The 71,037-nt window shown below is 46.1% G+C and overlaps 5 protein-coding genes and 1 pseudogene across 8 annotated transcripts; 3 read left to right on the top strand and 3 right to left on the bottom strand.

Annotated features, from left to right (window-relative positions):
* Positions 1-6,761: 6,761 nt before the first annotated feature.
* LOC4329290 (microtubule-binding protein TANGLED1) lies at positions 6,762-8,460 on the bottom strand. The gene is made up of 3 exons (XM_015769378.3): positions 8,298-8,460; positions 8,071-8,213; positions 6,762-7,966 (listed from the first exon to the last, which is right to left on the bottom strand). The coding sequence occupies exons 1-3, from the start codon at positions 8,400-8,402 to the stop codon at positions 6,970-6,972; spliced, it is 1,245 nt and encodes a 414-aa protein (XP_015624864.1). The 5' UTR covers positions 8,403-8,460; the 3' UTR covers positions 6,762-6,969.
* A 3,544-nt stretch (positions 8,461-12,004) lies between these two features.
* On the top strand, positions 12,005-16,705 carry LOC4329292 (probable L-type lectin-domain containing receptor kinase S.7). 3 transcript variants are annotated; one of them, NM_001416603.1, is made up of 2 exons: positions 12,005-14,544; positions 15,913-16,705. In NM_001416603.1, exon 1 carries the CDS (start codon positions 12,442-12,444, stop codon positions 14,527-14,529), a length of 2,088 nt encoding a protein of 695 aa, NP_001403532.1. In that variant the 5' UTR covers positions 12,005-12,441; the 3' UTR covers positions 14,530-14,544; positions 15,913-16,705. The 3 variants fall into 3 exon arrangements, with proteins under 3 accessions (NP_001403532.1, NP_001403531.1, XP_066163105.1); NM_001416602.1 differs by having other exon boundaries at positions 12,006-14,544; positions 15,964-16,704; XM_066307008.1 differs by lacking the exon at positions 15,913-16,705 and adding an exon at positions 15,623-15,907 and having other exon boundaries at positions 12,335-14,544.
* Positions 16,706-17,242: 537 nt separating this feature from the next.
* Positions 17,243-17,654, bottom strand: LOC107279992 (uncharacterized; annotated as a pseudogene).
* Positions 17,655-23,307: 5,653 nt separating this feature from the next.
* On the top strand, positions 23,308-29,661 carry LOC136355240 (uncharacterized). The gene is made up of 8 exons (XM_066307628.1): positions 23,308-23,354; positions 23,452-23,929; positions 24,561-24,800; positions 24,876-25,100; positions 25,344-25,531; positions 26,781-26,856; positions 26,959-27,033; positions 29,221-29,661. Exons 1-8 carry the CDS (start codon positions 23,308-23,310, stop codon positions 29,659-29,661), a joined length of 1,770 nt encoding a protein of 589 aa, XP_066163725.1.
* Positions 29,662-37,156: 7,495 nt separating this feature from the next.
* LOC136355024 (uncharacterized) lies at positions 37,157-39,024 on the top strand. Of its 2 annotated transcripts, XM_066307098.1 has the most exons (3): positions 37,157-37,934; positions 38,054-38,683; positions 38,882-39,024. In XM_066307098.1, exons 1-2 carry the CDS (start codon positions 37,542-37,544, stop codon positions 38,678-38,680), a joined length of 1,020 nt encoding a protein of 339 aa, XP_066163195.1. In that variant the 5' UTR covers positions 37,157-37,541; the 3' UTR covers positions 38,681-38,683; positions 38,882-39,024. The 2 variants fall into 2 exon arrangements, with proteins under 2 accessions (XP_066163195.1, XP_066163194.1); XM_066307097.1 differs by having other exon boundaries at positions 38,054-38,888.
* Positions 39,025-46,548: 7,524 nt separating this feature from the next.
* On the bottom strand, positions 46,549-47,760 carry LOC4329294 (flowering-promoting factor 1-like protein 3). The gene has a single exon (NM_001416604.1). It carries the CDS (start codon positions 47,564-47,566, stop codon positions 47,198-47,200), a length of 369 nt encoding a protein of 122 aa, NP_001403533.1. The 5' UTR covers positions 47,567-47,760; the 3' UTR covers positions 46,549-47,197.
* Between the last annotated feature and the right edge of the window lie 23,277 nt (positions 47,761-71,037).

The raw sequence follows: 71,037 nt of genomic DNA on the forward strand, positions 1-71,037 counted from the left end.
TATATACTGCCAGTCCATAATATGTGCAGAGTAAAATTTCACCTATGGGAATATTTCTTATGAACTAGATGGACTGCTCTGCATTTTTTTTTTTTTTTTGCATTTGGTACTATGCATTCAGTTCATCTTACAACACATAATCAATTATCATCTTTAATTAACAACTAATGCATGTACTATCAATTAGCTATCTTTAATTTCCTGCATGAACCTGGACCTATCATGTTTATTTGATCTCCTTCGTGTTTACTGATGCGCCCATATTTGATCTTTCTATCATGTTTATTTACAGAACCTGGACATAGAGGATTAAATGGATTGTGGAAGCTTATGAATGTCCAAATGAAGGATCTGGTCATTGATGATTTCATGGTTAGTAAATTTCTTGTGTAATTTTTCAATCTGTCAGTTTATCAGTAAAGTTGTTGCAAATTATGCCAATTTCCTGCATGTACTATCTTTAGTTATGTAAATTCTGGCAAATTACATAATCAATTATCATCTTCAATTAACAGCTCATGCATGTACTATCAATTAGCTATCTTTAATTTCCTACATCAATATGCGGACATTGGACAGTCTTTTAGCAATATTTTACTGAGAAATATTGATCATTCAATCTCTCTGTCAAGTTTTTCTGCAAAACATGGAAAAGTCAATGGAGTGAATGGACTATGCAAGTTTGGAAATGCCCTAGTGTAGATGATATTTTCTAGCTTCCTTAATTTTTAGTCCGCCACTTTGATCCTAGAAGGTTGCATTTTGTTTGAACTCAATCTGATGCCTTGGATATTTGTGATGTTTAACTTCATATTTTGTGGATGATATTTGATACTAAAAGACTGCATTTTTGGTGCTGTTGTTTTGTTTTGCAGAACATAAAATTCTGTAATGATATTTGATCCTAGAAGGCTCTGTTTCCACACGTCGTCAACCATGCACAGGCCCACAACCACGCGCAGGCCCACGTGCTCCCTACCCACAGCTAGGCAACCAGCCCACGAACTGGGTGGGCCACAAACCTTATGGACCAGCTCCACTTCCACTAGGGACAGATGCGGACCAAGGCACCAAAATAGATGGGACCACGTATACATAGACAATTTTTCTCTAAAAATTTGACAGATGTAATTATAAGTACAATCATAACGTAATTACACTGTAACTTGTATGTAATTACACTATAACTTACATGTAACTATAGTGTAACTTGTATGTAAGTTTCACGTAATTTTGAATCTTTAGATCTATTATGAGATTTGTTCTGGTGAGGAAGAAAAAATCACATCACACACATATGTGAAAGGATTTGTTCCCACGATCTCTATTTTACCGAAATAACATGTTACGGAGAGATTTTTGAAAGTTGCATACAAGTTACATTATAGTTACAGTGTAATTACATGCAAGTTACAGTGTGTAATTACATCTATCATTTTTTGGGATAAAATTTGTCGATAAATATATAGCAAAATTGAAATGTATAGGGTCAAAGTGTGTAGGGGACGGGCTGGCTGGATCCGCTCCCTTTGCAGGCTGACCTCGGGTGATCCGATTTTATAAATTGAAGGACCCGTAATATATGGTATTTTGGTTTAGTAATGAATTTCAGACTCGATGATAAATTGAGGGACCTAAAGTGAACTTACTCCAGTTTCAAAATCATCCATAAACCGGAATACCAGATATAACGCATCCCTAATCTTATAAACCCATGTCACATTAGGTTCCAAGGTGTATTGCTCCCAGTTTTAGCTACGTGGTGCTGGCGTGGCAAAAAAGCAAAATTTTAAAAAGAAAATAAAATCCATGTGGGACCCACATGTTAGTGAAGCTTCTGCCGGTTTGGTTCAGCGGATGAACTCATACCTACGTGTTGGCCTCCTGTCCTAGGCTGGCACGATGATATGCCCCAACCCCCGTCATATGATGATAAGCACATCCCAGCTACACTTGACGTAAACAAGGGTGATGTAAATAAGGGTGATGGTTTACGTCATAAGTCACATGTGGAAATGAAGATGACGTAAATCATGTTGATGGATTATGTCTCAACAAGAACGATCAAGCATATCATGGTCCAATTACACGCAGCCGTGCTAGGAAAATACAACAAGAGGTGAACTCGCTCTTTGCTTAACTTAATCCAAATTTTTGTGAGAATTTTATACTACCTAAATGCTCTACATTTGTATTGCTCAAGTTTACACCCGAGGACATCATCACCACGCCAAGAAGGATGGGTTACGTTGAGGACAATAAGGGTTACATCGAGGAGGAACCAGTCCATGCCAAACCTGTAGTTGTCTACGTCAAAAGATGGTTTACGCTGCAAAAGGCTCAACTTCAAAGGCTTGTGCGACCCAACCAGTCAACTTTCTCCATGCTCAATATATATGGTTGGAAGGATAATCAAGTCTAGTTTCACCTCCAACAAAACGGCTCATCATTTCGACTTCCCACTAAGGAGTTATGGACAAATCATTGAAGACTACTCAGAAGCCAAACAGACGCGCGAGTCTTCTCGGGAATTCACTTATTATGACCTTTGAGCTAGCCTATGTCCAGTAAACTCCCAAGACTTTTCATTCTCATCTAGGAGGGTTGTTCCTGGTATAAACTAGATGATACCCCGCACGTTGCTGCGGGACTATGTCTAAATATTTGTGATATAGGTATCTACAACTATAAACAAAAAAGCACATGGAACAACAATTGAAGAATGAACCAAGAAGTGATTTCAGGTTTTTTTTTTTTCATAAACATGCTATTCACCGATCTATTCCAAAAATTGTTTACATAAGTCTCAGTACACTGACCTATTAATATCCAGGACAGCAGCTAGTGATAACTTGATCAAAGAACCAATAATGTAGGCTGCAGCAAGCTGGAATATTATAGAGGCCATTGCAAAGAAAAAGAGAGAAATAGCTGCAAACTGTAAAACTGAGGGAACATAACTTTTATATTGAACAAATTATTTTATTTGAACATTGGACAAATCATATATGTTTAATTTTTTTTTTGGCAAAAAGAGGTTATCAATGAGAGTGTAACCATTTGAAACATCGATTTAAATTATCTCATACTGCACTGCTGCACACTTTTTGGGTGAACATATCAGAAGTTTCCTCGCAGAGCCGTTGAGTTTATACTTTTTATGAATAAAAAAAATACAACCTTTGATGCATGGAATCCTTTACCAAGGAAAAGGCTGATCCAGAGAGCATAGAAAATTCATACATTAACATGTCGTGAGGTATTCAAGAACAGTGACAATACCTAGTGAAAGGATGATGAAATCCAGCTAATAGAAGTTCTGAACTGGCTAATAATAAAATACATGTAATCCTGTATAGTGCTGAACTGGCTAGTAATAAAATACCTATAATCCTGTATAGTACTGTTGAAGATGGTTATCAGTTGCATGCTTGCTTTCTTCCTTTGTGCTTGATCAAATCACTTGTTGCCAATACATCATTAGAAAGAAAAGAAGTGATATATTGTGCTAAAATATGGAAATAGAGTGAATCCTTCAAATGTACTCAAATCAGCAAAAATTGAGAAAGGACAATATAACTCACATTGGTGGTAAAAAAATGAGGTAGAGAGATTGAAAGAAAGGGGATCTCATAAACTTCGTTGCTATTAGGGAAAAAATGTGCTTTGAAAATCCAATGGGGGATGCTGACATTGCACGGTGTCCCAAAAAAATACTGAACCTTGGGGGAAAAATAAAGGTTAACATGCGGTAGCTGCAGATCAAAATCGATGAAGGAGCAAGAGTGAGAACAACAATGCTATACAATGCCAGTGCGAATTAACACGCTTCGACGATGACGCAGAACAAATTCCACGGTTCTTGAGAGGAGGAGCAACCTGTATAGATTACAATCGATGGAGACTGGAGTGAAGAGTCGAGAGGAGAGGATGACCCCAAAATCCAAGCTATGATAGGGAAGCACTGAATGGGTGTGGTGTGATTAAAGCATGGCTGTCATTATGGTGGCCTTCAGTTTCCTTCATTTGCGGCTGGCCAACTCGCATGGAGGAAATGAGCAGTTCGACCGTCAGGGAATGCTGCATTATTTTCTTCTCGGTTTCAGCGGGGGAGTGGAGCGATCAACAATGGAGAACCGAGAGGTCAGGGAGCGCATGCACTATGTCCATTGATTGGGCCAGTAGTGTTTACCTGGTATTGGCTAGACTTGATTGCAACAGGCCCACGTTCGGCCTTTGATCTGGGCTAGCTTGCTGGATTGAGAGACTGACACAGCGAATCCATCTAATCAATCTCACGGCAGAACTCTGATCCAACGGTGAAAAATATTTCAGATGACGTGGAACAACCACAGCACAGGAAATTAGTTTTAATTGCACTTAGTGGGGATGACTCATATAGATATATAGGATATAGGATATCCCCTATGTTTTATCATTTAGGAGACTTTTGACAATGAAAATATGAACCCCTTTTGTTCAGCTGTGTGCTAACAAATTCAGAGAGAGATCTCTACCCCTTTGCTCTTGTGATTTCCTTGTGAGATTACAAAAGCGGCGTTCGATGCCCCCCAATTGGTGCTCCTGGTCCCTTAGAGGAATTATCTTGATTGATTCCAGGTTGTGTTGGTTGGTAAACTTAGAGTGTGGTTGGGCGAACCCTCGATTCAGGTTGTGTAATAGAGACGGTGCTTGGTTTCGAGTACGATTGTCAGGTTGCACTGTTATCTTGGCTGCTTGCAGCTAGTTATCTTGGTCTTCTTGAGGCTAGTTATCTATTCGTGATCCTACACCGTGAAGATCGGGACATCACCCCTACCGGGGTCGTATCACACGATGCCAAGGACAGCGGCCGCCACCTGCAATCGGCCACCAACGCACGCCAACACAATGGAAGTAGATGTAGTCTGCGCAACAAAGGCGGTGTAAGCATCAGCCATGGTGAGTCGGAGAGTTATCTATCCACCCGTGGTGAAGAGGAGGCGGTGGAGGCACTCGAGATGACAGTGATGCGACGAGAGCGGCGCTTGAGAGAGAAGTGTAGAGTTTCTAGGTGACGGGAGTGGGGATTTGGGGCGGTGTAGGGGGAGCGGGAGAGAGGAGATCAGTAGGACAGGGGCACGGGGTAGGGGCAGGTGCATGACGACGATGACCTGGAGCTGACAGTGACGCGGTTGAGAAGCCTTAGCGACCTGAGACGAGGCGCTGCACCGAGGGGCTACTGAGCGAGGAGGATTTGCTCATGTATAGCTCATCCTCGACCTTCTGGTTGGGGACAAGGCTGACCTTGGCATGGCTGGAGATGAGGGAGTAGAGGGCGAAGGTGCCACCGTCGTCGTCGTTGTTGGCACAGAGGGTGATATAGACGTATGATGGTGAAGAGGAGGAAGCTGTAGATGATGAGGGAGATGACGCTAAGAAGGTCGTCAGTGTGCCGAATGCCACCTTTGTTCACGTCGAAGGTAGTGGAGTAGACATATAGTGGTGACGTGTCGATGTCACTGTAGAGGACGCCGAACCATTGTAACACCTAGCCGTAGTGTGCAGCCCTACCCCTCCTACGCATGCTCATGCTCATGGAACCTCAAGTGCACTTTTTCCTATCGGAAAATGGAGAAGAGTTAACCAGAACATGGGCTTAGTCAGAAGGATTCTGCCCATTAGGCTCCCTAACGATTTGCAAATTTTAAAACAGACTAGAAAAAAATACCCGTGTGTTGCAGCGGGTGAAGAATATTTAAATCTTATTAATGTTATATGGTTTAGTTAAGGCGAAATTTCACTGTGGGAATTCACTTGGATATATATATTTTTAGAAAATCGTGAGTTACAGTCCGATCGTCTCAAATAGCATGCGAATATGTTTTATAGAGAGATTTTTTATACGACTCCTTCTGTATTTCCAAAAGCAAACAACTTAAAAACCGACCAAAATGCGGATATGTATTTTAAAAAACAAACAAAATTAAAAACCGATTCATACACGGATGACATACCAAAGTACTTGAGCAAAAACATCTTCAATTTTTATAATAGTAGAGAAGAGATATTCAAACAGAAACAAAACAGATGTTCTCTTCTCTACCTGGTTCTTTTCGGTTTATTTTACAATTTTGAGTTACAAGTGGGAAATAGGACATGACGCGATAAGAATAATATATCCAAGTATGCTCTCTCTCTAGGCAAGAGGGCATTAGGCAATTTGACTTGTGGAAACATGGTAAGGGCAAGTGCTATAAGCATCTAAGCACAATACCCTAGATGCCACTTAAGCTTAAATGACGAGGTGGAGAGAAGTGAGAAGAGAGAGGATGAGCCACCCCTCTTTGTAAATTTTAATAAAGAAAGATAAAAGAGTAAGATTGATTGGCTGAGAGTGGATAAAATAAATAGTTATGTTGCATTGAATCTAACATATTAGAGGCAATGTGGTCTATGATCTGTCCCCTAATAAATTAATTGATGATGTGGATGATATTAGAGGTGACAATCACATTTCCTATAAAACATGCCCTAAAAATGACTTCAAATCTACCGATGATTGCTTCCGCCACGTTTATATCATTCCTCTCGGAGATTGATTTTCACCACATTTACTCCAAAACATTTTTTTGCGCGGCATCAGCATGAAAATGTTGGAAGGTGAATAGTATCTTTAGCTGAAAAAAGGCTACAGATTGTGACACCCTACGATATGAATATGATACTGAATTTTCCTTTGGGTTGTACGGTCGAGCAGACCAATCTGTATTGTATTATGATGATGTACAAGCAGCAAGAGAGGATTACCATTATCTTTTGACGATTTACAAAGCAACCAAGAGAGGATTACCTCAGCCAAACAACTTATTAGGCAGAAAATGAGCTCAAATCATCTCCCTCTCTGCAATTTCCAGGCCATCGATCTCATCGTCTTCGCAAGACGCCGAAGAGTGAAGACCACCCAGCCAAGATCAATTCATCATCGCATCATGATGGTATCCTGCTTGACACCGTCCGCACCGTCATGCTGACTCCCGGTCGCTGCTTCAGCCCGCACACCATGCCGCCGCCGCCATGGACGCCACCGTCCCGGCTCCTGTTCAGAGACAACCTCGCCTTGATCGGCGACACGAGCCTTGTCGCCAACCGTGACGGGGAGAACGAGCATCGCCGGCCCTTGTTGTTGTTGTTGTTTGACGCCGCAGCCTGCGCTTTGCCTGGCGATGACACGAGCCGTGATACCAAACGTGACGGCGAGAACGTGCAGCGCCGGGTCTTGGACACCGATGCCGCCGCCGCCGCCACTTGCACTTTGCCAGGTGGCGACACGGTGAATGGCCTTGAAGGGAGAAGCTTGCCATGGCTTTTGAGCTTGGACCCAAGCGAGCTCGGCGGCGACTTGACCAGGAATTTGTGCGGAGTCTGCCTGGCGATGATCGGGGAACGAGTCTTGTAGAATCGCTTTTGCTTCTTGGACGGCGACGGCGAGTCGTACGCGGCGGAGGAGGTTGAAGCGAGGAACGCCGGGTTGGGGAACATCACTGTCTTCTTGGCCCATGGCCTGTTCCTGGGGGAAACCCGGTTTGCGGACACCGACGGCCGCCCGAGCGGCGAGGCGGGCTTGAACTGGATGCGGGACCGCACGCGGCCGCGCGACGGCGGCGTGCTTGCCTCGGCGCGCGCGGTGCCCCGCTGGCTCTGCTTCTCCCTGGCGCGGCGGGCGCGCAGCGGAGTCGCCTCGGCGTTCACTTTCCTTGTCCTAGTTACGGGGTTCGGGGTCTTGGGGGCCTCTCTGTTCTTGTTGGCGCCGGCGTCCACGACGGCGACAATGTCGCTCGCGAACTTGCTGGCCTGGACGATCTCCAGCACGGTCTCGCCAAGCAGCATCGCCGGCAGCGACATCCGCCGCCACTGGGTGGCGCCGCCGTCACTGCCGCCGAACTTGCCGTTGGGGGATGTCTTACGCGCCGGTGTGGCCCTCATCCTGCCGACGTGCACAGCATCCGAGAGCGAAAGATTTAGCCGCGAATCAGATGAATTCGCACCGGAGAGCCAAGAAATTACAGGGGATCAGGGTCGAGCACTTGCCTGACGGTCTCCTGCTTGCAGCGGAGGCTGGTGCGGAGGTACCCGCGCGTGCTCCGCGGGCTGAGGCTGACGCCGGAGACCACCTTGGCGCCGCCGGCTACCGTGTACTGCAGCTCCTGCAGGCGCGCCATGCACCTGTCCACCTGCCAACGAACGAACAAAAAAAAAAATCAGCTCGACCCTTCACCCCCATGGGTTTCCCCATCCCCACCGAATCCGTCGCTCACCTTCTTGAGGGTCTCCCTGACGAGGGCGGGGTTGAGAGCCGCGGCGGCAGCGGCCGCGGCGGCCGTCTGCCTGGACCGCCTGGCGTCGGGGCTCCTCGCGACCATGGCCGACGTGCGGAGCGGAGGTGGCGGCGCCGGTGGAGGAGGATGCGGTGGTCAAAACGGGAGCTCGTGGCGAACGAAGGAAGGTTTGAAAAGCGAGCGAGCGGCGCATTGGCGACTAACGGTCGGCAGCGCAACGGCTAGTTCTCGGGAAGTAAACGCCCAGCCCACACTCATCAGGGGGGAGTGGGGGACCGACCTGTGGGTGGGGTCTTCTTCTCTTCTACGCTACGAAAACAGAACGGAACGGGATAGCTGGACCCCACCAGTACTCGCCACGTCAGCTGCCACGCGCGCGCGCGAGTAGCGAATTCCGGGTGCTGTTTCGTGGGCCAGCGGAAAGAGCGATACAGATCACGACGGCCAGAAAATTAAGGTGTGGGTGATAAAAGATTGTGAGGATAATTTTTCGAATTTCAAATCCATCGTGTTAAATTTGGGGTCATAAAGAATGCATGTGCCGGCAAGAATGGTTTAGAACTTTGGGAAACAAGATAAACAGAAAACTGTTTTTTGACAATAAGGATTTTTTTGACAATAAGGATAGTGATTACTGGGTACTTCATTTCAAAGCCAAAAGGAGGCCAAAGCAAATCCTTCTGGTTCTGCTAACTTGGAATCATAAAGAGTAGAATGGAAATTCATGCTCTATCAGTAAATTTGATCTATAAAAAAAAACTTCAGTATTCAGATTAAATTAATTACAAATCATTATATAACGAAAATCAAGGTGACACCCGGACATATCATCGTGCCCTACTTGCCTTAGAGCAAGGTCAATAGTACAGTCCACTGCCAACTTCAATTACCTCCATGTCATTTTATAGATAGCACCAAAATCAACTAGTATAATTGATAGGCTACTATGTTGACTGCACATTATCATTTAAACAATTAAATATTCATGCACATATCAAACATATCGGATTAAGAGTGAACGCTATCCCTGTGACCATTTGAATAAGCCATCAGACACCAGAAAATTCGGACCGTTCCAACGAAGTAAGTACTGATTACTGAACAAATTCTGAACCAAGATCTAAACAAATTCTGATTTCTGAACAAAAGGATAAAGGTGTGTTGTGGAGGAAGACTGGAAGAGTTGTGTAAACAAAGCAATGGTTTACTAGATAAGATGAATTTCATCAACTCCTCAACATCTGGCTTCAGTTGATTTCTATTTGTGCAAGACTAGCACCACGAATGGGAAGTTGATGGGCCACAGCCACGGCTTTGATCAACGGACTCTGACGAAGACGACTACCACTGCGGCATCCGCGATGGAGAGACGGGATGTTCCACCCCAATTCGCTGCTGCTCTGGATGGCCTTCATGTGCTTCATCTTCTTGCCCCCAAGGCGGCGACGATGGCGAGGACAGACGCCTCCGCCGCTCGTCCAACGCGCGGATTTGCTCCTCGCCCTCGATCTGACATGCTTCTCTGGATGGATTTGGCGTGCGGAGTGGGATGAAGCGGCGAGCCAGCGAGATGGCCGGACTACCGGAGTGGGGAGAGAAAGGGAAAACGCACACGGGATCAGGTAGGGTTGGTGCGGGCCCACAAAAGCTATTTCCTATCGGCCGTGCTGACTGCTTGCGAGCGATATGCGCGTGAGAAACCGTGCTGCCGCCAGCGACAAAATTAGGTGGTGTCTGCGTAGGACGGACCAAACTTTAGTCTCTCTTATAGGACTAAAATTTTTGTGAGCCAAACACTACCTTAGTCACTCGCTTCATTCTCTCTCCTTGATTCTCTTCCTTTCACGTAGGATTTTGCTGATGTATAATTTTTTGGAGCCTGCTGAGTCATTATATTGTACCTACTCTTAGGGTATCCACAATGTGCATCTAAAGTGGGTAGTAAGAAATAAAATACTACTACTATTAGGTTATATACATTGTGAGAGTAGTAACTAACTAATACCAGGTAACATGCTTACTATCTAGACATAAGAAATAAACAAATGATTTCTCTCAATTTTCTCTCATGGCTAGTGATTGTGGGGTCCAACTTACTACCCACTTTTGTTCTTTCACTATTGTGACTACAACAACAACTAATACCCACCGACACAGGGCCCACCCGTATTCACAAAGTAGGTAGTAAATATCGGTGATGCCCTTAGGTAGTCAAAGTGTGCCGACGTGTCATGTAGAGCAACGTAGGAGATTCACCTCCAAAACATCGTCTCACGATTGGACGGTTCATCCGTGTACGAGTGAGGGTGTGCAACGTCTATGAACGAAATGAGACGATATGGGGATTTTTATGACTATAGGTTTATATAGTCCTAGGTATGTCTTACGTACCTACCCTTTTGCATGGCAATTGTATCCTAAATATTTTCTTATTTTGTTTGGCACATAAAGGTCCGGTAGTGTATGGCTCCGTTGTGCTATGTCACTGTATCACTTAGTGGCATCACCACCTTCTCATGTTTATATTTGATATTTGACCGTCTTGCTTGCATGTATCATTCCGCCGCACGATTCACAGCTCCACACCGATTTTGTGGAGAAGAATTAAGAGAGTAGAATATTTATGGTAGGATATGAGATGCGGCAAAGGGTAATTCCCAAAACATTAACAATTTTTTTGTTAAAAAATGTTTGAAGGGATATCTCTCCCTCCAAAATTCTTTTTAGTGTTGGTAGGCTATAAGTGTGTGTTATTTTTCCTTATTCCTCGTTTGCCATGAGCATGATTCCTAAATTGCAAAATTGTATGTTTTCTCAAAAATTTTTTACTGTTTCAAATAAATGTCATTACAATTCATCTATTAATAACAGTGTCACTGAAATTTGATAAAATTAGAACTGTGCCACTACCATCACATTTTCTATCTTCTTCGTCATTTGGCACATAGGACCCACCCTTAGATTCATCTTTTTCCTTCATCCTCCCTTATTCTTTTTTTTCCATCTCTCTTCACCACTATCTCTCTCACAAAAATAAAAAATGGGGACAACATGCCGCACGAATCGGGACCAAAGAGCTCGAGGTCCGGAGGAGGAGGAGGAGGTGAAGTCCCTCGTCGACGGTGTTCGTCCCCACGTGGTTTTCTGCCCGACTACTCCTACAGCAAGCACTGCATCCTAGACGGCTTGAAGGGGGAAGCGGACGGCATGAGGGTGAAGACCTCGAGTTTCCCGACGTCTTTTGGGCATCCTGAAGGCGACGCTGAGTTCAATTGCTTTGATGAGTGAGCAGAGAGATGATGCAGGTGGACATGAGAGACCGTCGATGAGCCAAAGTTGGAGAAGAATCCCGACCCCAGTAAGCTCTACCTCGGGTCCGCGCCGCATGGATCTCTGACGAAGAGGGCACCGCCGCAAGGAATTCTGTTGTTTCCACCCCGCTCCCCGCATGCACCGGAGTGCTGCCGTCACCGGGTTTTGCTGCTGCTCCCGCTCCCACTCCCCGCGCACGCTAGAGTGTCGTCATCGTTGCCGCTGCTGCTGGGTCGCTGCCCGCTGTCCCGTCCTCGAGTCGCCACCTGCCACGCCTCCGTCGCCGTCGCCGCTCGCACTGCTACCCGTCGTCGCAACGCAAGAAAATGGGAAGAGAGAATGAAGAAGACATAAAAGAAAAGAGATGAATGAAAAATATAACGACAGTGGCACAATTTAAATTTTGTAATATTTCAATGGCATGATTACTAATAGAGGAATCGTAATTACATTTATCTGAGATAGTATATTTGCCGTATGGATTGAATTAACTCTCGGAATTCTCATAGCTGTCACCAGGCTGGTCAGTGGTCAGCAACTCAGGAAAACAAATCCCTGCTCCCTACCCCACGATTTCCACTGAACGGACCAGATTGAGCATCGTCTTCCATCCGTTCGCTTCGCAGCGTGGCCTGCGGGTGTCTGGACCCCACATGTCATCAGAACATATTGCAAAACCCTTCTCTGTCTTCCCCAAATCCCCCATCCCCACCGCCATTCTCGACGGTTTCTCGAGCTCCACCTCCTCGCGTGCCCACGCCATCCATGGCTTCTTCCGCACACAATGTGACCACCTAGCAGCGCCATCGCCATGCCTCCACGCTGTAGGCGCCTCCCCCTCCTCTTCATCCTCCTCCTTGCCGTCCGCCCACTCTCCGCCGCCGCCGCGTCGAGCATCGCTGCGGCCCCCGCCTCCTCCTACCGCCGCATCTCGTGGGCGAGCAACCTCACGCTCCTCGGCTCAGCCTCGCTCCTCCCGGGCGCGGCCGGCGTCGCGCTCACCACCCCTTCCCGCGACGGCGTCGGCGCCGGCCGCGCTCTCTTCTCGGAGCCCGTGCGCCTCCTCCTGCCCCAGGACGCGGCCGCCTCCGCCTCCGCCTCGCGTGCCGCTACCCCGGCCTCCTTCTCCACCCGCTTCACCTTCCGCATCACGCCCTCCCCCACCTACGGCGACGGCCTCGCGTTCCTCCTCACCTCCTCCCGCACTTTCCTCGGCGCTTCCAACGGGTTCCTTGGCCTGTTCCCCTCCTCATCCGCCTCCGACGAGGGGGAGCTCCGCGACGTCTCCACCGTCGCCGTCGAGATCGACACCCACCTCGACGTGGCGCTGCATGACCCGGACGGCAACCACGTCGCGCTCGACGCGGGGTCCATCTTCTCCGTCGCGTCCGCGCAACCAGGCGTCGACCTCAAGGCCGGCGTGCCCATCACCGCCTGGGTTGAGTACCGCGCGCCGCGCCGCCGCCTCAACGTATGGCTGTCCTACTCGCCGTCCCGCCGCCCCGAGAAGCCCGCCCTCTCGGCCGATGTCGACCTCTCCGGCCTCCTGCGCACCTACATGTACGCGGGGTTTTCGGCCTCCAATGGCAACGGCGCTGCGCTTCACGTCGTCGAGCGCTGGACCTTCCGCACCTTCGGCTTCCCCAACTCTTCATACGCCCCGCCGCCGACCAAGTACATAGGCCCAATGCCACCCAATAACCAGCCTCTCCCTCCCCCTCCCTCTCCCTCTCCCTCTCCCCCTCCCCCTTCCCCTCCCCCTCCCCCTCACCCTAACCACCGCCGCCGCCATCTGTTCTACAAGGTGCTTGGCGGAGTCCTCGGTGGTATGGTATTGCTGGGCCTTGTCGTCGTTGGTTCTGCTGTCTTGCTTGGCCGGTCAGTGCGCCGCAAAAATCAAGAACATGCAGTGGCAAGCGAGGACATGGGGGAAGCGACACTCTCTATGGAGGTGGCACGGGCAGCAACAAAGGGCTTTGACAGTGGCAATGTGATCGGCGTTGGTGGCTCTGGTGCTACTGTGTATGAGGGGGTGCTCCCCTCTGGGTCGAGGGTTGCTGTCAAACGGTTTCAGGCTATTGGATCGTGCACCAAGGCATTTGACAGTGAGCTCAAGGCCATGCTTAATTGCCCTCATCACCCAAATCTCGTGCCGCTTGCTGGGTGGTGCAGAAGTAAGGATGAGCTTGTGCTTGTTTATGAGTTCATGCCCAACGGGAATCTAGACTCTGCATTGCACACACTGGGTGGGGCAACACTTCCCTGGGAGGCACGGTTCAGGGCTGTATATGGTGTTGCATCAGCGCTAGCATATCTGCATGATGAGTGTGAGAACCGGATTATACATCGTGATGTCAAGTCATCAAATGTTATGCTTGATGCAGAGTTCAATGCTCGGCTAGGTGATTTTGGCCTTGCTCGCACTGTGAGCCATGGTGGGTTGCCACTTACAACACAGCCAGCAGGCACACTGGGGTACCTTGCACCAGAATATGTTCATACAGGGGTGGCTACAGAGCGGTCTGATGTGTACAGCTTTGGGGTGCTTGCTCTGGAAGTGGCCACTGGACGAAGGCCTGCTGAGAGGGGAATCTCTGTTGTTAATTGGGTGTGGACTCTATGGGGTCGTCGAAGGCTGGTTGATGCAGCAGACCGGCGGCTCCAGGGACGATTTGTTGCAGATGAGATGCGACGGGTGCTGCTTGTGGGTCTGTGTTGTGTACATCCAGACTGCCGGAAGCGGCCTGGTATGCGAAGGGTAGTCAGTATGCTTGATGGTACTGCACCGTTGATATTGGTACCAGATAAGATGCCACCAGTTCTTCTACAGCCAGTACCAAATGCTTCATCAATGAACTCTGCAGATACTGCCAATACTGCATTCTTCAGTTGTCGCTGAGCATACAAGTTATAGGTTAGCGAATACAAATTTCTTATTCATATCATCTATAGTCATGTTAATGTTTTGAACCATCTTCTGTTCTTTCCTGCTAAAGACAAAAAAGGTCAAATGTAAATAGGAGACTGTTCTGATTGTTACAAAAATGTTGCTTGATCTTAACTGTTAAGCGTAGCGAATGACTGCTTTTTGAGGGAACCTGTAGAGAGTTTTATTTTCTGACTCAAAACCACAGTTAAACATGTCATACTTTTTACTGCTCAGATCTGGTGTCAGTCGTTTGAAGATAGTTTTGATGGTATCTGTAATGCATGTCTTATGGTCTGTGCAGTTTGTCCTGACAAAATTTGACATTACCATCATGTTTTATAATAGAAAGTTCAATCCTAATTCTGGCATTTAACTGCCTGGAAATTGCTGTAATGTGTATCATGAAAAATGTAGCACTGCCTCCAATGTTGATGCAAATGCAACAAATGTCTGCTGATGTAGAGCAAATAAAATTTGTCATTGCTTGTGCTTTGTAAGTTTGCTGAAACATTAATAAAGCATGACAAGAATGAAGATATTGTATGCTGCTGAATAGTTACTTCGAAAGTTTTAGTAGCAACCAAACCTTTACTAATTGTTGTGACTGTTGAATTGATTGTTAATAACGTTTATGTGAAGCAGGTTAGATGTGAACTCTGGATTAACAGACAATTTGATTGTTGTACAACTTGTAGAAGTTCAGAATTAGACAAGCACTTGAACATATTTTCTTTTGCTTCACTTTATGAGTAGCAAATTGAAGCTACTCTGTTGGGCGAATTGTCAGAAAGAGCTTACTGTTAGACAGCATATTGGGAGCTATGTTAAGAAGGAAAAACTGTTAGCTGCATCTAGTTGTATCGAGAATATTTCATCCAGTAATTATTTGAATTTGATTAAGTTTCATTTGTCCCATATTCTAGCTATATCTCCCATGACCATTCAAATGCTTTGAAAGTACACATAGTTGATCAATGAAATAATTCTGTTGTAGTGTTGTTGCCATGGTTTTTTTTATCTTCATTATATGCGGATCAATTGACTTTACCTTTTTTTTTTCAAGATGTATACAATGCTTAAGGTACTAAGGTATATCCACTTGGAACACATCAATTGCTAGTCACTTTAATGTGACTAATACCTTCCTGTCAATATTTCTAAAAAGTAAAGGTACTTCTAGTACTTACAATTTCAGGCACCACAAAATGTCCCCTAGTTTTCATCATATCATTGTGAGTATGGACAAGGCTGTACAATTATGAGTAGTTTCCCTGACATATAATAGGTTGGTCTAACACATCTGTAATCTGTGTAGAATGCTCTATATGTACTGAAATCTTTCAAATTATTCAGGGTTCATTTGCCTCATGTTTGCTTCTTTGGATAATTTGATCGCTTCTGCAGCACAAGCATATGATCAACTTGGGAAATTTTGTTCTACAGCCTATATGGCACTGATAAGATGACCTGGATATGTAGAATGGATCAACCAGCGTTGCCCTTTGTGTTGTTTTAAAGCTAAGGCATTGACCTTTGTACCGAACAAGAATTTTTTGATGCGGGCTCTGCTCACTCTGCTTCACCTGCTGGGTGGTATGAAAATCCTGATAGTTTTCTTTACCAAGAATCGTAACTAGATTCGGGAATTTCTCTTATGCTATCTTTATTTGTCCCAATCATTGTACATACTTTGTTCTGCAAGTAATCTATTCTGGAAGGCATAGGCAGATGCGTCTCTGGCATACCTAAGTTAAGAACCATTATTAGTCTTCCACAGTCTATCAACACTTGTTGCTATGTACAGCAGTTTCTGCATGAGAGACTAGACAAAATTGATTTCAATCTATACTGTAGTCCTAGTCTGAGTCCTGAGTTCCTGACTAGGTGGTGCAGTAGAGTGGCCTCCTTTGGAACATGAATTAGTTCATTTCCTGCATTCCTGTAAAATTAGTTCATTTCCTTTGAGACATGAATTATCCTCCTTTGCTGGAATTTCATTTCCTGTAAAATTCCTCAAAAAATCCTGCATTCCGAAGTATTTTTGGAGCTGACTTCATCGAAATAAGCAATGTCAGAGAAATCTTTTAGTAGTATATATTGCAATTTTCGATGAGGCTGATCGCACTTCCGATTATGAGTACACGACTCATTCATTGGTCCATTTCAATGTGTATACCTTGTTTTCAAAGAATTGGTCCAAACAATTCCAGATATTACCTGCTCTCTGAGAATACATTGTCTTGTGGTTGCTGGCATTTCCATCATGTTTGTTACCAGGTGGTCACATATTTATAGTTGCATCTCTTATCTCTGTATATTTATGCTATTTCCCCTTTGGAGGTTAGTTACCTGCATTGTCCATTCGTAATCGATATGTGGCCTACAGGCTAGAGATTTGTGATCTCAGCCGGGGCTGCCATGGAATTGGCAGGAAGGAAGAGGCAATTGCAAGCAGCAAGCCACAAATCATATCAAGGGAGGCCAGCAGATGAAAGAATCGGTGTACTGTGTACAATCAAATTCATAGTGCAGACGCACTAAGCCTCGATCGATCTGTACACGACAAATATTCAGACGGACAACGAGACACGCCGACTGAAGTCACGAGGCCAGTCTTTCTCTCGGTAACAGTGTACGGTTGATAAGGGTAAGATGTATTGATCGATATCACTAGGAGGACTCATCAGCAGCCATGCTTGACGGAGCAAGCCACCACCTGAGCCCAGTGCCTCAGCCGTGTCTTGATCAGCTGAGGGTTGTCACCTGGAGAGAAGATCGTCCATGCGTCGGCGTGGGGAAAACTGAGGGCTCGATGACGCGCCGGAGATCAGCGTGGACGACGACAGCGTCGACGTGGGGCTCCGCAGCTTGGAGCCGTCGGAGAGGCGCTGCCGGTTGACGGTGAAGTAGAGGTCGAGGGCCGGGAGGGTGTCGCAGAGGCCGGCGCCTCCTTTCTCCTTGTCGAAACCGAACCCGAGCTCGAAGGAGCCCCTCAGCTCGTCGAGGTCTGCGTCGGTCAGGCACCGCCCAAAGCCTTCTCTGCTGGTCGCGGCTGCCTCGTTCACGGCCACCAACACTAGTACAGATCCTTTCATCCGTGACGGCCCCTAACAAGACTGGAATTTGCGGGCCGTCACAAGGAAGTAATCTCAATCGGGCCGAAGTTTCGCCCGATTGAGATATGGTCGCACAACTATGGTAGATCGGCATAAAACTAGAGCCCGTCAGGGAAGACACTTATCTGTGACGGGCCATAGTTGAGACCCGATTGAGATGAGGGTTCCATATCTCAATCGGGCCCTAAAAGAAGCCCGTCACAGATGACGGTTATCTGTGACGGGCTCCAACTAGAGGCCCGATTGAGATAAGTTTAATGCCCGTCACAGATGACACTCTTCTTTGATGGGCTTTTATTAAGGCCCGATAGAGATTACTTGTATGCCCGTCACAGTTGATTATTTTAGGGCCGTTACAGATATTTGTTGCACAGTATAATACCCCCCACCACCTAGTGTAACTGTATCCCACTGTTCACTATTTTGGTGGGAGGCTGTAGGGGGCGATTCTTTGTCTTTTTTCCAAGGAAAACAGAAAATTCCCAAAAGTGATCAAAATGGAGCAATCAAGTGAGTAATATTAATCATTACTTGAGCAATTTCATCACGTATTACTTTAGCAATACTGATCTTATAACATGTGCCTCTAATTTGTTTTTATTATTTTGTAGCAATTGATCGAAGTTGGATGTATGCGAAAAATGTGAAACGTCATTTTCCGGAGTACAGAAATGGCGTAATAAATTTTATGAACGCTGCGGAGGAGGATAGGAAAAGAAGAAACAACGATTACATGTGTTGTCCATGTGCAGATTGCAAGAATGAGAATATATTTGATAGCGGCGAGGATGTACACGGTCATCTGATATAATGAGGATTCATGAAGGGCTATACATGTTGGGTGAAACATGGAGAGCAAGAATCAGGAAGTGGAGCAACAGCAGACAGAAGTGGTGCGCATAATCAGGAAGATGAAGATGAGTATGACATGACATGTTTATACCTTCTCCATTGGCCGGTGAAATGGTTGATGTGGAATACGATCTGCTGCAAGACATGTTACGTGACGTTGAGGACCCAGCCCAGAATGAGAGAGATTCCATGAAGTTCAGTAGGTTGGTCAGTGATTCTGAGACGCCTCTGTACGCTGGATGCAAAGCAAAACACACTAAGTTGTCAGTTACCTTGGACCTAATGAAGCTGAAGGCAAGTAGTGGATGGACAGACAAGAGTTTCACAGATCTTTTAGGAATTTTGAAGACTATGCTTCTTGCTGAGAACACATTGCCCGAGACGACATACGAAGCAAAGCAGGTTCTGTGTCCACTGGGGTTAGAGGTCTGTAGAATTCACACTTGTCCAAACGACTGCATATTGTACCACCAGCAATATGCGGACTTGGATGCTAGTCCTGTCTGCAAGGCTTCTTGATACAAGCGAAAGAAAAGTGCTGACGAAGGAAAGAAGTCAAAGAGGGGTGGTCCGACAAAGGTTGTGTGGTATCTACCTATCATTGATCGTTTCAAGAGAATCTTTGCCAACCCGAACGAAGCGAAGTTAGTATATTGGCACGCCACGGAGAGAAGGAATGACGACATGCTTAGACACCCAGCGGATTCGATTGAATGGAGGAATATCGATCGAAAACACAAAGACTTTGCTGCCGACCCTAGAAAAATGAGGATATGTTTGTGTACGGATGGCATGAATCCTGACATGAGTAGTACTCACAGCACTTGGCCAGTTCTTATTGCGAACTATAACCTCCCGCCATGGTTATGCTTTAAACGGAAATATATTATGTTGTGCTTGTTAATCCAAGGTTCGAGGCAACCCGACAATGATATCGATGTATTCTTGGAGCCTGTTATCGATGATCTTGAGATTCTTTGGAAATGTGTGGAAACTTGGGATGCATATGGTCAGGAGAACTTCAAGCTAAGAGTTCTATTGTTCTGCACCATTAATGACTCCCTGTACTCGGTAATCTTTCCGAATAAACTATAAAAGGAAAGAAGGCATGCTCCGATTGCAAGGAACATACACGAAGCCGGTGGCTGAAGAAATCACGAAAGATGGTATACATGGGTCATCGGAGGTAACTTCCGCTACGTCACGCATTTAGAAGAAAGAAGAAAATTTTTAACGGTAAGAGAGAACTTCAGTCTGCTCCCAAGGATTTGTCCGGAGATGAGGTCCATAATATGGTCAAGGACATAAATAATGAGTTTGGGAAGAAAAGAAAATGTAGCAAGACAAAGGAGAAGGGTATGAGGAAGAAAAAATCCATATTTTGGCGGCTACCTTACTGGAAAGATCTTGATGTCTGTCATTGCAATGATCTCATGCATGCAGAAAAGAATGTGTGTGAGAGTTTGGTTGGCCTGATGTTGAATATTCCTGGGAAGACAAAGGACGGGTTGAACGCGCGCCTTGATCTACAGGACATGAATATTCGCAGTGAACTCCAGCCCATACGAGATGCAGAGATAGGTAGAGTGTACCTCCCTCCAGCCTGCCACACATTGTCGAAGGATGAGAAAATCGCAATGTTATCATGCTTGAAGGATATTAAAGTTCCATCGGGCTATTCAGCGAGGATAAGTAAGTATGTTAAATTGGACGATCTAAAACTGGTTGGAATGAAGTCTCACGATAGCCACGTGCTAATCACATAAATCTTGCCAGTAGCTATCAGAGGCATTCTACCACCGAAAGTGCGTCACACGATCCAATGTCTGTACGCCTTCTTCAATGCAATCGGACAGAAGGTTATAGATCTAGAAAATCTAGATGGGTTGCAGACCGATATTGTGAATACCCTCTGTCACCTAGAGATGTTTTTCCCACTGTCTTTCTTTGATATCATGGTTCATCTCCCTATTCATCTGGTGAAGCAAACAAAACTATGTGGCCCGGCTTTTCTAAGGGAATTGTGGCCGTTTGAAAGGTACATGGGAGTTCTGAAGTCCTACGTTCGTAACAGAGCTAAACCCGAGGGGAGCATCATTGAAGGTTACACAACCGAGGAGGCTATTGAGTTCTGCGTCAATTACATGTTCGATGCTGATCCTATCGGAGTTCCAGTGTCTCGTCACGAATGAAGGTTGTCAGGTGTTGGCACAATCGGACGGAAATGAATTAGGCCCGATCAAGCGTCCTACGAGCAGGCTCATTACGCTGTGCTCCAACATATGGCCGAAGTTGGCCCATACTTTGAGGAGCACTTAGCGAAAATCCGAGATGAGAACTTGGGCAATATGATACATGGATTAATAGAGAATATAATTCTCGGTTCAACGAATGGTTCAAGAATCGTGTGACAATGTCCACGGATGTCCCAAATGAGACAGTACAGTTGTTGGGGATGGGATCGTCTTGGACCGTAGACACATGGTAAGGATACGATATAAATGGATACACATTTTACACCGTTAAACAAGATGACAAAAGCACATTGCAAAACAGCGGCGTCCGTATAGATGCATTCCAGGATCAAGTTGGGTCAAACACATACTATGGCCGCATTAAGGAGATCTGGGAGCTAAACTACATCAAGTTCAAGGTTCCTTTGTTCCGCTACCGTTGGGTGAATCTACACACTGGTGTCAAAGCCGACAAGGAAGGTTTCACTTTAGTAGATCTATCAAGGGTGGGATACGCCGATGAACCATTTGTACTTGCGAAACAGGTCGAGCAGATATTCTACATAAAAGACACTTCAAACAAGAAGATGCACATCGTGAGGGATGGCAAGCGCCGAATTGTAGGAGTTGACAACGTCTTCGATGAAGAAGAATACAACCAGAATCTTCATGTAAGACCTCATATTGACCTTGACGATGATCCGCAAGAGCCTGTGGCATATGCTCGTTCAGATCATATGGAAGGCATAACCTTGTGACCGATGCATTTGTACGTATCTATTGTAATGAATGAAGTATTTTTGTTTGATTACAAAGACTTGATATGTGTAGTTATTTATATGGCTAATTTTGTTTTTTTTTACAAATGTTGTTTAAATATGTCATACATTCAAATTGAATTTCAAACTGTTGGGAATATAGTTATACATAAAAGTAACCAAAATAAAAGTTGTAGATCTTAAAAGGCTCTACAACTTTGCTGTTTATGGCTTTTCCACTTGAAATCATTTAGTATTTACGAATGTTGTTCAAATTTGTTGTATATTCAAATTCAATTTTATACTGTTGGGAAAAAGTTATATAGATAAATGACCAAAATAAAACTTGTAGATCTTGAAAGGCTCTACAACCTGGTTGTTGACCATATTTACATTTGAAATCATTTACTATCCGAAAATGTATTATGACTAATAAAATGAATTATTATACAACATCTATGTATTTTGCACTCACAAATATAAAGACTTGATGGGAAAAAATGGAAAAATAGTCATCAGTGATGGGCCTTAGTTTAAGACCAATAGAGATTAATCTATCTCAATCGGGCATTGCCGTAGGGCCCGTCACAAATGAGTCATCGGTGACGGGCTCCATACTAATGCCCGATTGAGATGACAATCAGGCCCGTCACGAATGAGTCATCAGTGACCGGCCATAGGGTAATGCCCGATTGAGATAGATTAATGTCTATCAGGCTATAACTAACGCCCGTCACCAATGACTATTTTTCCATTTTTCCATTTCAAGTATTTGTATTTGTGAGTGCAAAACATATAGCTGCTGTGTAATAATTCATTTTATTAGCCATAATACATTTTCGGATAGTAAATGATTTCAAATGGAAATATGGTCAACAACAAAGTTGTATAGCCTTTCAAGATCTACAACTTTTATTTTGGTCATTTTTCTATATAACGTTTTCCCAACAGTTTGAAATTAAATTTGAATATATGACAAATCTAAACAACATTTGTAAATACTAAATGATTTCAAATGGAAATATGGTCAACAACAAAGTTGATCCTCTCATCAAGATCTACAACTTTTATTTTTGTCATTTTCCTATATAACTTTTTTCCCAACAGTTTAAAATTGAACTTGAATATATGACAAATCTAAACAGCATTTGTAAATACTAAATGATTTCAAATGGAAAAGTCATAAACAGCAAAGTTGCAGATCTTGATAAGTTGTACAACTTTGATGTTTATGGCTTTACCATTTGAAATCATTTAGTATTTACAAATGTTGTTTAAATTTGTCATATATTCAAATTCAATTTCAGGCTATTGGAAACAAAGTTATATAGACAAATGACCAAAATAAAAGTTGTAGATCATGATGAGAGGATCAACTTTGTTGTTATTGACTTTTTCATTTGAAATCATTTACTATTTACAAATGCTATTTTAATTTGTCATATTTTCAAAATCAATTTCAAGCTGTTGGGAACAAAGTTATATAGATAAATGACCAAAATAAAAGTTGTAGATCTTGATAAGCTCTACAATTTTGTTGTTGACCATATTTAGATTTGAAATCATTTACTATCCGAAAATGTATTATGACTAATAAATTGAATTATTATATATTTTGCACTCACAAATATAAATACTTCATGGGAAAAATGGAAAAATAGTCATCGGTGACGGGCCTTAGTTTAAGCCCGATAGAGATTAATCTATCTCTATCGGGCATTATCTTAGAGCCCGTCACAGATGAGTCATCCGTGACGGGCCTGAATTTCATCTCAGTCGGACATTAGTATGGAGCCTGTCACCGATGAGTCATCTGTAACGGGCCCTACGGCAATGTTCGATTGAGATGACTCATCACTCTACCATAACTAGGGTTTCTCAGATCGGATCGAAACTTTTTCTAAGTCCCGCTACAGTTTCCTGCCTCCTTAGAACCCTAGCGCAGTCGTCGTTCTCCATCGCCGAGCCTGCCGCCGTCGCCACCGAGCCCGCGGCTGCCGCCACCGAGCCTCCTCCGCCCTCCATTCGGACCGCCGCTGCCTCCTCACCGACAACCCCCACCGAGCCCACGGCCGCCTCCACCGAGCACGCCACCGCCAGCCCGGCGCAGCCACCACTAACCCCGGTGACGCCCTCCACCGAGCCCGGCGCCGCCGCCATCGAGGCCGCCGCCGCCGCCAACTCCTCCTTCGCTGACTCCTCCCTCGCCGAGCCCGAGGCCGCCGCCACCGAGCCTACCGCCTCCACCGAGCCTCGGACGCCCGACGCCGCCTCCACCGAGCACGCAGCCGCCTCCACCGAGCCTCCGACGCCCAACGCCGCCTCCACCGAGCCTGGCGCAGCCACCACCGACCCCGGCGGCGCCGCCACTGAGCCTGCCGCCTCCACCGAGCCCTGTGTCGACCCACAGGTGAGTCCTCCATCGCGCATGAATGATGAATAGATGAATGTGGTTCGATTGATGAATGTGATGAATAAATGATTAGATGAATGTGTTTGAATAGTTGAATGTGTACGGATAGATGAATGTGGATGAATAGATGATTAGAGATGAATGTGGATGAATAGACGAATAGATGAATAGATGAAATATTTACTTTATTTATATGTGATATTCAATTCATTTTACATGTGGATGAATAGATGATTAGATGAATGTGTATGAATAGATGAATGTTTATGGATAGATGAATGTGGATGAATAGATGAAATGTTTAATTTATTTATATGTGATATTCAATTCAGTTTATTAGATTTGTGAGATGTGCAATTTAGTTTATTTATGTGAATAAGTGATTTTAGAACTTTGGATTCTAAGCCATTGAAGCACTGAATTGTAAAAAAAGTAGACAATATCTCAGCAAGGCGAATCAATGTCGACGACAACTAGTGGGTCCTCAAGGGCACGTACTCCTAGGACAGGGAACATAATCCCTAAGGAACGGTTCCACATAACAGCGGTGGACCAAGTAGGGTTGCCGACATCTCCAAGAAAAATATTGAGCCGATTTAGGTCTATCTACGGGGTCATAGGGAGGCAGAAATTCAGTATTCTGCAAGATGACATCAAGCACGTGCCGGCCACAGAGAAGGACATTGCTTGGCTAATGTTCAAGTTGAGCTTCGATTATCCTGCGGAGCATGAGGACCATATCAGGCGGGCTGCTTTCAAGGTTTTGGGCAATGCTTGGATGAACTTCAAGACTAAGCTAGTCGGCGAGTTCATCTACAACCCGGCGAATCCAGATCCAAAAGAGAAATTTCCTTGGATCATGGAACAGGTCTGAGAGGAATACCATGCGAAGAAGTCGACCCCCGAGTCCAGAGCTAGAAGCGAGGCATATTGCTTGCTCCAGACCAAGAACCAGCATCCGCACCGCCTTGACACCGCCGGATATGCCGGTAAGGAAGAGGAATGGCAGCAGGAGGATGAACAAGAGGAGGAATCGAGCACGCCGCTCGTGTTTGGCGATATCCCATACCCTTGGGCTAGGAACTGGGCTAGGGCAAGGTACCAGAAGAATGCTGATGGCACAATCTTCATGCCAAATTCAGAAGATCAACGAGTGTACGATGCTATAGTAAGTGTCTAGTCAAAATAGATGTTCGCATTGTTTCCCGTATTGTAGTTTATTTAACCACACTAAATTGAAACGCAGAAGGAGTTGGTTGCCGAGGAACAAGCCTCGCAAGAGGCCTGCTCTCAAAGACGCGAGGACGACCTATTCACGAAAGCGTTGGGCAACAAGGCACACCGTGGACAAACACGGGGCGTTGGGTCTTCCGTTCCCTGGAAGTATGTATTTCCAGACTACGCGTGACAGTACAAGAAGCGAACTTCCAACAAGGCGGAGAAAGATGCACGCCTTGAAGCCAAGATCCGGGCGTCGATAAGAGCGAAGCTGACATTTGAATTCGACGAAAAGCTCGAGTCGATGAGGGCCAAGATTAGGCAAGAGATCCAAGAAGAGCAACAGAAACCCCAGGCCGCCGCTGCTGCTACGCACGAAGAGTTAGGAAGTCCCACCCAAAAACACAGCAGTTGCGCATCAACTGAGTTGGCGGAAAATCCAACATCGGTCAACAGCGCCGTCGACCACATAACGGTAAAAGTTTCGTCCACAATGCATGAAAGACTTAACCAATCCATATGATATATAATATTCTAAAAAAATGATGAATCTATCGCAGGAACCAACGAGCTACACCCTCACAGTTAGGGTGATGCCGACCTTCACCGTTCCAGCAGCCGAGGGACTTGCGTACAAGCCGACCCCAGAGACAAGAGTGCATGGAGCGCAACTCAGGGGCGACTGTGCGAAAGTTCAAGTCGACTCTGTGAAGCCCGAATACGAGCTGTTCCCACTGAAGTATCCACCGAACGACGAGGTCCTCTCACTAGGAAATGCCCGTGGTACCTTCATCCAATGGCCCAAGGACCTCAGAGGCATTCTACCACCGAAAGTGCGTCGCACGATCCAACGGCTGTGCACCTTCTTCAATTCAATTAGACAGAAGATTATAGATCCAGAAGATCTAGATGCGTTGCAGGCCGATATTGTGAATACCCTCTGTCACCTGGAGATGTTTTTCCCACTATCTTTCTTTGATATAATGGTTCATCTCCCTGTTCATCTGGTGAAGTAAACAAAACTATGTGGCCCGACTTTTCTAAGGGAAATGTGGCCGTTTAAAAGGTACATGGGAGTTCTGAAGTCCTACGTTCGTAACAGAGCTAAACCCGAGGGGAGCATCATTGAAGGTTACACGACCGAGGAGGCTATTGAGTTCTGTGTCAATTACATGTCCGATGCCGATCCTATCGGAGTTCCTGCATCTCGTCACGAGGGAAGGTTGTCAGGTGTTGGCACAATCGGAAGGAAAAGAATTAGGCCCGATCAAGCGTTGTACGCGCAGGCTCATTACGCTGTGCTCCAACATATGGCAAAAGTTGGCCCATACTTTGAGGAGCACTTAGCGAAAATCCGAGATGAGAACTTGGGGTGATCTGATGCATGGATTAACAAAGAACATAATTCTCGGTTCAACGAATGGTTCAAGAATCATGTGACAATGTCCACAGATGTCCCAAATGAGACAGTACAATTGTTGGGGATGGGACCGTTTTGGACCGTAGACACATGGTAAGGATACGATATAAATGGATACACATTTTACACCGTCAAACAAGATGACAAAAGCACAGTGCAAAACAGCGGCGTCCGTATAGATGCATTCCAGGATCAAGTTGGGTCAAACAGATACTACGGCCGCATTGAGGAGATCTGGGAGCTAAACTACGTCAAGTTCAAGGTTCCTATGTTCCGCTGCCGTTGGGTGAATCTACGCACTGGTGTCAAAGCCGACAAGGAAGGTTTCACTTTAGTAGATCTATCAAAGATGGGATACGCCGATGAACCATTTGTACTTGCGAAACAGGTCGAGCAGATATTCTACATAAAAGACCCTTCAAACAAGAAGATGCACATCGTGAGGGATGGAAAGCGCCGAATTGTAGGAGTTGACAACGTCGTCGATGAAGAAGAATACAACTCTAATCTTCATGTAAGACCTCACATTGACCTTGACGATGATCCCTAAGAGCCTGTGGCATATGCTTGTTCAGATCATACGGAAGGCATAACCTTATGATCGATGCATTTGTACTTATCTATTGTAATGAATGAAGTATTTTGTTTTATTACAAAGACTTGATATGTGTAGTCATTAATATGGCCAATTTTGTTTTATTACATATGACCAAAATAAAAGTTGTAGATCTTGATGAGAGGATCAACTTTGTTGTTGACCATATTTCCATTTGAAATCATTTAGTATTTACAAATGCTATTTAGATTTGTCATATATTCAAATTCAATTTCAAACTGTTGGGAAAAAAGTTATATAGAAAAATGACCAAAATAAAACTTGTAGATCTTGAAAGGCTCTACAACTTTGTTGTTGACCATATTTCCATTTGAAATCATTTACTATCCAAAAATGTATTGTAGCTAATAAAATGAATTATTACACAGCAGCTATATATTTTGCACTCACAAATACTTCAAATGAAAGATGGAAATTGACTCATCGGTGACGGGCCTTAGTTTAAGGCGGATAGAGATTAATCTATCTCAATCGGGCTTTGCCGTAGGGTCCGTCACAGATGACTCATTGGTGACGGGCTCCATACTAATGCCCGATTGAGATGACATTCAGGCCCGTCACGGATGACTCATCTATGACGGGCCCTAAGATAATACCCGATAGAGATAGATTAATCTCTATCGGGCTTTAACTAAGGCCCATCACCGATGACTATTTTTCCATTTTTCCAAACAAGTCTTTATATTTGTGAGTACAAAATATATAGCTGCCGTATAATAATTCATTTTATTAGTCATAATACATTTTTGGATAGTAAATGATTTCAAATTGAAATATGGCCAACAACAAAATTGTAAAGGTTATCAAGATCTACAACTTTTATTTTGGTCATTTGTCTATATAACTTTGTTCCCAATAGCTTGAAATTGATTTTGACAATATGACAAATCTAAACAGCATTTGTAAATACTAAATGATTTCAAATAGAAATATGGTCAACAACAAAGTTGATTCTCTCATCAAGATCTACAACTTTTGTTTTGGTCACTTTTCTATATAACTTTGTTCCCAACAGCCTGAAATTGAATTTGAATATATGACAAATTTAAACAACATTTGTAAATACTAAATGATTTCAAATGGGAAAGCCATAAACAGCAAAGTTGTACAACATATCAAGATCTACAACTTTTAATTTGGTCACTTCTTCATCCGACAAAGGGATAGTACCAATGTTTACAAAATTGACATATCTGTGTTGATGTTTATAAACCAGATGAGAGAAATGTGATTTTTTTAATAATATAACTATCACTTTGTCGGATGAAGAAGTGACCAAAATAAAAGTTGTAGATCTTGATGAGAGGATCAACTTTGTTGTTGACATATTTCCATTTGAAATCATATAGTATTTACAAATGTTATTTAGATTTGTCATATTGTCAAAATCAATTTCAAGCTGTTGGAAACAAAGTTATATAGACAAATGACCAAAATAAAAGTTGTAGATCTTGATGAGAGGATCAACTTTGTTGTTGTTGACTTTTTCATTTGAAATCATTTACTATTTACAAATGCTATTTTAATTTGTCATATTGTCAAAATCAATTTCAAGCTATTGAGAACAAAGTTATATGGACAAATGATCAAAATAAAAGTTGTAAATCTTGATAACCTCTACAATTTTGTTGTTGACCATATTTCGATTTGAAATCATTTACTATCCAAAAATGTATTATGACTAATAAAATGAATTATCATATAGCAGCTATATATTTTGTACTTACAAATATAAAGACTTGTTTGGACAAATGGAAAAATAGTTATCGGTGATGGGCCTTTGTTAAAGCCCGATAGAGAAAAATCTATCTTTATCGGGCATTATCTTAGGGCCCGTCACAAATGAGTCATCCGTGACGGGCCTGAATGTCATCTCAATCGGGCATTAGTATGGAGCCCGTCACCGATGTGTCATCTGTGACGAGCCATACTGCAAAGCCCGATTGAGATGACTCATCACTCTACTATAACTAGGGTTTCTCAGGTCGGATCGAAAATTTTTCTAAGTCCTGCTACAGTTTCCCGCCTCCTTAGAACCCTAGCGCCGCCGTCGTACTCCATCGCCGAACCCGCCGCCATCGCCACCGACCCCACGGGCGCTGCCACCGAGCCTCCTCCGCCCTCCAATCGAACCGCCGCCACCTCCTCACCGACTACCCCCACCGAGCCCGGCGACATCCTTCCTCGTCGTCATCGCCTCCTCCTCTCCGACGCTCGACGCCACCTCCACCGAGCACGCCGCCGCTTCCACCGAGCCTGGCGCAGCCACCACCGACCCCGGCGACGCCCTCCACCGAGCCCGGCGCCGCCGCCATCGAGGCTGCCGCCACCGCCAACTCCTCCTCCACCAAGCCTCCGACGCCCGACGCCGCCTCTACCGAGCACGCCGCCGCCTCCACCGAGCCTCTGACGCCCGACGCCGCCTCCAACGAGCCCGGCGCAGCCACCACCGACCCCGGCGACGCCCTCCACTAAGCCCGGCGCCGCCGCCACCGAGCCTGCCGCCTCCACCAAGCCCAAGGTGAGTCCTCCATCGTGCATGAATGATGAATATATGAATGTGATTCGATAGATGATTAGATGAATGTGTTTGAATAGTTGAATGTGTATGGATAGATGAATGTGGATGAATAGATGATTATAAATGAATGTGGATGAATAGATGAAATATTTAATTTATTTATATGTGATATTCAATTCATTTTACATGTGGATGAATAGATTTATAGATGAATGTGTTTGAATAGATGAATGTTTATGGATAGATGAATGTGGATGAATAGATGATTAGAGATGAATGTGGATGAATAGATGAATAGATAAAATGTTTAATTTATTTATATGTGATATCCAATTCAGTTTATTTATGTGAATAAGTGATTTTAGAACTTTGGATTCTAAGCCATTGAAGCACTGAATTGTGTATTTTCGTTATTTTGAAAAAAAGTAGACGATGTCTCAGCAAGCGAACCACTGTCGACGACAACTAGGGGGTCCTCAAGGGCACGTACTCCTAGGACAGGGAACATAATCCCTAAGGAATGGTTTCGCATAACAGTGGTGGACCAAGTAGGGTTGCCGACATCTCCAAAGAAAATATAGAGCCGATTTAGGTCTATCTGCGGGGTCATAGGGAGGCAGAAATTCAGTATTCTACAAGATGACATCAAGCACGTGCCGACCGCAGAGAAGGACATTGCTTGGCTAACATTCAAGGAGAGGTTCGATTATCCTGCGGAGCATGAGAACCATATCAGGCGGGCTGCTTTTAAGGTTATGGGCAATGTTTGGAAGAACTTCAAGACTAAGCTAGTCGGTGAGTTCGTCTACAAGCCGGCGAATCCAGATCCAAGAGAGAAATTTCCTTGGATCGCAGAACAAGTCTAGGAGGAATTCCATGCGAAGAAGTCGACCCCCGAGTCCAGAGCTAGTAGCGAGGCATATCGCTTGCTCCAAACCAAGAACCTGCATCCGCACCGGCTTGGCACCGCCGGATATGCCGGTAAGGAAGAGGAATGGCAGCATGAGGATGAAGAAGTGGAGGAATTGAATACGCCGCTCGTGTTTGGCGATATCCCACACCCTCGGGCTAGGAACTGGGCCAGGGCTAGGTACCAGAAGAATGTTGATGGCACAATCTTCATGCCAAATCCAGATGATCAACGAGTGTACGAAGCTATAGTAAGTGTCTAGTCAAACTAGATGTTCGCATTGTTTCCCATTGTGCAGTTTATTTAACCCCACTAAATTGTAATGCAAAAGGAGTTGGTTGCCAAGCAACAAGCCTCGCAAGAGGCCTGCTCTCAAAGACGCGAGGATGACGTCATCACGAAAGCGTTGGGCAACAAGGAACACCGTGGACGGACACGGGGTGTTGGATCTTCCGTTCCTTGGAAGTATGGATTTCCAGACTACGCATGGCAGTACAAGAAGCGGACTTCCAACAAGGCAGATAAAGATGCACGCCTTGAAGCCAAGATCCGGGCGTCGATAAGAGCTGAGTTGACATCTGAATTCGACAAAAAGCTCGAGTCGATGAGGGCCAAGATTAGGCAAGAGATCCGAGAAGAGCAACAGAACCCCTTGGCCGCCGCTGCTGCTGCGCACGAAGAGTTAGAAAGTCCCACCCAAAAACGCAGCAGTTGCGCATCAACTGAGTTGGCAGAAAATCCAACATCGGTCGACAGCGCCGTCGACCACATAACGGTAAAAGTTTCGTCCACAATGCATGAAAGATTTAACCAATCCATATGATATATAATATTCTAAAAAAAATGATGAATCTATCGCAGGAACCAACGAGCTGCACCCTCACAGTTAGGGTGATGCCGACCTTCACGGTTCCAGCAACCGAGGGACTTGCGTACAAGCCGACCCCAGAGACAAGAGTGCATGGAGCGCAACTCAGGGGCAACTGTGCAAAAGTTCAAGTTGACTCGGTGAAGCCCGAATACGAGCTGTTCCCACTGAAGTATCCACCGAACGACGAGGTCCTCTCACTAGGAAATGCCCGTGGTACCTTCATCCAATGGCCCAAGACCTTATTGAGATCAGGGTTACAGCGAGGCCAACCACTGCACCAGGCGGTCGTCCACCAAAGAGATCCGCCTCTGCTCCTTCAGCCCCTCCTGCTCAAGATCGTCATGCACAATCTTACGATGTGCAGTTGCAGTACGACACGGATTTTGGGGAGGACCGAACGGAGGCCGACAGCAAGGCGATTCATGAACCCCCACCGATGAAGAAGAGCAGGAAGGCACACTCTTCCCCTCAGAGAATTACTCTCGATAAACTCGAAGCAAAGGGGAGAGGAAGGGGAGGAAAGGTGTAGGCATCGCTTCTAGCTCCAAGGAAGCTAGATCTGGGCAAGGGCCAGGAAGAGACTAAGGGCAAAGAGGTCAAGAAAAAATACGTCGCTCCACAGGAGTTCCAACTAGGCATGCCATTGGTTGGAGATGACGTGCTTGCCGCAATGGGCACCGCTTGCAAGGACCTTCACGCATACTACATGGAGAAATCTAATGCCAGGAAGCCAAATAAAGCTACGGATATCCTTGGAGAGCACGATGGAAAGCCATTCCTTGGTCCAACAAATTATATCGTGGTCGACTTCAAGGATCTATTCGACCTCTACAGGCTCCGAGCGGTGGACACAAGCCTCCTTAAGTGCTACTCCTTGTAAGTATTGTCGCCCAACTCAATCTGGTAATAACAATCGGATTAACTCGCTTACAAGATCGTTTATCCTGTGTGTAGGTTAAGTTGGCAATGGTGTCAGAAGAATGCACCGGAAGTTGCCTTCCTTGATCCACAAGTGGTCATTGTCACAAATCTCCAGAATGACCGTACGACACCTTGTGGTCCCGCCGAGACAAGGAGTACATTATGTGCGCCTATAATCAATAGTAAGTATGTTATCTAAATATACACAACAGCATGACACATTCCTTCAGTACTTAATTAACTTTCACTATATTAATGCTGCAGTGCCCATTGGATCCTTCTGGTCATAACACCTAAGTGGAGTTCATGTCACTACCTGAACTCCAGAATTGATAAGAACGCATATGATTCGACCCCAATTCAACTAGCGATAGATGAAGCGTGGGCCCAATACGTGCAAAGAGGAGGCCTCAGGAAGACAGGACATGACACCCTCATCCACAAAAAAGTCTTCCCGGTGAAGCAACAAATAGGTGACCAGTGCGGATTCCATGTGTGCCACAACATGCGCCTTCTGTACAGAGAAAAGGTGAAGACTTTGGCTGAGTTTGAGGTCGGTGGTCTCAATTGTGATAGACTAACTACATTTTAGTACTTATATATGATTGATCAACTAATCTGGAATTATGACAATGTAGGGCATAATAACCAAGTCTCTGCCTACCAGCTTTGAGGAGGTTCGCAAGGAGATAGCCAGCTTCATCCTCCGTGAAATAATTAACCCCAAAGGAATGTTTAGGATTAAACTAAAATGATGAACAATGTTGAACTTTTATGTTTAGGCAATGATGAACACTTATTATGCAACTGTGATGATGTAACTATGATGCTTATATTTATATATATATTTCATATGTTTATGTTAAGACTTGCTAAATAAATATTTGATCCAATTAACTCGGTTTTGCAGGTGAAATATGATAAATATTTGAATGGATGTGAAATATGTGAATGGATGTGAAATATGAGATGACTGTGAATGTGTGGTTGTGTGAAATATATTGATGTCTGTGTATGTTAATGCATATGTATATGAATGGGTGATGCTGGGGAGCTGGGGATATTGGATATTTGTATTTGTTTCTGTCATTTTTGCAGCAGGCATGGCTAGCAAAGGTCTGAGGCTAGCCAAAAAACAAAATTTATTTTTTTTGTGAATTATAGTCATCAATGACGGGCCATAACTAAATACCCGATTGACGGGCCATAACTAAATACCCGATTGAGATGATGGTCATCTGTGACGAGCTCTAGTTTAGGCCCGATTGAGATGAGTATCATCTGTGACGTGCTCTAGTTTAGGCCCGATAAAGGTTAGTAGTCATGTGTGATGGGCGCTAGTTGTGGCCCGATTGAGATAGGTCATCTGTGACGGGCTATAGTTTGACAGGTCGTCTGGGTCAAAGCTATCGGTGACGGGCTTTACTTAGGGCCCGATTGAGATAGATTCATCCGTGATGGCCGTTTGCCCGATTGAGATAACTCTACACATCAGTGATTTCTAGCCTGTGACGGACGTTGTGCCCGATTGAGATGGGGCTTACCGTCCGATTGAGATGAGGGTATCTGTTCTAGTGTCATCAAATTAACACCACCGCTTAGCTTAATAGCCGCCGCTGCCATGCAGATGGGATTTTAGATATTCTGCAATCAACTGCGCCGACGGACACTAGTGGATTAGTAGCTTTAAGCCTCCTGTTGGTCTGTTCGTTGTGTATGCATAGATCTCTCTCCAGACTAATAGCTCGGTTCTTCTGTTGTATTGTCATATGTAGATGCAGGGTTTGGTTGGTGTGTTCTTCCTGGGAGAAGCCAATGATACAGAAGCTGGTGTTTTTGTGTCCGGCGTACGTCTCCGGTAGTCATCCAGTCAATCACTGGTCGACGCTACAGAAGGGTCACCGGGCCGGCGCTACTGTTCGCGGGGGGAGCCGCGCGGCGTAGCTTGAGGTGGGATGGGCTGGATGTGGGCTCAATTTTCCATGGACGAAAATGCCCCCACTAATGACAATTAGTCTGTTAATCCACATTTAATCTCAACCACTGATGCGCTTTAATTTTCGTGCTAGTTTTTTTTCTGGAGGAGCATAGAAGCACGTCTCGATTAGAGATCTATCGTAATAAGTTATCTGATTCTTTCAGCTTACTTCTAATAATAGATTATAATAATTCTAAACTGAATCAAACAGGTCCTTAATGTGCGTACTCAAGAAAATTTTGAAGCAAACAACTAAAACGAAAGCAGTTTTCTCGAGTGGAAGAGACCTAAAGTTCAGAAACGCTAATTAGCGCGAACGCGCTGGCAGCACAGACGCTGCCAACAGCCAAATCGTGCTAGCGCTAGTTTCTTTTTTTTTTCACTCCCGCTCACTTTTTTTTTCTCCACGCACACGAGTGATTTTTCTTTTCATGATATTTTATAAATTTAATTATTCACCTCCAATTTGAGTTGAAAGTTTTTAAAATTTAAGTTGAATATTTTAAATTTTGAGATGAAAAAAGTTTTCAAATATAAATTGAATATTTTGAATTTTGAGGTGAAAGTTTTCAAATCTTGACTTGATTTTTTTCAAATTTGAGTTGAATGTTTTCAAATCTGAGTTAAAAAATTTCAAATATGAGTTGAAATTTCAAATCTTGAGTTGAAAGTTTAAAATATTCACTTGAAAAATTTCAAATATGAGTTGAAAGTTTCAAATATTAACGTGAAAGTTTTTTTAAATCTCGACTTTAAAGTTTTTCAATGAGAGAAAAAATAGTAGATTAGATAAGGTGTGCACTATTTCGCTTACTAGCGCTAAATAGGAAGGAAAAAGTACATCGAAGGTCCCTCAACTTGTCATCGGGATAAAAAACATCCTCGAACCACAAAACCAGATATACGGAGTTCCTTAACTATACAAAACCGGTCACCCAAGGTCCTTTGGTGGTTTTGACCCCGGTTTTGATCTATGTGGCGGCTGAGTCAGCGTGGGACCCACGTGGGCCCCACATGTAAGCGTGGCCACGTCAGCCTCTCCTCTCTTCCCCTCCTCTCCCTTCTCTCTCACTTCTCTCCTCCAGGGCGGCCGGCGACGCGGCGGCGGGAGCATGAGGGTGTCCGGAGCTCGTGAATCCGGAGCCGGCGCCGGCGAGTGTGGTGGCGGGGGAGGAGTCTGGGATGGAGGAGAAGAGGACGGCGCGGCTGAAGACGGGCAGGGGGTGGCGGCCGCCGGCCGGTGGGAAGAGGCGCGCAGTGGCCGTCGGACGCGTCCCATCCTCCTTCTGCGTGGGGGAGGGGAAACTGCTCTATGCCTCTATGCAACGGATTCATCCAAGAAATCCTCAACATCTTCTCCTGCAGCGGCGGCTACAACCGGCCGTACCAGGCCGTCGACCGGACGGCGAAGATCCTCGCCGTCGCTGCGTTCTTCCTCACCCTATGCATCGTGTGGAAGGTGCGGCGCTTGAGGGTGCGCCTGCTGCTGGCCCGCTCACCGGGCGAGGCGGCGCACGTGCCGAGCAACGACAAGGTGTTCGTCTACTGCTCCAGCGCGCACCTGGCCCTGTTCGTGGTCGTCCTCACGCTGAACAGCAGCTGCGACGCCACCGTCGAGCAACACATCGGGCTGATGCAGGACATGTTACTCCTCCCGCAGGTGATCGGCAACGCCGCGTGGCGCGTCAACTGCAAGCCCCTGCGGGGAGCTTCTACGTCGGCATCACCGTCGCGCGCCTGCTCCCGCGCGTGTATGACCTCGTGCGACCACGTGCGGTGGCGCGTCCCAATCGTCCTCGCTCTCCCCCCCAACACTCTCGCTGCTGACGCCCTCCTCTTCTCCCACGGCAGCGACTTGGTGCGCCACCGCTCCCGTCCTCCTAGGCTGCCGCCACCGTCGAGCCGTCTTGCGAGGCATGGAGTGGATGTCGTATTGGGGAGCGGATGTGGGGGTGCAGGGCTGGCAGACGGACGGCGCCCCGCCTCGACCTCGCTGGCCACACCGTCCTTGGCTGAAGCCATGGCAGCGACGCCGGGCAGCAAGGACGTCGAGGCCAGCACCGGCACCGCCGCATCCACGGTTGTCGTCATCGCCATGGCAAGCGACGCTGGCAAGCTGTCGCTGTGGGCGCTAGTGAAAGTGGTGGCGCCGCTCCCTCCTCTCCCGCCGACGCCGCCGCGCGCTGCTCCCTCCTTTCCCGCTGGCAACCATCGGGGAGAAGGGCGGCGGACTTGGTGCGGCTACCGCATTGCCGTATTGCTCTCCTCCCCTCCATCTTGCTCCCTCCCCCTCCCCTCCCTCCCGCCACCGCCTTGCTCCCCTCCCCGTCGCTTGCTCCCCCGTGGCCGCCAAGCTCCTCTCGCTGCCGCCGACTCCACCGCCCCTCCCCTACTCCCGCGTCGTTGCCGCGTCGCCGCCTTGCTCCCCTCACCACCGCTCCTTGCTCTCCTCCCCGTCGCCTTGCTCCCACCGCGGCCGCCAAGCTCCTCTCGCCGCCACCGACGCCCCTCCCCTGCTCCCGCATCATCGCCGCGTCGCCGCCTTGCTCTCCTCCTTGCCACCGCTTTGCTCTCCTCCCTACCCGTCTTGCCCAGAGCCAGAGAGAGAAGAGTGAGAGAGGAGGAAGGGATAGAAGAGGGGAAAGAGAGAGTAGGATGACCTGGACAGGCTGACACGTGGGGCCCTTGTGGGTCCCACGCTGACTCAGCCACCACATAGGACAAATCCATCATCAATACTGGCCTGGGACCTCGGGTGACCGGTTTTGTATAGTTAAGGAACCTCGTATATCTGGTTTTACGGTTCGAGGACGTTTTTATATCCCGATGACAAGTCGAGGGACCTTGGGTGTACTTTTTCCAAATAGGAACCCTCAATACAGAGGTGGCACAGTAAGTCATGCCCACGTGGGCCACAAACTAGCTAGCAGTCCGCATGGCCCAACTTGTGGCTCTACCGGTGTTGGAGGAGGGAATAAGTTCACCTGCCATCCCTCAACTTTACACCGAGTTTGTTTGACATTCCTTATCCTCAATATCAGAAATTTTCACCCCTAAACTATATAAAACGTACAATTTAGGTCCCATGGCACTATAGATGTTTGGTTTCGCTGACGTGGCATTCTAGTCAGAAAATAAAAAATAAAAATAATATATGGGTCCCACATGTAAGTGTGAGAAGAAAAAAATGTGGGGCCCACCTGTCAGCCCCATCATCTTAGAGGTGGGGGGCAGCGGGGCCAATCGGCATCGTATTCCCCCTTTCCCGTGGGACGATCTAGACTGGCAGCGTCGAGTGGAGGAGCTTGTTGGCGATGGCCTCGTCGTGCCAGCCCTCAGTGTCGCCCATGATACCAGGGCTGAGCCGCACCATCAGCACGTAGAACTCCACCTTGCTCAACGCGTTGTCGCTGTCCTGGTCGCCTTCTTGCACCATGGCTGTCGTCTCCTCCACCGTAATCTCGCCACCGACAGCGCCGCCCCCCAACCCCAGCACACTCGCCGCGCTTCGCCGCAGGCTCTTCGTGGTGATGGCGCCACTCGTCAGGTCGGCAAGCAGACGAAACCTAGCACGAAGCAACAACAAAAGGCTCTTCGCGTGCACGCCGCCAGCGACATTGGTAGATGACTCCTGCTTCTGTTGGTGATGATGGTTCATTTTTGCAGGTGGAGGGCGTCGGCGGCCGTGGTGGGGTGGGTGCCAGCGCAGAGGAGGGACTAGGCGCGGCGGTGGAGGGATCCGGCGAGGACGATGATGGTGGTGGTGCCGTGCCGGCGCCTAAGAGGGAAAGGGGGCGAGAGGGGGTCTGCCCCGCCAGCGAGAGATGGAAGAGAGGGGGCTGCCTCTCTGGTGGGAGAGACCCTCTCCACGCGTCACGCTGGCAAGAGAAGGGGGGTGGAGGAAGGAGGAGTGGCGGCCGGCGTCCGGCTAATGCTATTGGCGCCTCATCGCGACCCAACTTCGGCAACACCAACCCAGCTCGCTGGCCGGAAATAGCGCTCCCCCTCCTCCTCCGCCGTCGCTCTACCCACTGCCTCCCGCTTCTCCCCCCATTTCCCGCCGGTGCGGCATGTGGAGAGGGTGGGAGAGGGAGAGGCGGGCGGCGGGAGATGGGGGACGGTAGCGGTGGCCGGCTGGTGCTGCTAACGGCGAGCTATTGCTGTTTCCGCGCTTGCCTGCCGCCACTGGCCTCCCTAGCCCGCTTCCCCGATGCCGAGGACGACATCATTGACCTCCTCCTCGTTGCGCTTGGTCTGCGTGCCGTGGAAGAAAAGAGAAGAAAGAAAGGCTGACACGTGAGCTCCTCATTTTTAAATATTTTATTTTGTTGACTAGGATGACACGTCAGCGAAACCAGATATCGATACCGTCATGAAATCTAAATTGCACGGTTTTGTATAATTTAGGACTGAAGATTTATGGTATTGGGTTTAGGGATGTCAAACAAACTCGATGTAAAGTTGACGGACTACTGTTAAACTTATTCCTTCCAGGAGCCCATACAGGCACGGTGGCTCAAGGCGGCCCGCAGAGCACACGGTTGGTGCGCGCAAGGGCGGGCACCACGAGACGCAGCTGTACCGGTGTAACATTTGTAAATAATCCTCAAAAAATTAAATTTAAATTGCAACGAATGAAGTAAAAACGTGTGACGGCTACATGCGCAGCGGTGAAATTCGTCCACAGATCAAAAGGATCTACCGCAGATTCGCAGGATCGATATCTGCAGAGGCGTAGCGGCCACGAATCGCCTGCGCGTCTAGCTCAAGCTCCGCCGGATAAGTACGTACGTACGTGACGTCTTTGCTTTTGCACGCGCCGCCGCCGGCCGCTATCCCGGTTGACGATTCTGATCCCCGCGCGCGGCGCGCGTCCACCACACACACACACACACACACACACACACACAACGCTTTGCTGCAGCGTCCTGTGCACGCTCGCGGTCGACCTCACCGGGACCCCGGGACCCCGGGCGCACGTGGTCGCGCGCGCGCGGCTTGCGGCGCTGGCCCGAAGCCCAGTGTGCGCTTCACGTGGCGACGGCCCGCCAGAAGCCTGCGCCGGCCACGTGCTGCCCTACATACATACGTACGTTGCCCGGAAGTCAATCGGCCGGGCGAGCGAATGATGGACCGCGACGTACGGGCACGTTCAAGCCAGCCGGCCGGCCAAGTGGCAATCTGCCGACTCGCGCCGCGCGCGCGCGTCGATCTCCGACCGACGCGCCGTTGCGGGGTGCGGGAGCTTTCAGCTTTTCGATCTGGTGGTGACGCGTACGTGTTTGCTTTTCGCCGTCTGGGGACAAACGGATGCGTCTGGTTGACTGGGTCGCAGGAGGTTGAAGGCTCGTACGGTGTGCGCCATGGGAATTCCTGTTGTGCTGCTGTGTGTGGCCCGTGGGCGCTGGGTGGGAAAATATTGGCGGCCTAGGACTAGGAGTACGGATACAGAAAGCAGTGCCCAACTATTTCTAGCTAGCCAACACATCTTGTACTCCTGTGTGTGTGTTTTTAATTCTGCTTTCTTCTTAGTGAAATGATTTGATTGGAGATCGCACGCTTCCCAACCTCCTTAAACTTTACGATTTTTTTCTTAAATAAAACTTTCTTATACATGATTTTCTAATAAATTATTTTGAATCTATTTGTTAGCTTATAGTAATATTTAATTTATTAGTTTGTACCCGAATAATTGTTTAACCATTGAAGGAAAAAAAACCATTCAGCCTCACATCTCAAGTTGTTTTCACTGCTACATAAAAGCTTTTTTCATACGGTCAAAACATATTTTCGCAGATAGGCGTTTGCCCTTAAGTGTCTGCAAAAATCGATTTTTTCATGCAGGAAGTGCACCGGCATGCGAAAAATGATTTTGGCGGACAGTCAGTTAAGCCAATCGCATACGAAAATAAAGAATCACTTTAAACAAAATAAAAATAAAAAAACAAAATCCCAAAACCCTAGCTCTCATTCCCACCCCAGCTGTCGTCACCCCTCCTACGGCTGAGGGTGGCGCTGCTGGATATGCTGCCCTCGAACACCACCATCGCCAACGCCCCTCCGGGGACCAAGGACAGTGCCCCCGGATCTGCTGCCCTCGATCTCTGTCGTCGCCATCGCCTCTCTCGATGCCGAGGGCGGCACTGCCGGATCCACTGCCCTCGAGGTCTGCTGTTGCTGCCCGGGGCTAAGGATGGCAGATCCGCCCCTCCGGAGGGCGGCACTACCGGACCCGCCGCCCTCGAGCTCCGCCGTCACCCATTCAGGGGCCAAGGGTGTCGGATCCAACCCTCTCGAGGGCGGCGCTGCTGGATCCACCACCCTCGAGCTTCTTCCATCTCGCCCGATATCCTCATCGCCACCTCCACAAGCCACCCCGCGCGCTGGCTTCCTTCGTAGATCTAGAGGGGGAGAAGAAGTAGATGAGGCAAAGAGGGAGAAGTAGACAAGGGGGTGGGGGGGATCTAAGTGAGAGATGAGAGAGAAATACAGGAGAAGGGAGTCGGGATGGGCCGGTTAAAAGGAAAAGGGAAAATGAGGAAGTCTCGAATGTTGTTTCTATATGTGGGTATCTTAAGAGGCTTATGAAAATCAATTTTTCCATGCATCGCTTAATCAACCAGCATCTAAATATTTTTATATGTGGATACTCTTTTAGTTTGCCAATAATAAAATAAAGGGTGAATTCGCCAAAATTGTTTTGTTAAGTAGTTTTTGTTCCCCTCCATTAGTGGGTTCTTCAAAGATATTTGCTCTTATACACAACGCTTCTCATTTGGGTATAGATTCACTCAGATTAAGAATTGTTACATATATTTGAACTCAAGAATTAATTTGGTCAATACCAGCACTCCTTTTGCTGTGATTGAATGCTTTTGGGCTATCTCGTACTATGCATTGGATGCGGTGGACCCAGATTATCCCAATTGCACATGAATAGGTTCCCGAGAGAAAAAAAGAGAAAAGAGGCTCGTCGTCCCCACGCTCTTGTGGGAGCCTGGGCGGTATATACAAGCTTGTTGTCCTATGAAGTTATATGCGATTTTAAGCAACAGGTCAGTTGTCCATGGTATAAGGGACGATCACTCACTCGCATCGAGCTTATGCTTCGATGTAAACCATCATCGATAATCTTTTGCCATACATCATTCTTTATTATCCGTTTCAGGTTATAAGACGTTTTGACTTTAGTCAAAGTCAAACTGTTTTAAGTTTGACTAAGTTTATAGAAAAAAAGGAATAATATTTTCAACCCAAGACAAATTTATTATGAAAATATATTTAATTATTGATTTGATAAAACTAATTTAGTATTATAAATATTACTATATTTGTCTATAAACTTAGTCAAATTTAAAACTGTTTGACTTTGACCAAAGTTAAAACGTCTTATATCCTGAAATGAAGGGAGGTATTATGCAACTTGTGACGCATACATCCTGAAGCTTATCATTTACGTAAGGTTGTTTTATGGCAAGCTCCGATGTAGTGGCCAGGGCGGTGGCCTCGAGTGGTAGCGCTAGAGGAGGAAGTAGAGGAGGCCTAGGCGGCTGGCAGACGGACCAAGTGAACAGCTAGCCTGGCCATGGCGGTCATGCAGTGGCATTCGGAGCGAGCGAGGAGATGACAGGGGATCCATGAGGTGGCCCGATGGCCAATTTTCTCCCACGCCAGCTCGATTGGGAGCACGAAACGGTGCCCAAAATCTGAATTGATTTGACACCGGGATTAGGAATGCAGCAAATTAAAATTGGGTGGTTTTTATCACTTGGAAACCTCTTGGATGGTTTTTATCTTAATTCCTAAAATTTAAGTTTTGGGATTGCTATTAGCCATCTCTCGGATATGCTCTATGGAAGCCCCATACAACTATTTCTATTTGGTTTCACATCTTCCAATTAATCCCTTCTTCAGAATTTGACTCCCGATTCCCATAATACACATATCTCTTATCACAACTACATAACCCTTAATAGGAACAACCTCATATGTATCGATTCATCTAAAACCAATACATATTAAGCCTTTTTTGTCCTCATGATCCCTTCGATGGGTCTAAAATTAAAAAGAAAAAGTCTGAATTATCCCCTGACTATTGGGTGTGTACTAATTACCCCCTAAATCTGAATACCGGACATCTTTCACCCTCAACTATTAATACCAGACGAAAAACCCTCCTAACTCAATCTAGAGTGGTTTTGATCCTACATAGTAGTCCAGTCAGCAATTAGTTTTTTTTTAGAAAAAATCAACGGGATCCCACTTCATACTCTCTTCCCTCCATCTTTTCCCCTCTCACCTCTCTCTTTGCATTCGGCTCGGGCAAAGCTCCGGTGACCTACGAAGACAAGGGTCCACTAGATCGATGACAAGGGTCGCTGCTCGCCGCCTACCGGTGTCCTATCTCCATGCTTTTTGTCGCCTCCGCAGAAGGCTGAGGAGGAGGCGCACGCTGGCAGAGGACAAAGAGAAACCGCTTCCCCCTCTCGAGCTCCTCCGCCCCTCTGCTGTTCAGCACCGCCTCCATAGGAGATGCGATCGATCGATGGATGTTGACAGCGGGGGCGAGGCGAGCTCTCCGTGGGAAGCTCATCACTTGTGTTCGCTGCCAATGACGTCCTCCCTGCCACGCCGGCCACCGTCATGCTTGGCACCTCAACACTGCCCGCCTCATCCCCCAACGCAACAACCGACAAAGCATGAGAGAGTAGAGAGAGAGAGATAGAGGAGTGAGGTATATGACAAGGGGGACCATGTTTTTTTTATTGTTTTTTAATTGGATTGCCACGTTAGCGCCACATGTATGCCACGCAGATCAAAATCGCTTCGAATTGAGTTAGGGGGTAGTTCATTCGGTATATATAGTTGAGGGTGAAAGATGTCTAGATTTCGGGTCTAGGGGGTTAATTTTTACTGACCCAATAGTTCAAGAGGGTAATTCAGATTTTTTCCAAATTAAAAACCGGCACCTATAACACCTTATAGGTTTTGGTTTATTCGGAAAATTGGTATTAAGTAATCAAAATATCATTTTTTTAATAAACCGACACTAGTAAGTGGGATTAAGTGTTGTTTTTAATAAACACGATAATTTAAGAATGGAGTTGAGCCAACATCGAGCATGGTGCTCGAGAAGACGAAAAGTTCTTCTGTGTCCACATCCATCTTCCTTCTGTGTACTAGAAAATATCCTATCTTGTCCTAGGCTTTTATATTTTGGGACGGAGGGATTATCTAAGTAACTGCAGGGTTTTTTAAGATCATTTTAGATTTTATTTGATTCATTTTCACTATTCTTAATTGGCATATATTTTTTCAACCAAAACAGTAGGGCGAGATCTGGGTTCAAATTACATTATAAAGGAAACATGATGTTCACCAGAAAAGGTATATAAAAAGGAATTAAAGTGATGGAAACTAAAGTATTGGTTAAAGTTTTATATTTGGAATCGTTGATTTAGAAACATATAAGGCTTAATGGGACAATGGACCTGTAATTATAAAGCACTTCAAATCTGTACATGTGTGCACCGAGCACTGTGCATGGAGGCCACGAATTGTTTGGGAGAATGTGAATCTTGTCCACAGAATTTTTCTCCAAAATATTTACATGAAATATAGCTGATGAACGTTGTATGCCATTGGCAGAGCGCTGGTCCACACTCTACAATAGCTCAACAATTATTGAGATTGGTGTTTCAATAGTCCAGATTCCTTATGTCAGATTTTTCTTTTCCAGTTTGAACTGATCCTAACTTCAGTTCAGAATCTTAACAGGAAATTTCAGCCAGTATAGTTAGTAAAAGCTACCGTCCACAGCAGTAAATTAAGCACGGAACCCCAGGCGGTGTCCCTAGCTAGCTAGCTCTGGGCTCTGTTTCATACTCCTATGCATGCAGCATAAGTGATGAGCCCCACAAGGCCACAGATGGGCCTGATATTTTGTTGTGTTTTGCCTGGACAGTGAATATTTTCTACAAGAGACACTAGCAAATAACTAAATGGAAGAGAGCTAGAGTTTGGAACTCAACGAATCATCAGTCCATGCACTATATTTGCTGTAAAGAGAAAGTCCATGCGATAATGGATAAGAGCTATACATGGCCAGTTCTTCCCCATCTTTTCTGCTGATAAGAGATAGAGTTAACTACATACGAAAAGAAAAAAAAGAAATTAATGTCAGTCCATATGTGTGACTTATGGATTTCCCATCTATTACGAAAAACATTCAAAAGAAAGGGAAATTAGTTTTTTCTTTTTGTTGGTTCTTCATTCTCACGTACTATATATGTGCTGATATGCATGTTATCGCAAGAAGTTCCATAACAGGGAATTATATATATTGCTCATGATGTTTTATAAACTGTACTAAAAAGTCACCATATTTATCAGGGGCGTCCCTAGGGGCATGCAGCTAGCGCGCCCGCATAGTGCCCCCAATTTTTAGGGGCTCCTAGGCCCAAAACTTGAACACTAGATATACAACTCAATAAGTAAATTGATAGCCTAACTAGTCCCAAAAATCTATTATTTTTCTTGTCGTTTCGGCTTCGATTACGCCTTTGCCGGTTCGCACAGTTGCGCTAGTTCGCAATGTTGAATCGCCTCCTACTGTGGACCTCGCCAATCGCCAATCGCAACGAACGAGAGGAGTAAACGACGCCTCACCTCTTTCTCTCGTGCGGTCATGCCGCCTGACGCTTGCCGTGCCCCTGACCTAATTCTTTCTGATAATTTCTAATCCGGTAATCCCTAATTTTGGATTATCATTTTAGGCCATTCTAGATTGCTATGAAATATATTACGTAATATAAATTATTTTCATATTATATCATCAATTAATTTTTTATCCTTCAACTTTGCACAGGGCCCCCGAATTTGACGGGATGGCCCTGATATATTTATTTAAAAAAACATATCTAGATTAAAATTCCCCTGACATATATCAAAATGTTTGAGCTTTTGGTCCCCAGATAACTTCTGCACTACTGCCAAATAATTAACAAAGTCACATGCAGTCATCCCTACTTTAAACGCAGGACAGAACACACATACGTATCGTTGTTGCCAACTTGACATGCAGATAAAATTGTCAGTTGTGGCTTTATTGTGGGCTAGAAAACATCTGTTGATATTCCATTGGGATTTTGAGACATACATACCTCGAATTAAGTAGAAGCTTTGGCATAACACAAGACACATAACACAAGACACATATATATACATGCCATATAGTCGACTTGCGATTTTTGTTAGCACACGATTGGATTTGTAGTTTCTTAGGTTTTGAACAAAAGAATTTACTTAATAAAATGATTTATGTTGCTAAAATAATTCCGCTTCCACTGCTACACAAAGCCTAATAATATCCAATGGTTCGCAACTGCAGTGATCTCTAATGGTTAAAGGAATTGTTAAAAACATTCAGTCAGATATTTGAGTGTATACTAATCTATTGGTTCTTGACCTAATGGGTCATGACCACAAACTATATATACGGTATATGCAGTCAAGGGCCATTCGAGATTTGAGCATATGTAATAGTTCTCGATTTAGAAACCGTTGAACTTTATTTTTGAAATATTTAATTATTAATCTGAGGAGGCGTTCGAATTTAAAAGGTAATCTCTTAATGTTGCTGGTTCTTGATTTAGAACAATTACAATTTAATCTCCAACAATTTAAGAAAACGAACAGTTAGGGATTAACACGACAAGCTAATGGTTTATGGCTTATTTTAAACCAACATTTAACAGAATATTAATTGCATGCATAAGGATCAATTTGTAACTTGTCATATACTCCGTACTAATTACTAGCTATGAAAACTGTGGATGTCTTCTCAAACTATTACAAATATGTGTTAAATATTTCAGTTAAAAAATATGTGTTATAGAGATCTGTTTGAGTTCTTTCTGAAAATTGGTTATATATATATATATATATATATATATATATATATATATATATATATATATATATATATATATATATATATATATATATATATATATATATATATATATATATATATATATATATATATATATATATATATATATTATCTCACAAAAATTTAAGTTTAATTTGACCCTACCTATGAAAAGAATCAGAGACTCTTCTTCTGATAGGACTAATAATTAAACCACACATAGGGGGATGGTGCTTGTAATTGTATAATTAAGCTGCACATAATATTGGCCACAGGGAAAGAGAGACCGATCAATATTATGTGTACAGATTACAATATTTAAAATGTCGTGCAAATCATATGTGAAAAAACTGGTACATAATTTGTATTGAGACAATCCAAATTATTCCAAATTAAACAGTAAAAAGGTACGGTTGAGAGTAGGGCATCGGCGATCCCCTTTCTGCTTGATCTCTGGCAGAATCTCTGCAACCTGCATGTTGCCCCCGGCCCCTATGTATGTACTTATATATGTATGCATGTGTACATATAAATATAAGTATGCATACACATGTTGTGCTCTCTATTGATGCATTATTTATGCAGAAATATACCCAAAAGCCAATTAACCTATAGCAATGTCCTCACCGGCGCAACATCTAATCCAAAAGCTGCAACGCCGGCAGGAGAAACCCCAAATCGATCGAGCTATAGATCTCGATCTAGTGATCTGTGCATGCTGATCATTTGTGTGTACATCGATCCTTGATCGATCACACGCATACCAGTATATATATACATACTTACACTCTTATAATAGCAGGCAGGCAAGCTCATGTGGACTGCTGTAGCTATAAGCTGTCGTCTGATCGATGGATGGATGGATCTCGGATCAGCAGCTAGGTCGCCGGTGAGACGGCGGGGGCAGCGGCGTCGCGGACCTCGAAGACGTTGCGGGTCTTGACGACGATGTCGTACATGTGGACGAGCTTGAACTTGGAGAAGTCGCGGGGGACAGAGATGAGGTGCACGGTGGAGCGCTGGTGGAACTGCAGGAGGCACGGGTCGGTGAGGTACCTCTCCCACCCGAGCTCCCGCAGCCGCCGCTCCAGCACCTCGTATGACGCCACCACCTCCCCGCTCGGCACGTGCACCAGCACCTTCCGCCGCCCGCCTCCGCCGCCGTCCCCCGCCGACGACGATTCCTCGCTGCCGGGGTTCTCCACGCGCCGCACGATGCCGTCCTTGAACACCCACACGCCCGCCATGTATGTATGTCAGCTAGCTGCTTCAATTCCCACCGGCGACCGGCCGGCCGGAGACGATCGATCGACCGTGGAATGGCCGGGATCGATCGGTGACGATGATGAGGCCGGCAAGATGAGGGGGTCCGACCGGCCGGTATATGTAGCAGGGAGCTAGGAGTCCTGCACAGTTGAGTGGCAGCAGCTATACAGCCGCTGTGTGAAGAGTTACTGTGCGTACGACCAAAAAAGGAAACACTGTTCGCCTCTCTGATTAGCTAAGGTGGGGCCCTTGCGGTGTCCACTCGTACAGAAGCAGTGGTGCAGGGTGGGGCCTCCCAATCAACAGGAGTACAAGGAACCAATCAAGGTCGTCCTCTGCGAATTTTATCAACTTTCAACTTTTTTTATTTAATGTTAATGAATAAATGTACCCAAAACAATAATAGTCATCGGGTACTCAATTACGTGTCAATACAATAGCTACCTTAGGGTAAGTACTATAATGCTCCATATGTTGCCCCTAAATATGCCATATTGGATTGAGTGATGAGGTGGAGGAGAGAAGTGAGGAGAGAGATGGTGAACCACCCCTAAATGAAGAGGCAACCTCCACACAAATTTCAAGAGGGGTGTGGGAGTATAAGAGACATTGGTATTTGTGTAGTAGAGGAGACATATTGTATAGGTTGCCTCTTAATTTATGAGTGAATGATGTGGTAGATGTGATAGTCACATCTACCATAACACTTGCCCTTATACAATGATGAATAGTAGGTGGCCCGCGACGGGCTATCATACAAAATTATCTTTTTTTTACGCATGATTTCCTTCATAATTATTTTCTTTCAAATTTGTTAAATAGTCGATTAATTGTCTTAGGATTTAAAAAAAATCGAACCAAATTTTAAATTTTATAGTTTGTACAAGTCAAGTGTGCCATAACTTAACCCTTTATAGCTTGCCTCCTCTTCTTTCCGGCTCAATGTGACTTTTATTCATCATCCCTGTGACCTCTAAAAATTAAATCTTTCCCTTTTGTAGTTTTAGAAGTGCCGTTAAATGCTAACCTACTTCCTTACGGCACACACTGTGCCCCTTCTCTTTATTGGCATTGGAATTTCAAACAACAAACATGATCATCGTTACGGGTTCCTTTTTAGTTTCTAGTAGTCCCGTCAATCATTGTCACCCTATACACCTTTATGCACTACTAGAAAAATCATTTTTTTCGGCATGCAAAAATCATTTTTCCAAGCGGGGGAACGGTCCGCCTGTATACAAACGCCTCATAGGCGGTCTAGTCACCCGCTTGCGAAAATCCTCTGGACGAACAGAAAAAAATCGCCGCCACCCCCCATGCTCCTACCCACCTCCAGTCGATCTAGGGTTAGGGTTTTGGGAGGGAGAGAGAGAGGGAGAGGAAGGGGAGGTGAGGTTGATGAAGAGTTCAATGCCGTCCACCACCGTGTCGCCGAAAGGGCGGGGCACGCCGGCATGGCCGCTGCTAAGGAACGCGTCCCAGAGGTTGTCGGCGACGTCGGCAGCCGAGGCGTTGGTGTGGAGGGAGTAGTCGGCTGCTGCAGGGCCGCCACCGACGCTGGTGGTGGGGGATGCCGCCGCCGCCGCCCTCTCCCTCCTTCCGGACGGATCTAGGAGGGAGGAGAACCACCGCCGCCCTCCCCCGGCCTCCCTCCGGCCGGATCTGGGAGGGGAGGGGAGCCACGCCGGGTGCCGCTGCCGCCGCCCCGTGCGTCGTCGTTGCCGCCCCACTCCGTGGCCGTCCCCGCGCCTCGCCGCCGCTGCCCTCTCCCGGCCTCCCTTCAGCCGGATCTAGGAGGGGGAAAGGGAGCCATTGCTGCTCACCGCCGCCTCCGGCCGGCGGCCGGGGAGAGGAGGAGAGGAGAGGTGTGGAGGGGAGGGGGAAGGGGAGGGACGCAGGAAAGGAGTGAGGGGTCGAGAATGAGGACTTAGAAAAAATCAGCCCCAAATCGGCTCTATTTATATTGCAAGTCTATTTTCGCAGGCGAATCACATAAGAGGTCCGCCTGCAAAGATAGCGAGCTTCACCCCGGTTTGCATTTTTGTAGGTGGCTATTTGGCTCCGAGTGTCATATCCGCCTGCGAAAATAAATACCCAACGTCGGCGAAAATGCTTTTTGTAGTAGTGATGGCAGCATATCTTGAGATTGACGAAGTCACCACGGGCGCCTCGCTGGAAACGGGTACATTGCCTACCACTAAAATAATAACTACCCGTAAATGTGAGCACCCATGTCAATCTAGAATTTGAACGGGTGTGGGTGTTAGTATATGTTACGGTCACAGATAAATCCGCAAGCGCATGGATGCTGATGTAGGACTTCACCTTAGAGTATTCCAAGGGTATCAAATCACAGGGAACGTGTTTGTATAATCTAAGTTTAGGATTCATCCAAGGAAAACAATTAAATGGGAGGGCTTAGGATAGAGAGGACTTTGCTGGGTTAACTATCTTAATTAAGTTATTGTACAACTCTATCAGTTTCTTCAGGCACCGGCTCTCCCTTGGTTTGCCAAGCCGACTCCAGCTTGTAGTTCTATGATGTACCTGAATGTGGAGGAATATGAAGAACGGATAGTGCTATTATCACCTGCCGCCTACCTCACTTTTTGTGAAGCACACAACAAACGAAGATAACCTTTAACCTAAACACCACGTCTACGTTATCGATTACTACTCTAGCCTTAGTCAATAATTTTCTTCTTTATCCAGAATTTTAGTACTAGAGAACCCAATATAAATACTAAGCAAAAACCCCACAATTGTGAAAATCTATCTTACTTGAATTTAAAAATAAATACCAAAGGAGATCACGAATTCTTATTTATATAAGAGAAGCATCCATCAAGGTACAAGATTGGAGATTGTGCCGACAACTCTAGGACTCAAATGGAGAGGGTGCCTACATCCGGCACTCCTCCGAAACTCCCCCGAAGAGAACTCCGATATCTAGGGCACTCCTTTGTCCTTTTGGGGCTTCCCCTCACTCTCTTCCTATATTCTATCTCTAATAGAGGGTACCCTAAATATGAAAGTGAGTTGTACTCTGTTGACGGTCGTTATAGACCAATTTCGACCAACAATATACTTAAAATAAAGGAGAACTAGCTATGCTTGCAATGCATATTTATTTTAGAATAATATATTTCCAGTTGTACTTGGAATATTATTTCTTTGTAGAGATTAGCACATAAATGGAGAAGAAATAAAGGAAAAACTCACTCCTAAGCAAGCTAAAGGATAGAGGGGTCCAAACCGTCCTAGAAACCACCATAGCTGTCACAACCGTCATGAGGACCCATCTGCCAGCCCCTGTACAAAGTTTGGAGGCCTGCTGAGCCAGCCCAGGTTTGGTCGAACCAGGGGTTCTGCCGAACCCTGGCAGCGTCGGTTTAGCCTGGCCTTACACGTGGACGTCCCGAATTGCTTGCTGATGGAGGTTGCGGGGCATTTCCGACATTTTGCATACTCTACAACCATCATACATGCCTATGTAAGGAGGAGCTCATTCACACTCCAATACACGCTCAAGCAAGAAGCTTTGATCTCTCTCTCTCTCAAGTTTAGTTAGTGCTCTAGTGCTTAGTGGAATAGAATAGGATAGTTCTCGGAGTCCTCGAGTCTTCGGAAGATTTTGGTATGGCTCTAGTAGCTTTTCTATCTTCTTTTGTAAGACTCTCGGAATTAATAGAATATTCTTCTTTATATACCTCCGGTACTTCTCTGAGTACTGGTTTTACTTTATATTTGTGCCGATATAGTTGTATGACTAGCCTACCAGAGAGGTGTAGTGGTGTGGGTTTAATGTTCATATGAATGATTACTCTATATTATTCTAGAGGATATAGAGTAATATTTGATAATGTAAGCATGATGCTTAAATTATTAAATATCATTAATTGGGCATATATGCTGCGGGAAAATAGATGTGGGCCACTGATGGTGACAGCTCAGTACAGGTATTCCTACACATTAGTATATATTCCCAAGACAAATTCCTGGGGAGGGTACTACTCCGTATTTAGCCCCGGTTAGATGGCCATGATAGGTTGTCGTACGAAACTCGGCAACCCAGGGTGGTCTCTTGAAGCACTAGGAGGGCACCGTTAGGGGGTATTGGTCAGTATAACTGTATACTAGCAAATGTAAACTAAGGGTGAGTGTATATTTGAAGTATAGGAATGATTGCTTTTCTATTTCTTCTTCCACATTAGTCTAGAATTATTTAAGTGAGAGCATGTAAGTCTTTCCTCTGTGTCACTCTACACATATGATTAAAGTAACCCTTGCATAGACTTTGATATATATAAGCAATGTATATAAGTTATTAGTAGAGTTCTCTCTTTTATAAATCTTCCCTTGAGATTAAATTAATACAATACCTTGGAATACTTCCGGGTGAAATGCTGCAATGGTATATCCATGCGCTTGCGGATACTTCTATAACCATAAATATATTAGGGCTAATTCTGTGCCATTGTTCGGAATTCATATTTTTAGTAATGTCATTGAGAAATACCAACATACTCCACTTGAGTTGTGTGTTCTGAAATGGCTTGAGCTCCTCCTTTTATAGAGCCATATGACGGTTGGAAAGACGGTTTGTGAAGGTCGGTGCACCCATAACCGTCATTGAGGAGTCATCTAGGGTGTCCACGTAGAGTGGCAATGAGAAGTAGTAAGGTCGGTTTGGCCGACCTATGGGTCCCACCTTCCAGCTACTCTTTTGACTGTGAGGCTGACTGGTGGGCCTAGGGATGAAAACGGAGCGGATTCGGATGGATAATGGTCATACCATATCCTATACCATTTTTTTTAAAGCGGATGCGGAGGGGGTGCGAATGACATGCAGATGCGGATATGGAGCGGATTATTTTGGACGTCAGATTCGGTGCGGAGTCGGTTCGGAAACGGAATAACATTGTTGGATGTTAAGTTCGTGTTCAATCCATACAACAAGAGGGCAGCAAAATAATGAGCAGCAATACGATGGCAAAACAACATCTAAACATGATGTCAACTCTATAGGAAAATACATCCAAAACACATCCATAATATAAACAACCAAAACATAATATAAGTCCTCGCTTCACTGCATTGCTTAAAAATATAAGTCAAATGCCATAACATCACCATCAGGAGTAAAGACCCAACAAATTAACATGTTCAATAGTCCAAAATCAAGATGACAGTACGTTAAATCTCATCTCTAAATTAATCAAAATAGACATTGCTACTGACTTAAATTACCTAAAGCAAAGCTCATCTCTAAATTTCTAAATCCCAAATCTCATCTCTAAATTTCTAAATCCCAAAATTGAAAATTCAAATTAGAGAAAGAAGTCAAAGAACACAATACTTGATATGGAGCCTGCGGGAGGCGACAGTGGCTGGCGACGGGGAGTCCAGGAGGTAGAGGCGCTGGCCGCTGGAGGGTGGCGACGGTGGATGGCACACGGCAGGCGGGAGGATGGGGATGACGGGGACTGGATCTGGAGGAGAGGTGGCATCGCAGGAGGCGCTGGCCGCTGGCGAGTGGCACTGGTCGCTGGATGTGCTGGCGCTGGCCATTAGAGAGACGGCGTCACAGGAGGCACTGGCCGCTGGAGGAGAGGCAGCGTCGCGGCACTGTGGCGGTGGCGTCGCGCGTGTGCGGCGCCGGGATGGGGACTGGCCTGTGCGGCACGCGTGTACGTCAGGACTGTGGCGCAGTGGTGGCGCCGACGCGCGTGAGAGTGGGAGAAGAGCCGGCATCCGGCAGTGGGGGATTAGGATTAGGTCAACACTAAACATAAATGGGCTAGATGGGCTGGCCTATTAAAATGGGCTCAATTGTGTATTTTTTTTGCCTAAAACATGCGGATTATCCGCCAACTCGTCATTCGGATAATCCAATTAAAAAATCGGATAATCTGCATCCGCTGGATATTGATGATACCATATCCGCATCCGCATCCATGTGATAAAATCTGCATCCGCATCCAACGGATATCTGAAAACTCTTACCATATCCTCGCTCCCGTCGGATTCGGAGCAGATCGGATCGGATAATATCCGCTCCGTTTTCACCCCTAGGTGGGCCCCTATGTCGGTGCACGTAGATAGGCTCATTTCAAATCGGATTTGACTATGTCATGCGGTCCTTTAATTCTTGTGCTCGCGTATGATCGGTCAGGAGTTTATATTGTCGCATTGCGGATATAAATTCATCCAAAATTACTTGTATATAAATATTTATTAATACTCGTAGAAATGGTTAGTAATAAACTCTTACCATTAAGTTTGGTAGTATATTTTGTATTCTTTTATACGAGAGTTGATGACTAAAGTTGGTGCTTAACGACCATCAACAGTAGATTGTTTTTTTTTTTTAAAAAAAACCTAATCAATTGAGTACACTAACTTCGCTTGTCACTATATATGTCTATATCCGACTCTGCGTCAAATTCATGCTACGCCATGGTTTTAACTAGTGCACATATCTATACATAGTGCTTCCTGACGTAGCCAAAAGATTCGATCCGAAAATGATTTTCAATGATTCATTTCAAAATTATATTTTTCTTAATTTTGCATTACAGGTTTAGTATTTTGTTCATTTTGTTAAAAATGTTATCGCTGTATGCCTACATCTACCCGCATATCAAATTCATGCTACGTTATGGTTTTTAGTTGATGCGCAATTGCGCATGGTAACATTGTGCTGGCTGATGTAGCCAGAAGGTTCAATCCAAAATGAATTTGGAGGATTCTTTTCAAAATTATTACTTTTTACTTCGGCGTTTCAATTTTAGGATTTTTAATCATTTATTACTATTTGGATTAACTAGTGGTGTACATGATGCGTGTGTCAATTTCCCGCGGAGAAAAACTTTACTCTCTTGTCTTTTAACTGGTGGTCATCAATGAGTCGATCGTCTAGTTTTTGTTTCAACCATGGGGTCGGTTTCCAACGTGGCCATCAGTATGTGACAACTGACACACATATCCCTGCTGTCACGTGCTAGAGAGCAACCACCACTCTGATTTAATTACGGAAAATTGCAAAAATCACCTCAAATATCATCTTAAGTTTAAGATTCTCCCAATAAAATAATTTATTGCAAATACCCTTCCTAATTTACCTTAATTTGGTATTCCTCCCTAATTGGTAGTCCCAAATCCCAATCAACAATTACTGTTGCTCATGAATTTTTTGTTGCCTCTTTTTGCATGTGTTATATGACTAAGCCCGTCTCTTGATGGATACACATTTTCTTTCTCAAAGACACAACGTCATATCGAGCTAATCTTCCTCCTCAAACCTGCCAAAGAAACAAGCCACTGTAGAACCTCTAAGTCAAGCATTTTTATACAGAGTTTTAAATCATAGATATTGACAACTCAACTTAGGTGAAAACTTGTGTAACTCTTGACAAAAAAAGGTCATCTGAAATCAAAGAAAATATCACACATGTAAATAAGAGGATATTATAAAACTATGTAAAATATAGAGAAAATCCCCTACGTACCTCTGAAATTTTACCAATCCCTTTTATGTCCCTTGAGTTATGCTCATTCCATTATATACCCCCGAATTTTAGTTTGAACCCTTTCATATTTTTTTTGTCAGTTGACCGTTAAATTCCTCAAAAAGTCCATTTTACTCTTGGACATGAAGAAACATACATATTTATGGAGATTGTTCAAGGGTAGAAATTTGTTGTTTGAGACTATTAAAGTTACGAGTTTTTCATGCAAGATATTATTTACAAAATTATTTGTAGATATTACATAAAGATAATATTTATTAATTAGTTATTAAAAAAATTTATGTAGCATATAAATAGATTTGTCTTAAAAATTAAATATGTTGTACTACAATCAACAAAAAAACATACTACTCATGCGATTTTTAATAACTAAAAAATAAATATTATTCTTTTAGTTTATATCAAAAACTAATTTTTTTTCCTTAAACAATATCTTGCGTTGCAAATGCATAAATATGAAATTCATACAAAAATTTCTATGCTCAAATAATATACTCATAAATTTATAAGTTTCTTCATATCGGGAAAATGGACTTATTATTAAGAATTTACCAGTCAACTAATGGAAGGGGGTATCGAAGGGATTCAAACTAAATTTTATAGGTATGCAAGGAATTTTCTCTAAAATATATTGTGCAAATCCGACTTTGTGAGTGTCAGACGAGTGATACTCGCGGACCGAATGATTAGAGTATTGGGGTACGTTGGAACGAGGGTCTACGTAGTACGACATCAAGCAGACAAAAGACAGAGATTATACTGGTTCAGGCCCCTTATCAAGAAATAGCCCTAGTCCAGACAGATGATACCGACGAGATCGTAGTCGAGGGATTCGATGAGATCCCCCGACGACTTGGCTCTGCGTACTCCGGCTTCGTAAACTATGGTGGGGGTGTTGGCGATAGAATTAGATGTCCTTCACCCCTCCCTCGGGGTCCCTTTTATACCGTGGATCATCTTGACCTCCAAGAAAGATTTGAGCATATCAGATCTGGTACGGTACAACAGAAATTCTATCCCTTCCGACCAAGACTTGGGAAATCACTTGACTCATAGAGATAGTTTTGATAATTTGAGGTGGATTCAATACGATATTTATGGGGATGACCCGTGTACGTGAAGGTATACCTTATCAAAATATTCCATAAATCGTAGGATAGAAGGTATGCCTTATCCGTAACCCTGACAATAGCCCCCGACTTCAACTCAAATTAATTCATGTTGTCATCTATGGCCTCTCTCGCTAGTGTCTTGTCATGCTTACTTGATCGTTCTCGGTGTGGAGCCGAGAAGACGAGAAGCTATTGACAACACTAAGGGAAGTCCAATTGCTCAAATATGAATTTGAATTGAAGTCTGAACAACTGCCCTCAACGGGCCTCAGGATTTTTCGACGGCAATCTCTCTCCTTCCTTGGAATACGAACCGCCAGGTAGTGTGCTTATTTAAAGGGGTTTTGGGATCCATTTTGAGTCCGTTTGCCGAAAAAATTCCCCAATCCTTCTAGCAGTCTCGGACCCTTCGTCTCCCCAAAATTCCCTAGGTTCTTTCGCCTCACTCCGGTGATCTTGCTCCGATGGCGGACCTCGGCCGATCAACCTCTGACTTGGCGATGCTTGCGAAGCTCTCCACCGATGGGGCTCTTCCTTTGGAGCAGACCATGGCCAGAGAAGAAGGAGGTACACTGCCCCTCCCCCGCCCTAGTTCGCATGGTAGTGGTAGAAGATTTCGTTCGCAGTGGTTTCTTGCCACCGCCATCGGAATTCCTTTTATTGATCTTGAACTTCTACGGCCTCTCCCTTCTGCATCTCAACCCCAACTCCGTTGCTTTCTTGAGCATATTCACCCATCTTTGCGAGGCCTATGTTGGGGTAGTGCCCTTCCTGGACCTTTTTCATTTCTTTTGCGAACTCCGGTGGATGGAAGCCAGTAGGGTGTCGGGATGCTGTGGTTTTCGCCTACCTGACGGCATGAAGGCGAGATATATATCTCTCCAGTGCCACACGTCCCGGTCTAAGTGGCGGTCGAGGTAGTTCTATCCGGTTCTTGTCGTGCCCGAGGACCACCCTGTTCGACAAGACTGCTGGAATTCCAAACCTCCTCTGACTCCTTCCCTTGAAGCCTTCGTGAACGCTATCGGAGAGTCGCGAGAGCGGGGGCTAACCGGGTATGAAGTCGTTCAGGACTTTGTCACCTGACGTATCCAACCGCTGCAAGCCCGCGCTCATCCTGCGTTTGATTATGAGGGAGCTCTTGACATAACGCGGATCTCATCGTGTGGTACTCGTTCTCGCGTCGCTATCTCTTTGTCAGTTTTTGACAACACTCTTGAACTCGGGATCTGATTTGTCTTTGTCTTTTCTCTTGCATTCTAGTTCTCCCCGCGGATGTCGTGACGCAACAGGTCAAGGATGTCCTGATCAGTCCTGTCTCCACAACTGATAGGCCGCCGACACCCCTCTGCGACAAGCCGGCGGCTGACAAAGCGGCCACCATCAACATGAGTGAGAACGACTTTCCGCATTTCTGCTTAGAAGTGAACCAAAGTGACCTCAACCCCTGCAGGTTCTGCCGCTGACGGATGTCATCGGCCCCCTTGTCGATCACTAGGCCTCAGCCTCCCTCGAGGAGAAGGTTGCGGAGGAGGTTGCCGCTATCTCCTCAATCCCCGTTGTCGCAGGGGGAAGCGGGACCAAAAGGAAACCTTGGGCCCGGGCGAGCGCTCCTGTGGGATCTCGGTAGAGGTCCAGCGGGTCTGAGGTGAGGCCCATCGTTCTTGCTACGTTGGCCTTTTCTTTTTCCTGGGATGATGAGGTGAAGTCATAACTTGCTATCTTACTCAGGACACGAGCGGCCTCCCTCCTCCTCCGAAGAGGAGATTAGTGAAGTTGGCTGCCGACAAGTAAGTGAACTCCTTGACCTCCTCCATTGTCATTTCTGTGGGTTCATTGGGGGTGTTTCTTGATATTGGCAGGAAAGCCTCGGCGATCTCCGCTTAGAGTGGCGACGAGGTGGCGACTAGTGGGACTCCCGCTGTCGCCTCTCCTTGAGCGGATGCCGCACCAGCCGTTGCCAAGTCTTTCAGGCCCACTGCTATGCCCGTGACCGTGCCAGCGTCGTCGGGACCACCGAACTGGTTTGATTTGACGGCCGAATGCCGCCGCCTTCTCGAGAACACTTCTCGGGAAGTAGTGGCCCAGATGGACCGCGTGGCCGCCTGTGAGACTGCGTCGGATGGGAGGGTGGCGTAGCTAGAGAGCAAACTTGATGTCGCCCGCAACGACCTTCAAAAAATGAAGGAGGTCATGGCTGGCAACGAGATGCAGCGCCAGGGCCTGGAGAAGAGGATGAGCAACATGCAGGATCATCTCTTCTCCATTGGCGACCAGCTCCTGAAGAGCTTCACCAGCTTGCACCAGCTAGCGCTGCCATGTGGCGTGGAGTCTTCCGTCTCGACACACCCCGACGTGACCTCCTTGACGTCGGCCCTGGCCGAGCTGGCGACGAAGATGGAGGTCATCCTACCCAACCATGCTGCCAAGGTGTCGAAGGAGATCTCCAATGGGATCCACACGGGGGTTTGTCATGTCCTTGCTTGTGTGAAGCTCACTCTCCCAGACACTGATCTCAAAGAGATCTTGTCTAAGGGGGCTGCCGATGCCTCGTGCAAGGATGTGATGTTCGATGTGGTGGATCTCGGAGAGACTGCCCTCCTTATTTTTGAGGAGTAATTTTTCCTTGCTTTGGGCTCCTTTTGTACATATACTTTTGTCCTGTCCCTGGTTGAACAGTGCCCTCCTCTACATGCCTTTAACTTGTTAATCCGTAGCGTATCTTGCTTTTTCGTAGATGTGTTGATCCCGAGGACGTCCAGCAAGGTGAACGTCCTAATGTCGCGATGGCTGACTGGTCCTTGTCAGCTGAGATGCCCACTGGCGACGTCGTCATGGACGTGGTCGTGCCTGAGGGCATCGACACAGCTCGTGACTCGTTGAGTCTTGGTGTAGTCGGGCTCCTTCAAGAGAACTCAGGTGTGATGTCTTAGGACATTTGCTCTCAAGTTTTTTATTTCACTTTAAGAGGCAAATTCCACTGAATCCTCGACCTTTGTAGATCTCAAAGATGCCAACACCGAGCGAGATCGACAGGTCGTCTTTTGGAGGACGAAGTTCGAGGTTGCAGAGCTCGAACGATCCGTCGTAATCGTGAAGAAGGACCAGGCCATCGAGACACTTCGAGGTTGCGAGGTCTGGCTGAACTCGTACTTGAAGAGCTGCTGTAGCGCTATGATGGAAATCTGCCGCCAACTCAAGATCGAGCGTGCAGAGCCTGAGGAGACGACTGTGGGCTACTTATCTTGGATGAGGGGTGCGTGTGCCCAACTAGAGGGCGTTGGGCAACGAATCGACAACTGCCTAAAGGAGGAGTGTTGTCGTGCCAGCCGCTACGCCGGGGGTCACATTCTCGCCTGCATCCGAGATCATCATCCACAAATGAACCTCGGGTTCCTGCATGATGGGTTCCGTTGTTCGCAGTTATTGGCAAGCAAAGTCGATCAGTTGGCGCGTTCCTTCGCTCCCCTGGCTGAGAAGGTCTTCTCATCCATGAATTGGAAATGGCCGTCGTGGTAGACTTCGTTCCCTATAGAAAAAATGTCTAGAGAAAGGTCTGTAATATAAATGTTAAGCTTTTGTAAATAGAACGGAAATCTATTTTCTAAGTGTTTGAACGGGGTATGCTACGTGCGAGTACTACTCTTTTTGCAAGCTGTTTTTGCTTGTTGTCGAGTTGGGTACTCTCCCTAGCCCCTAGCCTTGTCCTCGGAGGAGTCTGTTCTCGGTGGGGAAGGCTCGACGACCCAAAACTCGCCTAGTTGAAAATGCGATTTGCCTAGCCCCCAGCCGTAAAGTTGGAAAAAATCAATTTCCGATTATACGGCTCGGTTAATATGCCACCATTGAGCACTCTTACTTGACCAGGTTTTACATGGTCGTTTGGCTCTTAGAATCCGGCAAGGCCTTATCTGCTCTGGGCGTCCCCAGCCGAGATTCCCGTAGGTCTCTCGGAGGCTTCTCAGAATGGCGTAAGGGGACAATAGGCTCGATTTCAATAGTAGGTGTTATTGTGGTAAGGGATCTCTGGGTAGAACACTATTTCATGAAGAACTCAAAATACCTTTGGGTAGCTTTATTGATGTAACTGAGATACATTGATTCTATATGTTTGGTGAAAAAAAAACAATGAATACCTAGAAAAATAGGGAAACCCTGTATTTTATTAGTCATGATTCATTAACATGAATGTTTACAAATACATAAGGGCTCCAGTAGGAGTTCGCCTTTTGTCTTCGCGAGGAATGCTTAATGGAAAGATATCTTGACTGGAGATTGCGTGCAGTCCGCTGATTCCCGGTGCCTAGCAATGAGGCTACCGGTTAATTACATCCATAGGACGAGCCTATGCAACACCTCCGATTAAGCTGCGCTTTGTGATCGTCGTCTTCAAAATTAATTGCTCGCCGAAGGTTGAGGTTGGTTCAGACTTAATGTTGTGAATATAGTGAATGTGGAACGGGTGGCTTTGTTTCGCCAAAACCCGGTCACAGTACACTACCATCACGTCAGTGTGCAGAGGGAAATTTGGTGAAGTGGGTGACCTTTGCCTCGTCGGTGCCCAATCATGTATCCCGGCCTTCATCAAATATGGATTTTGTGTGGTTGCTTTTGCCTCGTCGGTGCCCAGCAACGGTGTATCCGGTTCCCGTCCATTTTAGACGTGTTAATAGTACAGTGACCTGGCCTTGTCGGCTCTTGGCCATGGTTTCGTCTAGCCTTGTCGGCTCTTGGCCATGGTTTCGTCTAGCCTCGTCGGTCATAGACGGATGGAATGAGTGAATGGCTGCAACCTTATTAGCTTCTAGCCAATATGTTGTCTGGCCTCGTCGGTCTCGGACATAGCATAAATATTGATAAATCGGACATTTCATCTCGTTGACATTCGGCCACGATGTCAACGTGTGCTTTAAATCTGCATGTCTCACACTCATGACTAGCGTTGTTTTATTTAGCGAATAATTCTTGTCTTCAGGAATTGTGAGAATTGCTCCCGTCCATCCACTAGAATTTGGAGAGAGAAGGAATTGCTCCCGTAGATGACATGCATGAGGCAATATATAGTCGTTCTGGCTTGAATAAAAATATGTATAAATCATAGTTGGTCTGATGCCAATAAGACTTAAACTCATCTCAAGTTTATACAAATAAATAACCAGCTCTAATATTTGATATTTATAATTTAGACGGTCCAACCCCCAGGAGGGTTAGGCTCGTGTTAATCGCTTTATTTGCAGCCCATGTTAATCGCTTGACAAAGATGGCGTGTGCATGTGTATGCGCTGCTGGGGATACTTATATATCCATGGCTACAAGTTCACAACGCATCCACGACATATTCATCAGTGCTCCACTTACTGTTTTACCGTCTGGGCTGCGCAACTGCACAACGCTACGGTGTATACACTGGTGGAGAAACCATCTTTGGTCGGTCGACCAAATTCCACAATAGTACCGGTTGCAATAAAAACCGGGACTAAAGATTACCTTTAGTCCCGGTTGAAAAGGTTAGAGCTGGACTAAAGATGACTAAAGATGATCTTTAGTCCCGGTTAAAAAACGGTAGGTGATGTCAGACCCTCTAATATCTTTAGTCCATGTTGGTAACACCAACGGGGAAAAAAGATCAGCATGCGCGGAGAGATCGAGGCGTGCGGGATCGAGATACATATCTCGTCCTCCCCCCTCCCTCCCGGTTCTATCTCTTCTTCCCCTCCCCTTCTCCTCTCCTCCGATCCCCTTCTTCTCGCTATCTTACATGCGGAGGATCCTCTCCTCCTCCCCCTCTTTTCCTTCTCCTCCCCTTCCCCCTCCTCCCTGATCTGCAGGCGCGGCGCCGCCCTCGCGCGGCAGCCGGGCGGCTAGCGACCGGCGCGCGGCGCTGGCCGGCGGAAGGCGGAAGGCGGCGGCTGGGCGGCAGGCGAAAGATGGCGGCTTGTTTTGTTTTTTTGAGAATCTGTGATGTATTTGATTTGTGTGTGATGTGAATATGTGATGTATTTGTGATGAATTTTGTAGAAGTTGTGATGTATTTTTTTTTAAGATTTTGTGATGTATTTGGAGATGATCGATTTGAGGGTTTGGAGGTGATAATTGATTTGGGATTTTGGGGACGGGGATGGAGTGAAATCAATATATTAAAAACAATGAAGAAAAGAATAGAATAAAGGAGCAATCGGGATCAGCCTGCCTCTATCTTTAGTCCAGGTTGGTAACACCAACCGGGACTAAAGATCGCTATCTTTACTCCCGGGTGATTTCACCCGTGAGTAGCGATCTTTAGTCCCAGATTCGTAGTCCCGGTTGGAAAACCGGGACTAAAGGGGGTTATGAACCAGGAGTAAAAACTACTTCTCCACCAGTGATATTTGCTTCCTCTAGGAGACAATGTCGGGCTATGCATAATATTTGCACAGCACTACGGCGTTGTTGGAGATAGTTGTGTTATATATATAGGATAAACAGCTTGACGGAGATAGTTGTGTTATATATATAGGATAAACAGCTTGACACAGCTTGACAACAAGATCATCTTGCTGTTTAGGACTCACCGATACAGATGCCATCAGCACCTGCTGCTACAGGTATAGATCGCCCATCTGCGGGATACACATCATCTGATCATGCATCATCTTCATTTTTTATCTCCTTCGATCTCACTTCGTCTTTCTCTGTGTGAATATGTGGGTGCATCTGTATGCGTCGCTAGGGCATATTGCTGCCAAGTGCGCAGCGCTTACGCCGTGTGTGCTCTTCCTTCCGCGACGAGGGGGGTCGACTGCTTATATAGGCAGCGGCGGCGGCAACGATCTGCCTGATCTGTTCCGAATTTCCAGCATAATTAAGCCAACAAGATCACACGTTAATTCTCCTGATAAGCCGACGCACAGATGAACCAATCCATCGACGAGATAAAACCAAACACACGTACTGGAGTCTGGAGATAATCATGCGATTAACATGGCTGATGACGGTGGGCCCCATGTGTTTAATCGCCACTGCCAATTTCCAAATTAGAGATAATGACCATGCATGCTCACGTAGCAAAACAAGTAACGATCGCACTTGCTTATTTCTTTTCTAATAATAGCTCCAATCTTTTGAATCGTACATCAGATTTAAAATCCATTTGAACCATTACTTTCTATTCAAATTATACAACAAAACGAGTCCAATATCAAATATATTTGGACATCGTGATATTTGAAATTTTTAGGCCCACATGTCATAGAGACACGCTTTGTGTATATTGGGCTGCAAATAATATTTTCATACAAAATTAAATGCCCAATAATTTATTATATCTTCTATGAATTTTATTGTACAAGAATTCATCAAACACTATACATAGAATTTACGCAATTGATCAATGTTCCAGGAGTTGGATAATTCGCGGCCATCGCCATCTGCGATCTTGAACGCACCTGGTCGTAAGACTTGCACTACCGTGTACGGTCCTTCCCACTTAGGCGAGAGTTTATTCCGCTCTGTCTGATTTTGAACTCGTCGGAGGACGTAATCACCGATGGCGAGTGTGCGAGCTCTGATGCGCTTCTCGTGGTATCGGCGTAGGGCCTGTTGATATGCAGCTACTTTAATGACAATGTTCGTCACTTCGCCTTTCATCATGTTCCTCGTCGGAATATTTCTGTACTTGTGTGCTTTGATGTTGTAACTCCGTGGGGAGCATGGCTTCTGATCCGTACACGAGAAAAAAAAAGTGTTTCCTTGTTGGACGTTGTCGGCGTGGTTCGTACGGTCCATAGGACTGACGGGAGTTCCTCAACCCATTTTGTGTCATAGGCCATGAGCCTGTCATACACGCGGGTTTTGATCACTTGGAGTACAATTCCGTTGGCACGCTCGACTTGTCCGTTGCTCTAAGGATGGGATACGGAAGCGAAACAGATCTTGATTCCTAGTTCAGTACAGTAATCTTGGAAGTCGCCTCTAGTGAATTGGGAGCTGTTGTCTATGAGGATGCGGTGAGACAATCCATATCTGCAGAATATTCCCTTGATAAATTTTATGGCGTTGTCGGCTTTGATTTCTCGTGTTGGCTCTGCTTCAATCCACTTAGTGAATTTGTCAATTGCCACAAATAGGAATCTGTAGCCCCCTTGTCCTCATGGGAATGGCCCGAGTATATCGAGCCCCCAGCATGAGAATGGCCATGTCAAAGGGATTGCCTGGAGCGCTTGTGCTAGCAACTTGGTGTGTTTGCTAAAGATGGCAAGCTTCACATCGTTGCATAATGTCACAGGCGTCTTTTAAGGTTGTTGGCCAGAAAAAGCCTTGTCTGAAAGTTTTGCCGAACAAGGTGCGTCCGCCGGCGTGTGATCCGCAGATGCCTTCGTGGATGTTGAGAAGGAGAGCTTTTCCGTCATCGGATGAGACGCACTTGAGGAGGATGTCATTTGGGGCCTTTTTATTTAGATCTCTGCCAATCATGCAGTGTATCTTGTCCTGACAGGATAGCTTCTCTGCCTCTGTGTCGTCATCCGGTAGCTCGTCTGACTCTAGGAATTTGATTAGCAGAATACACCAGTCGTCCGTTGTTTCAATGTTTGCAACGACGTATGCGACTTCTGCAGCCCCCGGCCTGATGTCGGTGTTGGCTGTAGTACTTTCATCGTGTGTGTCCTTGACAGAGGGTTTTGTCAGGATATCCAAGAAAGTTTCGGGCTCAAGCGGTTCTCGTCTAGAAGCGCGGCATGCGAGGTCATCCGGTTCGACATTGTCCTTTCGATAGACATGTCGAACTTCGATCCCGTCGAATATGCGTTCCAGCTTTCTAACTTCAGCGAGGTACTTGGCTAACTCAGGGTTAGAGCATTTGTTATCTTTGTACTTGGTTCGCGACTAGTTCGAAATCTCCTTTCATGAGTAGGCGCTTGGCACCGAGTGCAGCTACTGCTCTTATCCATGCGAGTAGTCCTTCGTATTCGGCCGTGTTGTTTGTTGCCCGGAAATTGAGGTGGATTGCATGCTTGAACTGGTGTCCTGAGGGAGATGTCAAGATGAAACCAGCTCCTGCTCCTTGACTGTTGAGCGTGCTGTCGAACGCCATGGTCCAAATTTCGTTATCCGCTTGACCGGCTGGTCTATCCTCTAGAATAGACCAGTCGGCTACGAAATCGGCCAAGACTTGGGACTTGATGGCTGTTCTTGGTACGAAGTGGACATCAAACTGGCTTAGCTCGACTACCCATTTAGCAATCCAACCAACGACGTCTTTGTTTCTGACAACTTCCCCTAAAGGGAAAGAAGAAACGACCATGACTTTCTGGGCTTCGAAGTAGTGGCGTAGCTTCCTTGATGTCATGACCACGTCGTAGAGCAGTTTCTGTATCTGTGAGTATCTAGTTTTCGCGTCGTGGAGGGCCTTGCTAACATAGTACACCGGGTGTTGTACTTTTTCCCTCTCTACGACGATAACCGTACTCACAGAATAAGGCGTAGCAGCGATATATAGGAATAATTCTTCATTAATTTGAGGAGCAATGAATACAGGGGGGTTTGACAAGTAGCGTTTGAGCGCAATGAACGCATTCTCGGCCTCTTGGGTCCACTCGAATTTGTCCTGCTTCTTGAGCAGGGCGAAGAAAGTTTGTCCTCATTCTCCCATCCTTGCGACAAAACGGCTTAGCGAAGCGATGCATCCTGTCAACCGCTGGACCTCCTTGAGCCTTGTGGGCGACTTCATGTTCTCGATTGCCTTGATCTTTTCGGGGTTGGCCTCGATTCCTCGCCCTGAGACTAGGAAGCCAAGTAGTTTCCCCGATGGTACTCTGAACGTGCAGTTCTCCGGGTTGAGTTTCATTTGATATCAGCGTAGATTGTCGAACGTTTCCCTTAGGTCGTCGATTAGTGAATCGCTTGTCTTGGTTTTCACGACAATGTCGTCTACGTAAGCTTCGACATTTTGTCCCAGCTAATTGCCAAGTGCCCCTTGGATTCCGTGCAAATATGTGTTCCCTGCGCTTATCAATCTGAATGGCATGTTGGTATAGCAAAATACACCGAAGGGCGTGATGAACGTTGTTTTCTCCTCATCCTCTTTTGTCATGCTGATCTGGTGGTAGCGGGAGTAAGCGTTAAGAAAGCTTAACAACTCACATCCAGCCATTGAGTCCACCAATTGGTCTATTCGAGGGAGAGGGAAATGGTCCTTGGGTGTCACGCCCAGAAATTCCCGAATAGAATTCCAAGCAGAATGTGCATTAAAATCCCCGTCCAGGACCGGCCGGGGTACACAAACGACAATGTTGACATTCAGATCCACGTCTTACAAACATCATAAAAGTCTTACATAAATGCAGCGAAAAAAACGAAAGACAACAGGAGCTAAGCCTTGTCTAGAACTGCAGCGGAAACACCACTCCACAGGCATCCTCGACGGCACGGACGAAGCCTACTCCTCAGAGAAACCTCCATCTGACACAAACTCGTACTCTGGGGTTGGGAAAAATAGAGCAAGACTGAGTACTACCCACTGTACTCAGCAATTCATACCGGAATAGGGGTATGATGCAGGGAATTATCAAAGGAGAGCTAGAGTGGTTCATTTGCATAAAGAGAGCATTAATAAACAGAAGTTTAAAGAAGAAAACAGTCGTAATAATTAATTAATATTAATCATCCACTGTCCAACGCTATACCACGTTGCGACAGGCCCAACCATCCACCTATACTATCCAATTTCAAAAGACTAAACTAGGGTGAGACTAATCACGGTGAATTTGGTTGACCGCCCATAACCGCGGGCACGGCTATTCGAACAGTTTTACTCTGATCAGAGGTGTACAACTGTACCCACAAGACACAGCCCCACGACACGTTTCCGTGCGCCGACATGCCACCACGACATACCGGAAAGAGGCCATGACAGGACCCTTCGCATAACCCCCTCTAACCAAGCACACCACACCTCAGGTTTCACCCCCACTCCTCGCAAGGCAGCGGGCAGTCCCCTCTCGTGCCTAGGTGAATCCGGAAGCCGCATAGGCCGTCGCAGGGCCCATCCAAACTCCATCACGCCCACCCTTGCCTGGATGCGTCGGCTAGAGGAAAGCTACACTACAAGCCCAGCCGTTGCCCACGCTGGCTTGTGGTAAGTACGATAAGTTCTTCCAGGGCATCCCGCGAACCGGTCCTTAACTGCCATGGGTGCGACCAGCAAAACCATGCACCCACAGCCCACCATGTGATTTATTTTAGTTAACCAACACCAGGGCGATGGCACTAGTCCCACAATACCATTAGGGCCAACAGTCTAAACATTATTAGGATTCTCCCCATTGTGCACTAGTTGAACTAAGCATGGCTAAGCAATTCCTCATCCAATCTCTAGTCATGTTATAACCCCAAGCTGACAAAGAGACATGGTACAACAATAGCATGGCTATGACAATAGGTAAACACCCCATAGTAACATTATAAAACAATGCAATATTTGAAGGAAAATAATAGAGCATTTGCAATATAGGATCAACATGTTCAAGTGACAAGCATGACTTGCCTTGCTCTGCTGCTGGAGGAACCTCGGCGACTATTTCGAAGTACACCGGAGCGTCGGAGGAACCGGAATCTAGCGACATACAAGGCAAACATTGCAAATAGGCTATAAGACTATTGAAACAGGGAACAAAACCATTTTTAATGGATTCTACACATTTTTCTTGATTTACTGAGACTTGAATGGGCTTAAACAGAGCTCAGATGAATTAGTTATGAATTTTAGAAGATTCACTGTGTTTATTACTATAAAAGAAAAACCTTAAATCATTTACTGCGCAATAAATCCCAGGGCTGACGTCATCAAGGGGGGGGGGAAACGCGGCGCCGACATGCGGGGCCCACCGGTCAGCGGCTCGGGAAAGGGAGGAAAGGGGCGCCGGCGAGAGGGCCCACTCGGCAGCGACTCAAGGGGGGGACGGTTCACCGTGGACCGGGACCACGTGGGTGGTCCACCGCCGGTCCACTGGACCGACGGCCCAGATCGCCCTCGGGGTTGATCGGACGGGCGGCGGTGACCTGGCTCGGCTTGGCTCAAGGCCGGCCCGCCGGCCACGGCGATGGCGACGGTGCGTGCGCGTGAACGCGTTGCCGACGACGGCAACCGGCGGCGGAGGCGACGGCGCAAAGGCGACGCGAAGGCGGCGGCGCTAAGCGGCGGCTAGGAAGGAGAGGGAGGGGAATAGATGGGAGAGGAAGCCTCACCGAGGGTGGCCGGCGCGGAGGAAGACGACGGCGAACGGCGACGGCAAGCCACGAGAGGACGACGGCAACCGGCGGACGGGCTTCGGGGTGCCCTAAGGAAGGGAGAGAGAGATTAGAGAGAGGGAGATGAACCACGGCGACCGGCATTCATGGCCGAAGGCGGCGGTAGAGGTTGAACTCACCGGAGCGCGAGGGGATGCGAATTCCGGCGACGAAACTCGACGGGGAAGGGGCGGCCGGGGTGGAGCTTAGTCTCGCGAACCCGACGGTGGCGACGGCGCGGTGAGGCGGCGAGCCTAGCGGCGGCTAGCGGCGGCCGGAGTAACGGAAACGGCGGCGGCGGGTGGTTGCACGGCGCGGGAGCGATGGGGAGCACGAGGGAGTTCGGCGAGATGGGGAAAAAGCGAGAGGGGGCGACGGGGAAGCCTAAATAGGGGAGGGGAGCCCCGGACGTGGTCGGTAGGGGCGAGATTTCGCCGGCCAACGTGGGGAGTGGGGGAGGAGAGAGAGGCAGGATTCGAAAATCGAATCCCGGCCATCTTGGGCGCGGGCTCGGGCGCGAGAGAAGGGGAAAGTGGGTGCGGGAGATGTGGCGCACGCGCGGGCGTGGCTGACGTGGCCCGGAGAAGGCGGAGGTGTGGACACGGCGGCGGTTGCGGGCGCGGCGGCGCCGGCTGGAGGAAGGAGACGGGCCCGACAGGTGGGGCCCACCTATCGGCGTCCCGGGGAGAGAGGGAGGGGCGGCTTGGGCCGGCCCACAAGGAGGAGGGCGCGCGCGGCGGTTGGACTGGGCCGACGGCCCAAGAAGAGGAAAAGGAGGGAAAAGGAAGAAAAAGAAAAAAAAGAAAAAGGAGGAAAAGAATTTCCCTGGGATTTAAAATATTGCTTGCTCAATTTTAATTGGTTAAAATTATTTCTAGGGCTCTGAAAATTCCACTAAAAATCTTGTTAGTGAATTTCGACATGTAGAACTCAAGAAAAATTCCACATGTCAGATTCGATTATTATTTGTATTACTTTCTTAGGGTTTTCTCTTGATTTGCACCGGCATTTTCTTAGTGTCATTTATAAATTTAAATTTTAGGCTTGGGAGGAGAACTTCAGGGTGTGACATTGGGGCACGCCTTGTTGAGGTCGGTGAAGTCGACACACATCCTCCACTTCCCATTGGCTTTGCGCACCATTACTTCGTTAGCGAGCCACTTTGGGTGGAGGACTTCTCTGATAAAGCCAGCTTCGAGAAGTTTGTCGAGTTCTTCGTGTATCGGGTGCGAATCTCCGCAGTTTTTGCTTAACCGGCTTGGCGTTGGGTCGCACCATCAATTTGTGCTCAATCACCTCCCTGGAAACTCCCGACATGTCTAACGGCTACCAAGCGAACACGTGTGCATTGTCGTGGAGGAAGGTGATGAGCGCGAGTTCCTATTTGTCATCCAGTATAGCCCTTATCCTGACCGTCTTGTCGGGGTTGGAGCTAGACAACGGGATAATCTTGATGGCGCCGTCTAGTTTTGGCGTCTTGTTGGGCTTGGTCACTTTCTTGGGATGCTCAGTTGTGATGGGTGGGTTAGGAGTATGCTCGACCATGTCGAGGCTCCGCTTGTCACATTGTACAGCCAACTTAGCATTTCCTTGGATAGTGATTGTCCCTTTTGGTCCTGGCATTTTCAGTACCTGATAAGCGTAGTGAGATGCTGCCATAAACTTCGCGAGTGCACTTCTCCTAATGATGGCATTGTATGCGGTGTCAAACTCCGCAACATCAAAGGTGATTTGCTCTGTTTGGAAGTTGTTGGCCTGTCCAAAAGTAACGGACAACGTGATTTTGCTCAATGGTTTAGATGACGATTCTGGGGTGATTCCATGGAAGGGCTGATCTGTGGGCGTCAGCTCGCTTCGAGGTATCCCCATCGCGTCCAAGGTGCTGGCAAAGAGTAGGTTGATTGAGCTCCCGCCATCAACAAGGACTCTTGCCACCTTGATGTTCCGAATCGTGGGTTCGACCACGATCGGATACATGCCAGGTGTGGTCGCGATCTTGGGGTAGTCTGCCTCCGAGAACTCGATTTTGCGTTGAGATCACTTCATCTTGGCGGTAGTCTGTAACATCCTAAAAATTAACAATTTTCTAATCCTACATCATGCTGATTCTTATGTTCTTATTAACCTTTTTAAACCTAGGAAAATATAATTAGAGAGACCTCCAAATATTAACTTGCATAGAATCTGTCTTTGCTATTTAAAATCTTTCGTTGTTTTTATTCTAAAATTGATCTTATTAAACCAAGGTATTTACTTTGATTTGATTTTGCACCTTAAACCTTCTTTTGCAAAAATCCCTTTATCTCAATTTAATTAAAAACACTTTTATGAATTATGGTCCAAGAAACCTTCCCATATTGCCCTTGAAACTAAACCGCCGTAATTCCGATTTCATTGGAATTAATTGTTAACCCATCCTTTGATCTTAAACCTATCCTTTGATTCTCGATCCAAATATCCAAATTCCTCCTTTTGATCTAGCCGCCGATTTAATTCCTATGGTTTGATTTCCTTCTCGGCACAAGAATAATATTATTACAAACA

This window comes from Oryza sativa, chromosome 2 (genome assembly GCF_034140825.1).
Source record: "Oryza sativa Japonica Group chromosome 2, ASM3414082v1".
NCBI classification, from domain to species: Eukaryota; Viridiplantae; Streptophyta; class Magnoliopsida; order Poales; family Poaceae; genus Oryza; species Oryza sativa.

Bases quoted from the DNA above. Each gene is read 5' to 3' on its own strand.
- LOC4329290 (XM_015769378.3), bottom strand. From the start codon at position 8,402: ATGGTCGCGAGGAGCCCCGACGCCAGGCGGTCCAGGCAGACGGCCGCC. The intron at 8,214-8,297 runs GTGAGCGACGGA...GTTCGTTGGCAG, and splicing joins TCAGGGAGACCCTCAAGAAG to GTGGACAGGTGCATGGCGCG. The intron at 7,967-8,070 runs GCAAGTGCTCGA...GCACGTCGGCAG, and splicing joins TGCAAGCAGGAGACCGTCAG to GATGAGGGCCACACCGGCGC.
- LOC4329292 (NM_001416603.1), top strand. From the start codon at position 12,442: ATGCCTCCACGCTGTAGGCGCCTCCCCCTCCTCTTCATCCTCCTCCTT.
- LOC136355240 (XM_066307628.1), top strand. From the start codon at position 23,308: ATGGAGCCTGTCACCGATGAGTCATCTGTAACGGGCCCTACGGCAAT. The intron at 24,801-24,875 runs GTCTGAGAGGAA...TGCTTGCTCCAG, and splicing joins TTCCTTGGATCATGGAACAG to ACCAAGAACCAGCATCCGCA. The intron at 26,857-26,958 runs GTGAATCTACGC...CTTGCGAAACAG, and splicing joins CTATGTTCCGCTGCCGTTGG to GTCGAGCAGATATTCTACAT.
- LOC136355024 (XM_066307098.1), top strand. From the start codon at position 37,542: ATGGGTCCCACATGTAAGTGTGAGAAGAAAAAAATGTGGGGCCCACCT. The intron at 37,935-38,053 runs GTCGGCAAGCAG...TCATTTTTGCAG, and splicing joins GTGATGGCGCCACTCGTCAG to GTGGAGGGCGTCGGCGGCCG.
- LOC4329294 (NM_001416604.1), bottom strand. From the start codon at position 47,566: ATGGCGGGCGTGTGGGTGTTCAAGGACGGCATCGTGCGGCGCGTGGAG.